A 72,089-nucleotide genomic window follows, 5' to 3' on the forward strand; every position below is an offset into this window, starting at 1 on the left:
GTGGAAAGTTGGAGTTCTATTGGGATTTGGAGGAGTGCGCTGGGGAAGAGAGGGTGGTGGGCTTTTTCTGGTATGAGGGGATCCCAATTAGGAGACGTGTGGTGGGGGCTTTGTCTCCTGATGCAAACCTCAAATGCACACGTACTGGAAACTATGACAAACCCCTAAACAGCCGCTCCCCCACGCTTAAAATCCATACCCCAAGCACATACAAAGCAAAGACGAAGCGATGCATTTTGGCGCGAAAATGTTCCTCGACTGGACCCAACGCAAGACTCGACTGACGCTCCGACAGGAGCCTGCATTGTGTTGCAAAAACAAGCACAACGGCGCAATGCACGCACACAGACCTCAAAGCCGCAACAGGTGCATAACTTCGACATGTCTGGAGGCAAGACCCCACGGCGAATTAGGACATAGGGGTCCAGAGATAACCTCAGAGATGAAATTAGGACAACACGTTTGGTGTCGTTGAGATGCAGATGACCCCTCACCCACACAACCGTTTATCGGTGCACAATGCAAAACGTAGGTGGAAAATGTGTGAAGGGCTTTGTTTTTTAGGAGAGGATCACATGAGGTTAGAGGTTAGAGAGGCTGCAAGAGGTCGGGGCCCTGGCGCGTGCTGCAGTCTCCCACAAACTCTAGACTAGTGGGCACTTTTCTTGTGGACGAGACCCTCAAACGTGGCCAGGGCTGCTGCATTTGATGCAAACGTGCTTAATGCTGCAGTACTCATTGATGCTGTACTTCGAGGAGAGTGTGGCAAGTGTTGGTGTTACGAGTGCGATAATTGCCGAAGTAACTGCTGAAAATCTGGCACTTGCTGTTGAAAATGCCGCAAATTAGCCAACTGATGTCGTGAGCACTTAAAATGTGGCCTAGCTGCCGAAACTGTGGCGAATGATGTAAACTCTGCTGCAACATCTCCAAATGTAGCCATTGCTGTAGTAACTACTGCAAATGTGGCACTTGCTGCTATAACTCCAGCAAAAGGGACCGCGGGATGCTGCTGTCAATGCAAATGTGGCAATTTGGGTAGCGGAGTGTTCACACATTGAGGGAGACCCAGACACCACGAGCAGGTGAAGGAAGATACATGTAGCAGCTAAATTGTGCAGCTGGGCGACGCATGCTGCGCTCGTGCCCCTGAATCCCGCTGAGAGTTTCAGGCTCGCGCCTCTACTCCAGTAACCCTGGAAGTAGGACTATGCTACGCTCGAGTAGTTTGCGTAGTTTGCGCAACTACGAGCTACGTGACTTGCACGTAGCACAGTGCAAAAACATGGAGCGTAGCGTAGCAGGTACTTTTTGCCTGCTTGCAGCCATCAACGTCAAGTTGGCGAACGCGAGCGAGCAAAATAACATCCCGGCGAGACTTTTTCCTTGTTCGCGATCAGCAACATCAAGTTGCAGACCGAGAGCATGGAAAATAAACCTCCCGGCGAGATTCTCAACGGCGGGAGGTCAGGTTTCTCATTGCGATTGGTTGCATATGCTCGCGACTGCTCGCAATGAGAAACTACCAGTCCTCGTTGAGAAAGCTGCAGTTCGAGTAGAAATCTACTCGAGCGGCAGAAAACGACCGCTTGTACTGTGCAAGATGCGGTTTGCAATGATTGCTCAGCGCGGACAAGCATCCGGCACTGTGCAATCAGTGCAATCGGCATTTTGCACAGTGCACTATGCAGTTCACGTAGCTTGCATAGTGCAAAGTGCACTTCGCGTAGCTACACGTAGAGCTACTACGCGATCTACGCCCAGGGTTATCCTCCAGCACCGCGTACGCGGAGCCCTGCAACAGGCTCTTCTCAGCAGTTAATTGGTAGACAAAGTGATAGAAAAGCATAATGATAGATATAAATACACCGCTGTTAGAAAAAGGGAAAGAGAAGCAAGTAGATATTCATAAAGACGGATATATATATATACAAAAAGTCATCTAAACACTGAATTGGAAACAAGTCAATGGGGAAGCAGGGCACACTTCAAAGCAGTGCATTACAACAAGAAAGGACTTGGAAATGCGGGCGCGTATGCACTCAAAGATGGAGGCCATCCTATAAGATCCTCATTTACCTGTTTCAAACTAAGATATTTTTTTAGAACTGCAGCGTTTTTCTGTGTTTCTTGGCAGTAAGAAGTGAGGCGGACTTCTGACCCTTTGGTTTCTGGTGGTTGTGTGACAGAAGCATGCATGGCTCAACCACGTGTTCCTCTACAACTTGGTCCCAACAACAAATGTGTTATAACCACGCATTCCTTTACAAGGGAAATGTGTGGTAAATTACCACTACCCTAACCCTGCCCCACCCTAAGCCCTAAAATCCTATCCCCTACCTCGTCCCCTGCCCAGAGCCCTAAAACCATCCCCATCCTGTCCTTTAAACTACCCCTCCCCCCTGCCCTGAGGCCTAAAACGCTGCCCCTTACCAAAAACTACCCTGACCCCAGCCACCAGCACTGAGCCCTAAAGCTTAATCTGTGCTGCCCTTAAAACTACCCCGACCCCTTCCCCCTCCCTAAGGCTTTAAAACACTACCTGGCTCCCACAGCCTAAAACTGCCCCACCCCTAAATACTCCCTCGCCAAACCCGACCCCAGCCTTTAAAACTACCCACCCCCCCACCCAGAGCCCTAACACCCTGCACCCTTTTAAGTAGACTGCCCAACACCCCCCTCTGAACCCTACAACCGACCCCAACCCAGACCCAGCTCTTAACACTACCCCAACCCTCCTTCCCACCCTGGGCCCTAAAACTCTGCCTCCTTCCAAAGACTGCACAACCCCCCCACCCTGAGCCCTAAAACAGACCGCTACTCCTAAAAACGACCCCCCAACCAGGCCCCAGCCCCACTCACCTGTCAGCATCCGGAGCTCCTTGTTCTAATGCGTCCTGCTCCTCTCCCCACCCATCCGTATACTAGACCACTATCTGCCTTAACACGCATATGGTGGTTAAGACCGATGCATGATTCAGACAAGCTTCGTTACACTTCCAGAGATACAGCTCGTGTGGCTCAGCCCACGTTGTAAAGGCTGTTTCCCGTTTATGGTATTTTCTTGTTGATCCTGTACCATTGAAAGGCTTCTTGCTTCTTTCACCGACTGCAGCTTTCTTCAGGAGACTGGGGGCATATTTATGACAGCCCGGTGTCACTTTTGCACCACATAAAGTGGTACATGCATGACGCAGGATTCTCACAAGGATTTAAGAAATCCGCAAAGCCACCCTGCTTGGCTTTGAGCGGCCTTATACATCATTAGTAAGGCGACGCAGTGCAAATTTGCTGTGTTGCTGTGTTGCCTTACTCTGCTCCCCGGAGGCGATCCATGGCTTTCCCGCGCAACACAAATAGAATTTGATGTTGCCCCAGATATACATAGTGATGTAAACCTGAGGAAGTGTCAAATTTGTACACCTACAGAGGAGAGGCGCTACAAGGAGAACTATTTTTCCTAGTTTTTTCCTCTTTCCATGTGTGCTGTATTTCGCAGCACACATAGAAGGAAGAAAACGCCTCTGGGATTGTTTTTGTGCAGGAAGGTGCCCTTTCCTACACAAAAATATTCCTATCTGCAATGGAGAAACCTTAGCACCATGGTGCAGGGATGACCTGCTGGCGCTAGGCTGCCAAAACAGCACCAGCACAGGGAGAAAGGACAGGACTGCACCGTATTGCTTAAATATCATGCATTCCTGCTCTTTCACTTTGGGGGAGGGCAGCGCAGCAAGGTTACGCCAAAATGCCATAAATGAGGGCCTGAGTGGTTGTGGGGCTGCAGCTGTATGAGGAGGCCAGCCCTGCTGCTTTTTTCTTCTTGTTAAAGTCACTGCAACAAAACTTCTCCACTTACTCTCAAAGGTGCTGCGTATAATTTTTATATTTGGCAAAGATCCCGCACAATTTTAAGTTTCTTTTTACAAATGCCTATTGTTTTATTATTAGTACTATGATAGCATTTTCCTACTGAATTGCCAGAAGTAATTAAACACATTATTTGTGTTATTTTACAACATTTTGAGAATAAAGCTAACCTTAATGTAGAAATGAAACCTGCACAGAATCATATTAACCCCTTCCACGCTCATGACGAGCTGGGCTCGTCATGAGGTAGCCTCCTCGCACGCTCATGACGAGCCCAGCTCGTCATGTAACATGCGCTTTACAAATTCTCAGCGTGCGAGCGGAATTCCGCCCGCACGCATGCGGTTAATGAACTAAAGCAGGCTATTTCACCACCTTCTGCTAAATTTAAAGTAGTGGAGTCACATGAAGAGTCTACGGCAAAAATACTAGAAAAAATTAATGAAATATGCAGTAATACGTACCTATGCTATGATATTAAACACATTAACAGAGATTTAGCGCAAAGCTGCAATTGAACAAATAGCCCCTCATATCAGCCATAGAATTCCAATGAAGAAGCAGCTGTTTGACTTTGAAAATAAAAAACGCCTCAAAATCCCAAGATACAAGAAAAAAAACATGGGTAGCACATCCTTCTCTGTTCAAGCAGCCAAACTATGGAACTCTTTACCCCCAACATAAGATCCACGGACAACCACCTTATCTTCAGAAAACTACTCAAGAATTGGCTCTTCCCCACATAAGCACCATAAGCAAACAGAAATTTACAGCATATTCCTCTGTATATAAGCATTTACTTTCACTATAGATATGTAACTACCTATGAGTATTGCTTTGTATAAACATGTAGAATAATTATGTTGTTGTAAATAAATAAATAAAAATCATCTTTGGTCTACGTGTACTTACTTCGATTGTGCATCTATGTACCTTCCATGTACTTGGATCTGTGTGTCTGTTACCTTTCTCCTGAAAAAGCATATCCAATGCACTACCCTATTTCTCCTCCTGTACCTCTGTCAATATCTTTAATCTATATATACTTACCTTCTCTATGCATCGATATACTTTCAATGTACTCATGGATCTATATATGTATCACTTTATTCTAATTTAGCATTTCAAATGCACTACCATATTTCTCAGCCTATACTTCTCTCAATATATCCTCTGGCCCAACCTTCTGACTCACCTCGAACTTCTTTCTACTACTCTTTCCATTATACTACCCTATTTCTCACCCTATACATATATCAATATATCCCCTACATCCACTCTCTCATTTATCCCAAACCCCATACTACTACTATAATCCCCAAAATAACCCTTTCTAGACTCTCTCCTACTCTACCCCTCCTTGCATCATCTGACACCTCTTTTTATTATATCGATCCCCCAAAACAAACCTTTATAAACTCTTCCCTCTGACTCCTCCCCTCAAAAAAACCTTTTTACTTATCCAAAAGCCTCCTCCTACTGCTATGGCCTGAAAAAAAAGAAAAAAATTTCACTCTTCTGTCCCTCCACTATGCTTTTTAATCAAAATAACAGACTAACATGTTTACTTTTCAATTTCCACATTCCACTATACTAATACACCACTACTCCTTTTTGGGTTCCAGAGTAGCGTGCTACTCACCAATGAAGCGCCTCAAAACCCCATCAAGGGATAGCAAGCGCTATATAAATACAAACCTTTTTCCCTCTTCTATCCCGCAACCTACCCTTATCTATCCAAATAACTGAATAACATATCCACCACTCAAATGACTACATTCTTCACTATACTAATTTTCAACACTAATCCTTTATGGGTTCCAGAGTAGGGTCCTACTCACCAGAAAAGCGCTACAACACCCATCAGGGGTAACAGGTGCTACATCAATGCAAACTTTTCTTCCCTTTTATCACTCCGCTACCCTTCTCACTCCAAATAACTTACTAATATCCAGCACTCAAATTACTGTCCTATTTCACCATACTAATTCAGCACTATTCCTTTCTGGGTTTCCAGAGTAGCATGCTTCAAGATTCTTCTATCTTTCGGAATCGAAATCCAAATAACCGACTAACCTATAACTGACTAACTTATCCACCACTTAAAACTTACTTGCATGTTTCACTATACTAATTCAACACTAATCCTCTATTGGTCCCGAAATAGCGTTCTACTCGCCGAAAAAGCACTTTGACGCCTCGTCAGGGGTAGTATGCGCTATATAAATGCAATTACAACATTATTTATGCATTTTCAACCTACCAGAGACTATTGAAAGACAAAAATGTAGACTGTTTCAGGAAAATCTACTACTGTCTCTACTAAAAATAAAACTTCAGATTTGAAATTACTAAAGCACCAGATATTTCCCTCTTATTGTAAAGCTAATCAATCTAAACCACGCCAAATGATATTCAAACTTCTATGTCATCACCATCTCATAATAATACAGAAAGGCATCAGATAAAATCGAGGTTTAATGGTAGAAGTAAATAAAATACATATACACCATGATTTTGCAAACAGTACCTTTACCAAACAATTTTCTGACCTATGCCCCAAACTCAGAGAAGTTGTTTATAAATATGGACATTTTGCTCCTTAATCACGTGCATATGGAAAAATGATATTTGCAAATCTTTTAATTCACCTGCAGATCTGATTGCTTACTTTGATCTAACTGCTCCGGTTGCTATGGACTCTCAAACCTCACTAATACATGACTTTCCTCACTACATAACTATTAATTATTATTTTTTTCCTTAGCAGGTACTGTGATGCTTTCCCCAATTTTGGATTGTTCCTTTGTTATCTCAACATTTTAGGTAATGTATTTTTCCCCTAAGGGTTGTAGGTGTTTTGTTCATTTTGTTTGTTATCTTTGTCATTATATATGGGCTACTTCTTTGTTCATTCTTTATCTATATATATTGTTATTTTACATTTTCATTATTGTTCTAACACAGAATAGTAATGGTCAATAGGTATAATTCAAAAGGTGCTTCTATAAATGCCAAAGGTTTTCGTCACCCAGTGTAAAGAACAGCACTGTTCAGATTATTTATACAAATGCAAAGTTGATCTATTCTTTTACAAGCAACACACATAGATGATAGTATTTGAGCATATATGACAAAAACATAGATTGGTACAATAGTTTCTTCACCAGTACAGGGCCGCAAAAATGGCATGGCTATCCTTTTTCTCTCGAAAACAGTTTTCCAATTGAATTCTCAAAATTGTTCTGAATGTCAATATGTTTATATTGACATCCAAATAAATAAGTGCTCTCTCCATTATTTAATTTGTCTGCCCGTACACAAGATGATCTCAAATTAAGGAAATCAATATCTTCAGAAGAGCTTAATATAGGTAATGTACCTATCACTGTAGGCAGATAATTAATTTAATATGACATCAGACCCAATGATGAACAGAAACTGTACGGTTAAATGTTGTCCTACCAAATCTTATGCTTTACTGTAAGCATTCATAGCCAATGCTGAGGTCATTTTTCTTTGTAGACCTACATATCCCACTGATAAAGCTTTTACCTTCTTCTCCAATGCGCATTCAACATATTCATGTATTGACTACTTATTCTTATCTAGGAATTTATGTGGCATGAATGACCCTAAGATAGAAATCATAAAAATGTCAGACCATGGTCTAATTTAATTTACTTTAACTCCAGAGGATAATGCTAAACATTCACCCAGATGGAGAATGAATACTGAAATTGTACTTACTGACTGATGAAAATCAATCTAAATTAGTATCTGCCAGTTCTGACTAATTATATAATAATAAACCAGAAGATACTTCTAAGACCTGGGGATGCTTTTAAAGCTTATATCACAGGTGTTACAATCCCTATAATGGGCCGTGAGAATGCATGACTTAATTCCAAATGGAACAACAAGTCCCACAAACTGAGAAATTCTTATCAGAAGTCCAATTTAAAATTTTATTGCAAAATCTGTGTTGTGAATTTAATTACATACTTAGTAAAAGAGCAGGCCTTTTTATTTGCAAACAAAAAATCATTTTCCATTCAATGTTAATAAAGTTGGTTTTGCATTTGATAATTATTTATGACTATAAACCTGACAAAAACCTGATCTATGGTTTAAGGAACTTGGATGGGTAACTCCTTGTGTCTGTCATTGAGATAGCTACCGAATTTCAAAGGTTCTATTAAAATCTTTATAGCTAACCTCAAGATGCTCAAGATACTATAACTGATCAATTTTTATGACGTTGCAACCTGTCATTTACATCTCAAGCTGACAGAGATATTCTTGATGCACCTTTAATTACAGAAGAGGTTTGCACTGCAATTAAATCCTAATTCTAAACAATATCTCCTAGTCCTGATGGTATATCAGCAGAATTTTACAAAACGTTTATTACCCAATTGTCCATTACACTTTTACATTTATTTCAATATTTTACTTCTGATGGTTCTTTTGAGGGATTAAAGATGCAATCATCGTTGTTCTTTAAATCAAATTGTAAGATATAATTAAATTTTTAGCAACCATACTTCGTTCTATGTTAAATCACACTATTTCTTTAGATCAGACCTGCTTTAGAAAATATTATCATACAATACTAAATTTATTGGTCAAACTCCTTCTTTAAATAAATTTAAACATTCAGTAGGTCTATTAACTTTGGGTGCTGAAAATGTATTTGATAAAGTTCATTGGGAATTTCTATCTAAAACTATACAGGAATTATGTTTTGGCACTGCCTTCATGGCAAGGGTTAAAGCATTGTATTCTGTAGTTACAGCAACAATCTACATTCTTGGTAATACATCTGTCTCTTTACAATTATTGAGAGCCACAAGGCAAGGGTGTCCCTTATTTCCTTTATTAATATTATTAGCTCTTGAACAATTGCTGTGCCCCATCCATAATTCCATAGATAATAAAGGTATTACTATCAAAATCATGGTTCATAAAGTTTCTGCTTATGTAGATGATGTCCTGTCATATACTAGGGAACCTATATATACCATAACAGTTATATTAGATACTGATAATCATTATGCATTTGTATCAGGATATACGCTGAATATTAAAATCACTGATTTTTGGCCACTTGAGGGAAGATTTTGAGTTTGACGGTGGGGCAGTCCCACCGTCACCGCCAAACCCGCATGAGAACTGCCATTAAATAATTACTTTTGTTGTCATTGGTGGGCGATTTGTTTGGCGTTCCCACAGTGGTGCCTATAAAATAAGCACCGCAATGGGGACATCAAAAAAAGTTCCATCACGGCATGGACATACTGGAACTTTTGTGCATACACACAGGGGGGCACATGTTGGGCCCCCCATGTGCATTCTCAAGGCGTGAGGCACAAGAGCGCCCTGCAGGGCTTCTTTTCTTTAATCTCCGCCACTGTTTTCATGAAGGAAAGACCACCATGAAAACAGTGGCAGAGATGAGAGTTGTAATATGCTTGGAGGGACTTTGGCAATGCCGGCAAGCCTATGGATGCCTCTTGACCACTGTGCAACTGCCAGTGAATGTTGGTTCCCTGGCAGAGTCGGTGGTCTCAGGCCGGCACGACCGCTAGCGTTGTAATGTGGCAGTCGCAAGACTGCAACCGCCATGCCACCATGAGTCTGGCAGTCCTTGGACCGCCAGATTCATAGTTTGGCCCTAAATGTATTCTGTACTAAGGATATGTTACATGGTACTGCCTTTCTTCAGAATTTGTTTGGTCTTAAATATCTAGGTATTTTTTTTAATACATTAGATATATACAGTTGACATAAATTGCAAACAATTGATATCTACAGTGAAGGAGAAATCAGACAAGTGGTCTTCATAAAACCTATCATGGTGGGGGAAACTTGAGGCCATTAAAATGATAATTTCTCCACAGGTTTTGAATGCATTATCAGTGCTCCCTGTCTCTTTTCAAATTATCTCATTTAAAAACCTAAATAAGATTGTTAGTAAATTAATTTTGAATAATAAAATCCCACAGATGAAATATACATTTTTATATTTGAAGTAAGATTTGGTATTCATGATTTTAAGAAATATTTTTGTTGTTGTAACTGCACAAGGTGTCTATTAGTTTTTAAGTCTGGTTCCTTATCTAACATCTAAATGGGTTTTAATTGTCAAAAATATTATTGCACCCTAACCCTTTCCTTTGCCAGCAATTCTCACTTTATATCTCTAAAAATTGCTTTTTTCTCTAATTTTAAACATAACCAAAATTGCCATATATTATATTGTTGCAGTATTTGGTAACAGAATTGTTTCTTCTAAGAATGTATCCTTGTGGTATAATCTCATGATTAAACTGAGTACACCTCTATCCTGTTGGACAACATTGATTACTGCTGGCAAATTTTACATCTCAGATATTTTCTAAGCAATATGGCTTGTCCATTGTTGATATGCAAATTAAATTTCATATGCCTTCCTCTAAGTAGCATCAATACGTTATCTTGGGTAATGTAATTCTTAATGCTGACAGTTGTTCCACACACTCAATGTTCTGATATTGAGCTCTTCTTCAGTGTTCAGAGAATTTCTGGTCACAATATCTCTAATATGTATTTAAAAAAAATATCTCTACCAATTCTTTCAATTAATCAAAAATATGTTTCTTTTGTAATCTGATTTTAGATTCTGATTGTGTGATGCAAAAGTGGAAAAAGATTTGGTTATTTATGTTTCCAACTGGTTACCTTAATCTATTCGTCAGTCCAACATGTTCATATTAAATAATTGTTGTTGATCTCCCAATATGTTGTATATTACAAACATACTTGAGAAATCAGATTGTTTTAAATTTTGGTCTGATTTTTAGGATAAATGCCCTAAAATGTTTCAGCTTTATACACCTCTTTCTTATGAAATGAGTATAAGCATATCCTCAACTATCTACATTACGGAAAATGATTATGAAATTATTTGATTTTCTAACCTCCTCTGCAGTCAAATATATTACTTTGGATTGGAAATCTGATAATCTACTATCCACACACACCTGTTGGGAATGAATTTTGTATATGTGAAAAGGAATGGCAATTTCTTTTAATAATAACAATAATTCACTGTGGATTAAATCTTTGGTTTGGAAAATACTTGCTGAATATATTACTAACTGCTGATCGTTCCAAGCAATCTTAAATTTGCTAGTCGATATTACAAAAACAGCCCTATATGTGTCTTATAACGAATTGCTTATGTTAGGTTTTATATCATAAACATGCAGTTTACTAATTACTCTTTTCATTTAAATGTATAGTATGATTCGTGATAAACAACATAGTTTTATTGTTATTTTTTGTTTGTTTCTTGTTTCTGTTCATTCTAAACCTCCAAAAAATATTTTTAGCATGAAAATAATGGGTAAAGGACTAGCACTGATTCAACGTAGTGAGCAGCTGCTAAAGCCAATTATCAGAATAGTTTTTTCAAATGTAGACTCTCTAGCCTTTTCACACATCCTAGTGTCCACTTCCATAACCAACCACTCCCAAATATATGCCTGAGACCATGGACAGTTCAACCCTCACTGTACAATGCTTTATTTGGAAGAGAACAGTGGTGGTGGGTGGAGGGTGCTGTTGGATATACTTTAAGTGTTCACTTTGGCAAAGGAACACACCTTGGTGATTTCATTTAAATTGAGGTAGATATTCAGTTAGGTGACGTTCATGGAGAGACTCAATTCCAGTGTGATAACTGCAAACAATGGGAATCTTACCCTGCCTGTAGAGGTGAATGACATAATTTTAATGTCTCTTGGCATTGTGTTATTCAGCCTATGCCGTTTATATTTGTATGAATATGTATTAAAATGTGCATTTCTAATTTAATGAGCATCCCCGTAGACTATGGCTATCAGTGTCTTGCTGTCCATCCAAGTAGCCAACGTTCATCTAGTTAAACTGGCACTCATCAAACTAGACAGTACTTATCGAGCAAGACCAGCACTCATCCAACTAAGCAGCATTCATCCAGCTAGATGCACTCATCCAACTAGACAGCATTTATACTGCTAGATTAGCGCTCACCCAACTAGACAGCTTTCATCCCCATACACCTGCCATAACTCAACTTGACGTGGCAGGGTATACTCAGACATGAGTCCCTTGCTCACTGCTCCATCAGGATTCAAGCAAGCCGGGCCAACAAGGGCATAAATGCCAGAAACCGGTCCCTGGTAGCTTGTATCCTTTCTGGTGAAGAATTGGCTTGGTAGTTTGATCTGCCCTGTTCCCATGATGCACTGGGCCAGGGACAGACTAATTTGCATATAGCCAGGTTCTGAGCTGGGATGGGGCAGTGAGCTAAATAACGGTGATGGATCAAGCCCTGATCTTTGGACTGGGTAAGAGTGGTCTGCTTAATTCAGACACTCTGTTCATCACCACCCCCTTTTCTGAATCGTTTTTGGCCACTATAAGCGTGGAAGGGTATACTCAGACATGAGTCCCTTGCTCACTGCTCCATCAGGATTCAAGCAAGCCGGGCCGACGAGGCTGAAATGCCAGAAACCGGTCCCTGGTAGCTTGTATCCTTACTGGTGAAGAATTGGCTTGGTAGTTTGGTCTGCCCTGTTCCCATGATGCACTGGGCCAGGGACAGACTAATTTGCATATAGCCAGGTTCTGAGCTGGGATGGGGCAGTGAGCTAAATAACGGTGATGGATCAAGCCCTGATCTTTGGACTGGGTAAGAGTGGTCTGCTTAATTCAGACACTCTGTTCATCACCACCCCCTTTTCTGAATAACTCAACTTGACAGCAGGAATCAAGCTGGACCGGCAATCACCCAACTAGACAGTGTCATCCAGTTAGACTGGCACTCACCAAATTAGACAGCGTTTATTCAGCTAGACCGGCACTCACCTAACTAGAGCTTATTCTTTCGGCTCGACTTGCACTCATCCAAGCACACTGCCACTGATTCTGTTAGGCTGCATTCCATCCAGCTATATCAGCTTTAATCCATACAGATCAACTCTCACCTAACTACAGTGAATGTCATTCAACTCAACTGTCATTCATTCAATTAGACCGATTTTCATGCATGTATCAAACTACACTGGCACTCATCTAACTGGATCAGCATTTATCCAGCTAGATCAATATTCATCCAGCTAGACTGACATTATTCTAACTAGACTTAACACATCTAGCTAGATCAACTCTAATCGAAATAAACCTACCCTCATCTACTTAAACTGATATTCATCCAACTAGATCGACACTCATCAATCTAATCTGGGATTCATTCAATTAGAGGGGCATCCATCAAAGAACACAACCACTCCTCAAAAGACACTAACACTCATCCAACTAGAACAGCTTTCATTCAGCTAGATAAACATTCATCCAACTAGACTGGCTTTCTTTCAACTAGAGTGGGCTCATCTAGCTAAATCAACTCTTATCAAGCTAGACGGACCTCATCCACCTTGTCAGGATTCAAAAGACTCAAGAATATTCTACCTGAGAAGTAATAAAGAAGTGACCTTCAAGAGGATATACACTCCAAAAAGTGTTTCAAGGAGCAGAGCTTGGCATCGTCTAAATGCCAAAATGGCCCCTCGTATTTTCAGGTACGCGGTTAAGTTGTTGTACAAGAGAACTTTAGCCCCAAGATTCGATTTAAGGCTCGCGCGTTTGGAACCCACGCACTTCACTGAAGAAATTCAGAAGATATGCACCTTGTCCCTGAAGAGCCTTTTAAGTCAGGTAGTTTCGACATTGTTTTCGTCGGGTTAGGGAATTTGTTATGGAGCCCGTCGGGTTCCCTGCCCTTATTTCTGGAGAGCAGCGTCTCAAATTACTCCCGTCTCAGAGAGCGTGCACTTCGTCTTCAAATCTGCGCATGCTTGTATGCGAGAGACATCGCCTCAGCTGTTCGGAAAGAGTGCAGCCTTCTGGAAAAGCGCGGGATTTGGGAAGCGCATTATTAGGGCCTGGCCTCCCGGATCCTCGCCTCGCCCCCATACTTTGGCCGGGTCAGCCCAATTGGCGACCGGCCTTAGGGATTGCTTTGTGTCACCTGTGACGTGTTTCCGGTGCAGGGAGGCGTGAAGACAAGGGCCTATTTAGACCTCAGGGCCACCAAGTTCTGTCTCTCTTTTTCCTGATCCGGGCCACGTGAGTGACTTTTGTGCGGCGATCCGACCAAAGGGCGGGCAGGCCTGTCGCAAAGGGGTAGTGTGGGTGCGCGGTAGGCAGAGCCGAGTCAGCTGGTGCAGGGGTCGGTTAATCAGGTTACAGAATGCCAGCAAGGGGGCGCAACCAAAAAAGGAAAGACAGTGACCCGATCTCACGCAATTGTTAAAGATAGTGATGGCATAGCTCAGCAGGTATGACGAGAAGAGCGAGGAGGAACAGGGGGGTCAGGCCCCAGAGCCAGACGAGGATCAGGCCCCAGAACTGGGATTAGGGGACCGCCCTTGCAGAACCATTGTCCCTCCCAAATCTGCATTCCTTCCCCTGGTGAAGAGGCCCAGGACGCAGCTGAGAAAAGAAGAGGGTGGGAGTGGAAAGGGTGCGAATGGGAATAAGAAGGGCCATGGGAGCAGGGTACCGGAGAGGCAGCCTCCTGCACCAGAGGCCCCCATAGTACCACCGCAGCTAGTACCAGTGCGCCCAGGACCTAGTGTACCCCTGCAGCCAGTACCAAACGTACCCTCACAGCCAGTACCTATGGTACCCCCACAACCATTACTAAGGAAGCCCCTCAGAGAGTACCTAATGCACCACCACAGCCAGAACCAGAGAATGATGTGGGGGCAATATTGCCTGAGTTTAGGGGAGCCTTGAAGGCTTCAGTGCCAACGCCCAATATCCAAAACCCGGTAGTGCCAGAGAAGGCGCCTGTTATAGTGCCTCCCACACAGAATGGGCAAGGGGAAGGTTTGCCTACACAGGCGGTTACACCAGGTGGAGCGGTTCCTTCTGCCCCTGCTCAACCCGAAGTACCAGCGGCATGGGCTCAGGGCTCCACAGCTAGTATACTGGCCTCAGTGGCAACCCTTTTAACACAGTTGGCAGCACTGGCGGTGAGGAGCAAGACCAGTGGGGCGGCATTGGCACCAGGGGCACCACCATCAGCTACAGAGAGTGAGTTCAGCGAGATTAGTAAGCAGGTGGCTCTCTTGGGCAGAGTACAGGACAAAAGTATAAACATTCCCGTTCAGGCGGTGGGTCAAGCAGCTCCCGCTGAACCAGAGACAACAGTGACCGCGACAGGTCTAAAGCAGTTGGGGGCCAAGATACAGTGTGATCTAAGCCTGGTAAATTGGCAACGCATGTTCCTCTTGACACAAAAGAAAAGAATTGGAAGGGAGAATTCAAAGGTATATTCTCCTTAATCGGGCCAAAGAGAAGGGAGATTGAATTTAAAGAGAAAGAGGGGAGGGAAGGTTCTTTCAAAGACAGGAAACCAAGGGTGGAAGAATCAATTACTAATTGGATGTTCGTTTTTCATGTTTTTACAACTGTGGTGTTAGAAAAGAAGCCTGAACTGGCAATACCTCTGATATACTATGCAAACAAGATTCTGAAGGCTCATACAGTGTATGGTGGCATGGCCTGGCTAGATTATGATAGGGACTTCAGATGGGCAAACGTTGAGGACCCAGATATGGGGTGGGATCAGACAGAGGTCAATGTGTGGTTAGAAAGCTTAAATAACAAGGCACAGAACATGAATCAGTCCTTTTGGACCTCTCAGGGTGGGTCAGAGGAGAAAAAGGGACTTGCTGGGCAACGTGTACTTGGCCTACTCTGGCATGTAAGTTCAAGCACGCCTGCGCATTCTGCGGTCACCCCTCTCACCCCGAGTTTAAGTGTATTAAAAAATCAAAAGAGAGAGGTAGGAAGCACAAGCCATCGCAACAATAAGTTACCCACACCAGTGGATTTAGGGAGGCTGATTTTTTGGCTGAATCAATACCCAGATAGGATGGCTGCCAAGACTTTGTATCAGGGCTTTTCCACGGGCTTTCACATTCAAGCACAAGGGGTACCTCCTGTAGATCATTATAATAATTTATTGTCATCGCGCATGCAGCCCAGAGTAGTGTCACAGAAGGTTGAGAAGGAATGGGCTTTGGGTCGGGTGGCTGGCCCGTTCTCTGCTCCCCGTTGCCGGGTTATGTTTGTTCACCGCTGGGAGTAGTTCCTAAAAAGGAGCCAGGCCAGTACAGGATGATTCATAACTTATCGGCGCCGAATGCCATAGACCCATCCTTGTGCTCTGTGACTTACTCCTCCTGTGATATGGCACTACAGAAGCTGCACGATCTAGAGCAGAACGCCTTCATGGCAAAAATGGACATTGAGTCCGATTTCCGGCTCCTGCCTGTTCACCCTGATGATTATCACTTGTTAGGTTTCCAGCTCAATCACCAGTTCTACTATGACATGTGTATGCCAATGGGGTGTGCAGTGTCGTGCAGATACTTTGAGATGTTTAGTTTTATGCTTCAGTGGCTGTTTACCTCCAGGGGAGGGCGTAGGGACATTGTACATCATTTGGATGATTTTATGGTCATGGGCCCTGCGACCTCGGGTGAATGTGCTCAAGCGTTGGGCAACTAGTTGCCATGTTTGAAGAATTCGGAGTGCCATCGGCGCCTGGTAAGACCGTAGGTCCTGCAACGTGCATGTCTTTCTTGGGGATTGAGATAGACACAGTGGCGGGGAATGCAGGTTGCCAATGGACAAAGTGCGGGCCTTCTCCCAAGCAATTGATTCAGCATTGGCAGGAGCTAAAGTAACCTTACACCAACTCCAGGTGTTAGTGAGTCAGTTGAACTTCGCCCTTCAGATCATCCCGATGGGGCGCCCCTTCTCAAGGTCAATAGCACGGGCAATGATGGGGTTGACTCAAAAGCACCATCATGTTCGTCTGCAGTCAGAGGTGAGGGAGGAACTGAGAGTGTGGCGCAGTTTCTTGAGCGATTTTAATGGTAAGGTGGTATGGCCTGCACCGCCAGTTTCTAGAGCTAACTTGGGCTTACTCACGCACTCAGCTGGTAGTGTAGGTTTTGGAGCAATTTTAGGGTCCCGCTGGTGCAGGGGCGATTGGCCGACCGCATGGCATGACAGCGGATTGAGGAGTTATACCCAATCGTGGTAGCAGTAACTATTTGGGCTGAGTTCTTTGAGAACAAATCTGTGGTATTCTGGTCAGACAACATGGGAGTAGTGGAGGCTATCAATAGGCAAGGGGCTATGTGTAAACATGTTCTGAGGTTATTGAAACATTTAGCGCTTGCTTGCTTGAGGCTGAACCTGCTGTTCAAAGCGGCACATATTCCAGGTTTGGAGAATCAGGCTGCTGATGCTTTGTCTCGCTCCAAGTTGCAGGATTTCCGGAGGTATCACCCACAGGCAGAGGATCAGATAACAGTGTTCCCGACATCTCTGTGGAGGATTGGAGCCCTGCTTTAGCGGGGCTGGTAGGTGCCTCACTGAGTGAACGCACTAGGAGAACTTACCAACAGCACTTCAAGTCATACAGGATGTTTGTGCAGTGCGCCGGGATAGTGGGCCTTTTTTCTGCAGGGGGAATATGCGGTTGCTTGCAAGCGTTAAAGGATCAGGGCAGGCCAGTCTCTTATGCTAGGGTGCACGTGACCGCTGTAGGATTCTAAGGCAAGTTAGCAGGTGAGCACGACCCAAGCACAACATTCGTGGTTAGGAAAGCCCTGTCAGGATGGGCCAGGTTGGAGGGGGTCAAAAGGGTCAGCAGAAGGCCCCTAGACGTGAAGACGCTCAGCGACATTCTTGTGTCTCTGCGCACGGTATGCCGCTCAGCATAGGAGAGCATCCTATTTGGGGCCGCTTTCTCCCTGGCCTTTTATGGGGCCTTTCGATTAGGGGAATTGCTGGGGACCTCCAAGTCTGATCAGTTAGGGTGGCTGCAGCTGCGCAACGCCAGACTAGTCCGGGTGGATTGGTAGTGACCCTTAGGAAGTCAAAAATAGACCCATTGGGGAAGGGGACCACGATTCAACTTAGTCCTGCACCTGGGGCAATAATCTGCCCAGTAGCTTTGATGGAGTCATACTTGGCGATCCGCCCCGTAGGTGTGGGGCAGGCTCTGTTCAAACATGAACAGGGGGATTGCCTGTCCCAATATCAATTCAAAGCAGTTTTTGAGCGGGCATTGGCAAGTTTGGGATTGAATCCATCTGGCTATTCGTCACACTCATTTAGAATTGGTGCGGCGACTTTAGCACGGGCGCCGGCCTGCCAGCAAAGGCAGTGAAGAGGGTTGGGAGCTGGCCATCAGAGTGTTTTAAGCGTTACATGCGGCCCAAATTACTGTAAGAGGATACGCAGATTTGTTGAGATGCCCATTCTGACTTTTCCATTTCTTTCCCCGTAAATTAGTTGGCCCGCGAAGGTGGTATGGTTGTTGGGGCACTCGTTCTTACGGCGCGCCACGGACCGGTTACAGCAGCAGCGAGTGTAAAAACCACTGGGTCTGAAAGGGATGTCGTTCCTGTGGCTTGGCGTTGGGGGCTTGCGAATCCGGCAGCTGCGGCAGCTGGTTGAGGAGACAAGAGCACACGAGGGACAGCAGTCACCGGATTTAGTTACTTTGCATTTGGGTGGCAACGACATGGTTGATCGGGGATGCCTGGCAGTCAGAGAAGCTATATTGATGGAGTTTGCATGGCTGGGGCACGGATAGCCGGGTCATGTATGATACCACACCGGACATGTGGCGCTGGAGTAAGATCACGAGCCTTGAATGTGTCAGTAAGGTGACTCAATGGGGAATTGGCCAAGCTGTGCTCAGGACAGGGCCGCTTGTGTCATATACCGCACCGGATGATCACAGGGGATGTGATGTTTCACCATGATGGTGTACATTTATCAAACATTGGAACGGACGTATGGATCAAAGAAATATGATCTTTCGTGCAGAACTTGTTTTGTGGTGGGTAGGGTGAAGGACCTGCGGGCCCTGGTCAACCTCGTGGCGGAAAAGAGGCCACAGAACATTGACTTGCAGGGTTAAGGGAAGTCCTCCTTACGTACTCCCTAGGCCAGCACTGAGGGGAGAGACAGTAAGCTCTCCGCAGGGAGAATGGGGTCACCGGCTGGGGAGGAAAGGGCGCAGGTCACAAACTAGGGCATGGGGCAGCGCCCCCTGGTTATTCCCTACGAGCCTCCTTGGCAGCCTGGTGGTACAGGGGTGGGTCGCAAAAATGGCAGACATGGACCAGAGGGCTGGGGATCCCTGCTCAAGGACGCAGGTGGTTGCGCCTTGCGTGGTTCTCAGATTAGGAGATGCGAGCCAGAGGGTCTCTTGGTGCTGGAGCAAATTAATATTTCATAACCGGTGCTTATGATATTTGATGAAGAATGTCGATATTAAAAGTGTAAATATTAATACCATAGATGTATAATATATAAATGATTTTTGTTGTGTTTATGATGGGGAACAACCTTTAGAACGCAACTTTTACAACGCACTACCATTACAACAAAACTTTTACAACGCAACATCCATTACAACGCATGCATTTACAACGCAATAATTACAACGCATGACACTACAACGCACACCACTACAACGGATGTCATTACAACGCAGTCTTTACAATGCATACCATTACAACGCATAGCATTACAACACATAGTACCCCTACACTATCCAACACTTACCCTACTGTTGCACCCTCTGGAGATAGAATAGTAATTTTTACCCCTACACTATCCAACACTTACCCTACTGTTGCACCCCCTGGAGTTAGAATAGTAATTATTACCCCTACACTATCCAATACTTACCTTACATGCAAAGTAATATTATGCGTTGTAATGGTATGCGTTGTAAAAGTAGTATGCGATGTAAGGGAATACGTTGTAAAGGTAGTTTTTAAAAGTTCGTTGTAAATGCATGCGTTGTAATGGAATGCGTTGTAAAGGATGTTGCGTTGTAAAAAATGCGTTGTAAAGGTAGGCGTTGTAAAAGTATGCGTTGTAACGTCATACATCCGTTTATGATTGTTGATGAAATTAAACATGGCCAATGTATACCCACTCTCTTGAAGTAGCAAGTATTGATTGTGGGATCGATCACATGAGAGCGGGGCGGGGGATCATCCTGGGGGGTCCGGGTCCTATTGAGTGTCAGAGAAGTGTTCCAGTGGCACAGGAGACTCCCTTCAGCCTTTCAGTTCCATTTATCTTGATCATTTTGGCTGTTTCGGAGTTTTTAGTTATCAAAGCTAAGTGAATTCATTTTTTCCTGTACATTGTTAATAACAATACAACTTTATGAAGAATTCTGATGATTGACAGGTAAACTCACCGATTTTCTTTCTCTCATTTATTTCTGAAAAAGAAAAAGACAAAGCATTATTGTTATAACATGTTTCTATGCTTAACATTTCAGTGTGCATAATTATCTCGAATTTTCTGAGAATTTAAATCACACAATAGATGAGAGGCAAAGGTCAAGGACAGAAGGGTAGGTAGAAAAAGTTTTAGAGTATTGAGAGAAAGAATAGTAAATAGGTGGAATATTAGAACAAATGTTGTATATTCGCTTTTTCAGTCTCCTTTAGGTCTGTCACAAACTTCCTCACCAACCAAGAATACGAGAGGTACTACGAGAGGTCAAAAGGAACCAGTGAGCCTTGGCAGTCTCTTCTCTGTATATTATTTTGTCCCAAACCCCTTTCCCCCTTGAGCCTGCTGGACACCTGATTATACTAAGTGGGTGTCTGGCGGAGTTTGGCGTGGAATTGGGATCAAGCAGCATTTGCTCCTGTGCAAGTCAAGGTGAGAGTCTTCCTGACACACCTACAGTAACATTCATCGAGCAACACTCATCTAACTAAACTGGTATTTATTCAATTAGACAACCTTTTTTTCAAGTACACCAGCACTCATCCAACTACACCAATGCTCAATCAACTAGATCAGCATTCCCCCAACAACATCAAAACGTCTGACATAAGGGGATATACTAGCACTCGCCTAAATACATTGAGATTAATCTAACACACAGACAGTTATCCAAAAACTGTCACACTCATGCACACACACCTAAGGCTTCAGGATAGAAACCTAGTCGTAGGGGTGGGCGGAACTGCGGAGTTTCATTTCATGGAATTCTGCAGGGTTACATGAAAACTCAGCAATATTCCGTGGAGTTACGAGGACAGGTGGAAATCAGCAAGTTGCTAAGATCATGCTGATTGTTAGTGCTGGGATGTTGCTCCACACTGAGAAATATGTGCAGATGGCACCACACGGTGTGCCAGAGGGTGCTGCTTCTCAAGTTGGTTTTGCTGCCGCTCAAGTAGATTTTCTACTCGAGCAGCAGCTTTCCCATTGTGAACGGTTGTAACCAGGCCCGGACTGGCCTTTGCGGGTACCGGGCAATGCCCGGGTGAGTCGTATGGGTGAGGGCCGGTTTTGGGCCCCTGGGGCCGTTTTTGTTACAGGGTTGTTTTTGCAGCAAAGCTGCAAAACCGGCCCTGTAACAAAATCGGCCGTAAACTGGCCCTGGCAAAGAGCACGGTCGCACCCCCAACCTCCCCCAGGGGAGGGAGGCCGAGCACTTTGCCAGGGCCGGTTTTGGTTCCCTGTCCGGCCCTGGTTGTGAGTGACCACCCTTGTTGAGAAAATCTCGCCGGGTGTCCCCCTAGCTCCCGAAAATCATGCTATTGGGATGCCAATTCTTGGTTGCCAACCTACCGTTGGCGAGTACTGCACAAGAAAAAAATTCACCATGTGGTGGTTAGCAGAATTTGCCCGGAACTCTGCATTACCTGCGTAATGCCTAGTGGCCAAAACCCTGTCAACTCCAATGGCAGAGCTACATTTTTTGCCTACCCCTAGCTAGTAGGCAGGTTCCACTGATCTCGCGGGAGTGTGGGACTTGAGATGACTAGTCTGCTGCAGGATGCACTGTTTGTCTCTGACTGCAACATGAGGGAGCATGGCAAAGAGGCAAGCAAGCAAAACCCGTGCCTGGGAGGAGCTTGACCCAGGATATCTGGCCAGTGTGTGAGACCCTCCAGGCTTTTCCTACAGGTTCTGTTGGCACAGAGGATGATGATTTCATGTGTGCCCCTCACAAGTCTGTGATACTGGACTCTGCCAGGATTCCATAGTTCCTTTGACACCCCAATGGTAGCTGAGGTCCAGAAATCAAGGACTGGCCCATGAGAGTTGGTGTGAAAGTTGGGACTAATGCAAGGTAGCACAGCCTATCACAGTCACCATTGGCATATGTCCATTCAGAATTTTTCTTTTTAAACATCACTAATATATTATAGACTTAGGCCTTATTATGACTTTGGTGGTGCGGGCCGCCATGCCCGGAATCCAGGTCAGGTGGTCGTGTGGCGGCTGGCCCACGGCAGTGCCTGTTTAACGGTTCATAGGAGAGCTGTAAGGGGGCACCGCAATGGGGACACCATTGCAGGTTCCTGCAGGGCATGGACTATCAAGTCCATGCCCTGCAGGAACTGGGGGTGCATGCAGACAGGGGGCATACCATGTGCCCCCCTACATGCATTCCCTGTAGGGCCCTCTTTCTTTACTCACCACCACACTTTTCATGGCAAGCTCCCCGCCATAAAAACCATGGCAAAGACGAAACTAGTAAGCATATGGCGGCCTCAAGACCGCTGCAACACCGCCAAGGGTCTTTGGTCCCTGGTGGTTGCAATGGTGCCAATGCGGTCCAACCGCTCAAGTCGTAATGGTGCAGTCAGACCTCTGGAGCTGCGGTGGCCACAATGCCACTGTGGCTATGGCGGTTCGATGGACCACCGTAGTCATAGTAAGGCCCTTAGATTACCTCATTGACTGCTCTATTTATGTGTGCATATCATATATAGGCAAGTCATGGACATGAGACACAAAGATAACAGCTCAAATTCCAAATCTGGCATAAAGAAAATGGCTCTTTATAAAAAGGAAGTGGGAAAAAGAAAGAAAGAAAGAAAGAAAGAAAGAAAGAAAGAAAGAAAGAAAGAAAGAAAGAAAGAAAGAAAGAAAGACAGAAAGAAAGTGGGAAAAAGAAAGAAAGAAACAAAGAAAGAAACAAAAAAAGAAAGAAAGACAAAGAAAAAAAGAAACAAAGAAAGCGAAAGGAATTTAACTATGATCCATAAATAATTATAGAGTGCAAACCACTGCCTAACCCCTTGATTATGACCATTAAAGCCTCACGCCCTCCTCTGTGCTATTCCAAACTCCCATCTCTCACCCTTTTTAAAAGAGAACAGTGCAGCGGCTATTGAAACGAATCCAGTGCAGCAGTTACTGAAACAAAGCCCCCATCTCTTAACCTCTTTAAAAGAGAACAGTGCTGCAGTTATTGAAACAAAGCCTCCATGTCTCTCACAAGCACATCCCCAATCATGTTATATAAAACGACACAACAATCCTCAGAAACCTTCATATTCAATGTGTGTGGTGTTGCTGGCAGGTGCTTAGCTTCGTCAGTAATATGTAAATTGTTAAGTACATTAAGAGAAGAAGGATTCGGGGGGGGGGCTTAAGAGGCAGTGAGAAAAGAGAGGAGTGCAGATTGTTAAGGGTACTTAAAACACAATAGTTTTCAAAATAACCAAGTTTTAAGATGAGACAGAGAGCGAGATGTATTCTGTTGTCAGTAGGAGCATGTAAAACTTCTGGGTGAAATCCTACAGATACCTTACCATACCTGACTGAAAGCACCTGTGCCCAACTATTTACTACAGAATACATTTTTGAGTGGGTGTAAAAACCCAACTCCCCCCCCCCCACACACACACACACCACCAGAAGCTGATCTGCCACGTACAGCAGAGTTAGATTGAACAGACACCGACAACAATTTAAATGAGCTAAAATAACACATGTGAATGTTGGAGGTCTGTAGCTATATACTGTATGTGCCCCTGATATAGAAGCTACATATCACATCTGAACAATGTGTCCAGCGCTGTAAATGAAGGGTGTGAGATGAAGAATGGTTTAGAGTAGGTCAGAGATAGCAGAGAGGAGCTAAAACTATCCGAGAAACACACTAACCGGGGAGGAACATGGGGGAATCTCACTGTGACGAGATGTGACCTATGACACCTCGAGCACGCGGTTTGTCCTCAACGCGCATAACCTACACCAGCAATCACCCCCGAGGTGCAGCGTGGACCACCCATGCCAATACCTGCGGCATCAATCACACAATTACATGCATTTACAGGCAGTTGCAGAGGTCAACCTGTTCCAATCGACCTCACGCATCCTCACGAATACGGTAAGAGCACATAGCCTGCCAAATGCACTTGTCATAAGTTTACAGAAGAAAGTCAAAATGTGCAATTCAAAACTAGACCAACAAGGAAAGAGGGGAAAACGAAGTATACATAAAGAAGGGAAGTAAGGAAGAGGAAGGGAGGGAGAACGACTGGAGTCAGGAAGATGGAGAGGAGAAAATGGTTATCAAAGGAAGAAAGGAAAAAGAAAAGAAGGAACGCAGAAGACATACACAAGTTAGGTATACAGGTGAAACATATGGTAGACATGGAGACCGTGAAACGAAAAGAAACCAGTAAGGAAATAGAATAGGAACGTAAGAGAGAAGGGATTAAGAATGCAAGAGATGAAGAAAGGAAAAAATTGAAACAAAAAAAAGGTGTGGAGATAGAAACATGTGGAAAGAAAGAAAGAAAGGAAGAAAGAAAGAAAGAAAGAAAGAAAGAAAGAAAGAAAGAAAGAAAGAAAGAAAGAAAGAAAGAAAGAAAGGAAGAAAGAAAGAAAGAGCTGTACTGTCTGTCAAGCAATGCCCCATCCATTGTACTTCCCCCTCCCCAACATAAAAAGCCCCCCTCCCCCATGGTCAATGAAACAAAGGTCTTATTTCTCTCACAAGGACAGATGGTGCACGCGACGCCGAAATATATTATAAAACACAAGACGAATCCATGAGAATACGATAATGTGGAAAGGTGGAGTGTGTGGGGGGTCTGAAGCTTGTGCTGGGGTCGGGGGTTTGGAGGGAGGGCGTTGTCTGGCATCAGGTGGTCCCAAACATGAGGCGTGTGGTGGGGGTGGGGGCTTTGACTCGTGCTGTAGACCCCAATTACACGAGTAATGGCAAATATGACTCCCTCCCCCCACCCTGTATCCCCCACCCCTCCCCCGCTCTATACCCCCAATCTATACTCCATGCACACACAGCCAAGACAAAGGGATGCATTTAGGCGCGAAAATGCTCCTCGGATAGACGCAACGCAACAGACTTTGCCAAGCGCGAGCAGAGCATCGGTGAGCGCGCACTTAGGACCCGGCCCCCCGGCCCCCGCCCCTTACCTTTCTAGATAGGGGCGGCCGGTCTGCCCCAATGGGCGACCGGCCGCTTAGCTCTTCCGGGGCAGGTGGACGCATTTCCGGTGCGACAGTGGGCGGAGCTTGGTGACCTATTTAGGTCCTAGGGGCAGGGACCCCGGCCTCTCCTTCCTCTGTTGCACCGGATCGGTGGCGGCCTCCCAGAAGCGTCTCCCTCCTACATCCCCTTTGTATAGTTGTAAACTTTCCCTCGTGCATAGTTTTAAACTTTCCCTCGTTCGGAGTTGGGAGGCCGGAGGTCCAGCACAGCAAGCGCGTGGTGGAAGACGACGAGGAGGAGAAGCGCGTCGGGTTGCAGCCGTCCATCTCGCCAGGTAAGGAGTCGGGTGTGCCGGGGGGCCTGTGTGCGGCCGCGGATTGCGTGGGTGGTGTCCGGGGCGGACGATGATAGTGAGTCTGCTCTGGCGGTCCGCGGCTGCCGACAGGGCTCCTGGGTCTGCAGGCTCCTTCTTGGTCGACGTGGGCGGGCTGAGGAGAGTGGGGAATGCTCGGTGTTCAGGGTGGAACAGGGGCTAAATAATGTTCAGGATACAGCTTTCTCGGAGAGACCCCGATACCGTCCATCTGCCTTCCGCTGTGGACTTCTTTCTGACTCAGCGTGTCATGGGGGTTATGTTATTCACATGCGAGTAATTCCCGTTAAGGGCACAAGTTAGAATGGCATCAGGTTGGCGTAAAGAGGCACTATATGAAAGGATCATGGGGTACTGCGGTGGCCGTTTCCTGGTAGTGGCCGTCTTGGTAAAAAGGCCCGAGGGTTCAACCTCCAAGCTCCCAGTAACAGCCAAGATGCGTCTGGCCCCGGGGTCACTGTTTTAATTTCTTTTCCTTGCACAAGTGGGTAGTAGAGGGGTATTAGAGGGCGAGTCATGTGTCTTAGGATTGAGAATTAGGCCGGAGGTAAATATTTGGTGTGTACATGCGTAGCAGAGATTCTGTGGGGCCTACTCAGCCTTTCATCTTCGGCCGTCCAAAAAAGGCGCCTATAGTGGGTTAATTTATTTGCGCGAGTGTTTTCGGTGGTATTGCTGGCGTGGAGGGTGTTCACCATGAGGGGTTAGGCGAACAGCTCCTGGGAGGCCGGGGGATTTGTCGCGATGAGTTGGCGCGTTGGAGAGTGCTGCTGCGGCCTTGTGTTGGGTGTACCCTCCCTCTGAGGAGGCGACATGGACGAAATTAGCAGCAGACTATATGGGGGTAGCTAGAAGGGTGGCACGACACTCCTACATTCAGCAACTATTGGTTTGGTGAGTCCACGTGGGCCGCGATCGAAGTATTTGAAGGCTCAATCGAGAGCAAGTTTGAGGTGATGCAAGTTACAGGAAGATCGTACCGGTCGCTTTGGCAATAACCCCCCCCCCCCCATGTATATACTCGGACGAGCCAGTGGGCCTGGAGTGTACATTCGCTGTTTCTTATGCTGAAAGCTGCAATTTTAGAACCTGTGTGTTTTCAATTATTGTGGTGTCTGGATTTATGAGCACAGGCAATGGGTCCGATCAATTGGGGACCATGTTTTAGGTAACGGGTGTCGATCACGTGAACTAGTGTATACGAGCCAGTGGGCCTGGAGTGTACATTCGCTGTTTCTTATGCTGAAAGTTGCAATTTTAGAACCTGCGTGTTTTCAATAATTGTGGTGTCTGGATTTATGAGCACAGGCAATGTGTCTGATCAATTGGGGACCATGTTTTAGGTAACGGGTGTGGATCACGTGAACTAAGTGTATACCGCACTCCTGCCAGGTTCCGTCAGGTAGGCACGATTAGGGAGGTAGAAGGAGAAATCATAGTTTTAAAGTATGGGTAAACAGGTGCGCATGTTGCAGATGGCGGAATTTCGGTGATTCAGGGGGCCATGCTGCTGGTACGCCATCTTTTAATTGCCCGGGAGGAGTTTAGTTCCTCGCCTGTTAAATAATTCCCCGTAACTCGAGGGGAGGGACTTGTTTCACTCGCCAATTTGGCATGGCCGCGGGATAACTCACGGTTGGTGGGGCAGACGGCCTCGGCGCGCCTGGCCAACATGGCGGGCACGGATAACAATCCAGCGTCCGAGTTAGGAGAAATGGACGATTTTAAAGAGTCCTATTGAGCAGAAAGCGGTTTAATACCAAATTTCGTGAGGACAATAACAACTCGGAGGCACGTGGTGTCATGAAGAGTTAAAGGTACAGGCACTGGAAGTGGAAGTAGAGCGCAGGATAGGCTTGGGATGCAATGATAAAAAATGCAATTATAAAAATGCCATAAGAATAGTGAAGTCTGTCTCTAGGCCCGGCCCACGAGAGCGATGTGCCTGGCTGGTGCCCAGGAGGAGGCGGGTCCACCTGTGCAGTGTGAGGCTGTCCTACTCTCCTCTTTACGAGTAAATGGAAGGAATTCACATGTCCTTCGCAAAGGTCAACTTTGATTTGTCCGGGTACCTAATAACTGAAATATGACCCTGAAGAAGTTTTAAGTGAATAAAATAAACACCTTGGGTCCGCGGAAAACCACCATCACACTTTCCTCTGCTCTGCACCTATGTTCGGGGATAGTTTCAGCCGAGAGGTCCAGGGTTGAATGGGCACACAGTCATTACTCTAACAGCGTGGTGCAGGCAATGTAGGCAATGTGTGTACGTGCGTTAAAAATTTTGTGCGCATGAGTGTGACCGTTGCTCCTCATTTTGTGTTTAAATCCCAAAAAAGTTATGGCTGCATGGTTTTATACCCCGTTGGTTGGGGATTTCATTGTCACTTCCCAGACACTGACCCTGGGTTGCCCACGTGTGAAACGCGCTTCATAGGTTTCAGGAAGCCCATCATTACACATTCTTAGCTCACGCATTTACTACAGTTTTTGTAAACAATCTGTACCTTGAAGACACTCCTGTTAACAGGCAAGGAGTGACGAATTATCTCTTTGGTAATTGTGGTTTTGACAATTTTAATGAAACTGGACTGGAGTACAGTGATCTTGGTGTCTGTATATATAAAAATTTCGGTAATCGGATCTGGACATAATTAAGGGCAATGGTCTGGTTCACATCTTGCGCCCGATGGCCGGGTTCTGTTGGTAAGTGCAGATGGTGTACAGACTCACGATAAGACCGGAGAGGAACATAATGGGAACAGATTCTCGTGAGCAGGCAAGTCCATATTGGTCGTTATTGGGTATGGATTAGGAAACAAAGGGTTCATGAGGGGCAGAACGTTCAAGAGTTGAGGTTCAGATAGCCACAAGGGACTCCGCAACGACTGTGGGCAGGGTTAATTCTTATCCTAGCGCAAAATGCCCGAGGCAGGCTTTCACTGCTACCGCTCTGTTGGACCTAGATAGGGCAGGTGTGCCCCCCCCCCCTTACCATCGAGTAAAGAGGTTTATTGCTAGGGCGTGAGAAAAAGGAGGATAGCGCCATTTGGGTACCGTACATAGTAGTCTCAGTTGCTTATAATTACTACCTGTGAAGGAGGCCAGAGTTGGGTAGATAAGAAGCGGCGGGTAGTTCACTTATACCCCATACTGGTCCGTCAGGTTGGGTTAGCATAGACTAGGTTTGGTAGACAGACGGCCTCCTGGCGCCCCCCCCCCCCCTTCAAATACATGGGGCTATCCGGGCCAGCGAGCGCACAGGGTCACTTGAATTTCCTGGTTCTTAGCATCCCCGGAGCAGGACATCCCTAGCCCCCCAAGATCATGGGAACTGGACAATACCTGTCCCCCTTTCACCCTTGCTCACTTAGTTTGTTTTAGGAATACACGGAATAAAACGGGCTGAGCGTTTCCATATGAATGCATAAGAACATTTTCCTCGGGGCGCTCAGCTGGAGTCTGGAGTGGAACAGGCAAGGGGTTGTTTAGTGGTGTGTTGGCTGTTGGTAGCAGTACCAGTGCAAGCTGTTGGGATTAGCATTAGCGGGACTGGGACTGAGCGTGTTGGGATACTCGGCCCTCCCGGACAGGATAGGTAGGGCAACGTTCACGGCAGAGGCAGGCTTACCAGACAGCACTGCGAATAGGTGGGGCGCTGGTCGTCCAGCGGTGGCACGAGGCCCATTTGGCCAGAATGGTTGTGTCGGAATGCAGATGTTTTGCCAATGACCATACTTGACTTTTCTATTTCTCTCCTGCTCAATAGTGTGCCCGCGAAGGTGGTGTGGGCACGGGGCACTCGTCCATGCGTCAAGCTGCGAAGCGACTATGGCAGTGGCGGGTGGCATGGCCGGTAGGCCTGAAGGGAACAGGGTTTCGGTGTGGGGTTGTGTCAGAAATGCCGATGATTTGCCAATGACCATACTTGACTTTTCTATTTCTCTCCTGTTCAATAGTGTGCCCGCGAAGGTGGTGTGGGCACGGGGCACTCGTCCATGCGTCAAGCTGCGAGGCGACTATGGCAGTGGCGAGTGGCATGGCCAGTAGGCCTGAAGGGAACAGGGTTTCTGTGTGTCGAGGCGGGCGGCCCCAGGAAGGAGCCGAGAGCCTGGAATGTCTCGGTGAGGCGGCTCAAAAAGGAATGGTCCAAGTCATGCTCAGTGTGGGGCCGCTTGGGTAGCACTCTACTCGAAGGGGCTACGGTAAGGTGAGGTATCACAAGTTGAGAGGTGACCAAGGTGGGCTCGGTAAAGGGCCGCTGGTTTCACTTCTTGCACCAAATGGATTCACTTGAAGGGGCTCCGGTAAGGTGAGGTATCACAAGTTTGGAGGTGACCAAGGTGTGCTCAGTAAAGGGCCGCTGGTTTCACTTCCCGCACCGAATGGATTCACTTGAAGGAGCTCCGGTAAGGGGAGGTATCACAAGGTTGGAGGTGACCAAGGTGTGCTCAGTGAAGGGCCGCTGGTTTCACTTTCGGCACCGAATGGATTTTCCGGTGAGGGCTGAGCCCCAGGATTAGGGTCTTTCTTTCAGAGAGCAGGTGGGGAAGGTGACGGACTTGTGAGCCCGGGTCACCTTTGTGGCGGTAGAAAGACCTTGGAACAGTACAATTGACCGACGGAATGGACGGGAGTCCGCCTTGCGTACTCCCTAGGCCAGCACTGAGGGGGGAGACGGTAAGCTCTCCGCTGTGAAATAGGGCCCCGGCTGGGGAGGCTAGGGCGACAGGTTACGAGCCTCCTGGGTTCCTGGTCAGCCTGGTGGTCAGAGGGTGGGCCCCTGGAGAAGGCGGACAAGGATCAGTGGTTGGGAGCCCACTCCTCATGGGGCGCAGGTGGGTTCCACCTCGCGCGGATGCACGGCATGGAAGAGGGGAGCCAGAAGCCCCCTTAGTGCTGGAGGATTAGAATCTTAATCTGGCGGAAGAAGATCAAGAAGTCAAGAATCAAATTATGTTGATAACTGTAGATAATGAATTTTGAAATGCCTTGTCATGTTTATGAAATGGAAAATATTAAACATGGCCGTTTTACACCCACACAAATCTCTGTTGATGATTCTCTTGTGGGTTATCAGGTTTAGGGGGGGGAGCGGGGAGCATGCTGGGGGATCCGGGTCCTATGCCAAGCGCGAGCAGAGCATCGGTGAGCGCGCACTTAGGACCCGGCCCCCCGGCCCCCGCCCCTTACCTTTCTAGATAGGGGCGGCCGGTCTGCCCCAATGGGCGACCGGCCGCTTAGCTCTTCCGGGGCAGGTGGACGCATTTCCGGTGCGACAGTGGGCGGAGCTTGGTGACCTATTTAGGTCCTAGGGGCAGGGACCCCGGCCTCTCCTTCCTCTGTTGCACCGGATCGGTGGCGGCCTCCCAGAAGCGTCTCCCTCCTACATCCCCTTTGTATAGTTGTAAACTCCCACCCACCCGTCCCTTTAGCTCAGGGGATTGGAAGGGCGTGTTGCGGTAGAAAGACCTTGGAACAGTACAATTGACCGACGGAATGGACGGGAGTCCGCCTTGCGTACTCCCTAGGCCAGCACTGAGGGGGGAGACGGTAAGCTCTCCGCTGTGAAATAGGGCCCCGGCTGGGGAGGCTAGGGCGACAGGTTACGAGCCTCCTGGGTTCCTGGTCAGCCTGGTGGTCAGAGGGTGGGCCCCTGGAGAAGGCGGACAAGGATCAGTGGTTGGGAGCCCACTCCTCATGGGGCGCAGGTGGGTTCCACCTCGCGCGGATGCACGGCATGGAAGAGGGGAGCCAGAAGCCCCCTTAGTGCTGGAGGATTAGAATCTTAATCTGGCGGAAGAAGATCAAGAAGTCAAGAATCAAATTATGTTGATAACTGTAGATAATGAATTTTGAAATGCCTTGTCATGTTTATGAAATGGAAAATATTAAACATGGCCGTTTTACACCCACACAAATCTCTGTTGATGATTCTCTTGTGGGTTATCAGGTTTAGGGGGGGGAGCGGGGAGCATGCTGGGGGATCCGGGTCCTATGCAGACGCCCTGGCATGAGTCTGTACTGATCTGTGCATTAGTGCACAATGCAAATCGCGGGGTAAACGTTGGTTGGAATTAGGTAAAGGGTGTTGTGTTTTGGGCAAGGATTCCATGGGGTTATAAGTAACGGAGGTACGGCAAGAGTCCGGGACACTGGCATGTGCTGCATTCTCCCACCAACTCTAGTCTAATGGGCACCTTTGTTGTGGGCGAGGCTCTATAAATGTGTCCAGCGCTGCTGCATTTGATGCACACGTGGATATTGTTGGTTCTGACAGTAAACGTGTGCCCATTTCTGTTGTACTTCGAGGGGGGTGTGGCATGTGTCGGTGTAACTGCAGCAAGTGCGATCATTTCTACGTTAAATCCTGCAAATCAGGCAATTGCTACTGTAAATGACGCAAATAAGGCCATTGATGCTGTGAGCACTTAGAATGTGGCCTAACTGCGGAACATTTCGTCATGTCTGCTGCTACAGATGCATATGTGGCCAGTGCTGTACTAACTTCTACAAATAAGGCACTTGCTGCACACCTCCAGAAAAGGTGGCCGTGGGGTGCTACTGTCACTGCAAATGAGGCCATTTGGGGAGTGCAGCGTTCGCCGTTCACCCACTGAGGGGGACTCATCTACCACGAGCCTGTGAAGGAAGACACACTTAGCAGTTGAATGGAGCAGCTGGGCGGCGCGTGCGGCGCTCGTGCCGCTGAATCCCACTGAGAGTTTCAGGCTCGCGCCGCTCCTGCAGACCAGCAACAGGCTCGCGCCACTGCCAGGCACCGCGTGCAGGCTCTTCCCAGTGGCAGAGCAAGGGTTCAACAGCCCCTACTGGAATCAAGGGCATTGAGTCCCCTGCTCTGGTTAATAATTAAAACATCCATACTTAGTTTGAAGGGGGCCCTTCCAGCCCGGTGCCACTGCACCGGCTGCACTATTATCGACTACGCCCATGCGTCTTTCCGGTCAAATTGAGTCAGCAAAGATAAGGAAGACTCGCAGACTGGTTCCTGTACTATCCTAACTGAAATGATAACTTAATGTGATGTAGTGAGATGAGATGAAAGGACAGGGAAGGAAACACGACACGTTTTAAGATCTACGAGGACTGCAGAAGCACCACAGGACGGATTTCCGTCTGGGTGGGTGGAGTGTGGTGTTGGTTTAGTTTGGCTTGGGTGCGGTGAACGATTGATACATCGAGCAATAGAAAAGCAGAAGTATAAGTATAAATACACTGCTGAAAGAGAAAGAGACGAAAAGGGCAGGAGGTAAGAATAAAGAGGGACAACTGCGCAAAGAAAAACGTCAATACACAGGATTAAGAACAAGTAAACGAGAAGACGGACACCCTTTAAAACAGGGCAGCACAACGAGAAAGAACCAGCACGAGCGAGCATTGCTCGACGCAGGAGCAGCTGCTTAAAACCGTTATTCAAAAAGCTTTTTCAAATGTAGTCTCTCCCGCCTTCCACACGCCCCGCCCCCATCACCAACCGCTCACAAACATAATAAGCCTAAATCTACGGGCATAGTTCACCCCCCCTCACCCTTCAACACTTAATTTGTTGGAGGACTGCAGTAAAATGGCGGGGGGGGTGGAGGGCGCTGTGGGATGCAGGCTGGACGCCTCCACTTTAGCAAAGAGACATGTCCTTGTGTTTTCATTTAAATCGAGGCAGATATTCAGTTAGGTGCAGCTCATGTGGCGAGGGGGCTCAAGTATAGGGCCATGAGTGCAAACAAAGGAAATCACAGCCTTCCTGTAAAGGTGTTTGCCTTATTCAACCTAGGCCATTTGATAGTTTATAAATACGTATTAATATGGGCATTTCTAACGTAATTAACATCACCGTGGCCCTATAACTATCTAAAGTCTAACCGTTCAGCCAAGTACCCAATATTCATGCTCCTCCACCGGCACTCACCCAACTAGACGAGCATTCATTCTAGTAGACCATCACTCACCCAACTAGACGAGCATTCATCCTAGTAGACCATCACTCACCCAACTAGACGAGCATTCATCCTAGCAGACCAGCACTCACCCAACTAGTCAAGCATTCATCCTAGCAGACCAGCACTCACACAACTAGACGAGCATTCATCCTAGTAGACCATCCCTCACCCAACTAGTCAAGCAATCATCCTAGCAGACCAGCACTCACCCAACTAGACGAGCATTCATCCTAGTAGACCATCCCTCACCCAACTAGATGAGCATTCATCCTAGCAGACCAGCACTCACCCAACTAGACGAGCATTCATCCTAGCAGATCAGCTCACACCTAACTAGATTGGCTTTCATCGATTTTAACTGTAATTTATTCAGTTTGACCGACATTTATGCGTATATAAAAGGGTTCACCCACCTACGCTGACACAGCGTGCACCCTGAATATCAAATTCAGAATATAGAGGGGTGCAAATATCGAGGACAACATATCGAATTGAAAATATCGAAAGATTAGTAAGTATGGATTTCCTAAGCCTAACTTCACATATATGTACCATGGTGATATATTTCTTCAAGGTACAGAGAGGTGTACTTAGGGATAGTAAATCTATACTTTTCTACATAATCTTACCTTTCGATACTTCGTCCCTCTAAATTCTTGTTTCTTGATATTCTTGTGCTCGATATTGAATAAAACAACCACTGACACTCATCCAACTAGATCAGCATTCATCCAACTAGATCAGCTGTCATCCAGCTAGACTGGCACTCTTCTAACTAGTGGCACTCATCTAGATAGATCAACTCTTATCAAACTAGAGCGACCCTCATCCACCTACATAGACATTTATCTAACTCGATCAACTTCCATCTAAATAGTTCACCTCTCACCTAACTAGATTGACTCTCATCCAACTAAATTATCATTCATTCAATTAGACTGACATTCATGCATTTAGAATAGCATTTACCCAACTAAACTGACTCATATCCAACTAAATCAGCATTTATCCTCCTATGTCAACACTCATCCAATCAGACTGCAATTCATCTAACTAAATTGCACTCATCTAGTTAGATCAACGCTTCTCGAACTAGACCGACCCCCAGCCACCTACACTGACATTCATCTGACTAGATCGACCGCCATCCACCTAGATGGATAGCCTCACAACTAGGTCAACTCTCATCCAACTAGATCAACACTCATCCAACTAAACTGGCATTCTTTTAATTATGTGACCTTTACCCACGTGCACTACCACTCCTACAACTACACCAACACTCATACATCTAGAAGGGAATCAATTCAAGTAGACCAGCATTCGCCCCACTACATGTGCACCCACCCAACTACACCGGAATCCAATTACAGTCACAATAAGTCGAAACTCCTCCAAAATTGACACCCACTCTTCCAACTAGACAAACCCTCATCTATCTAGATAAGTACACATCCGAACAGGCAAGAATTCATCTGGCTACAAACAATATTGTAGTAAGCGTGCAAGGAAGCCCCCCCCCCCTCCACCAACAACTGTTCGAATTGTAAAATATGGCAATAATCAGTGTTGTCGGGGCCCCTCAGGCATTTGGGCCCCGGTGCCAGTGCACCGGCTGCGCCAATGGAAGCTACGCCCCTGGCCACCACATTAATCACGTGGCAGGGCTGGTAAGATTGTGTCAATTAAATATTCCATCTGTACCCTTTATCAATCTTTGAGGTACATATCCCAGATATGGCATCACATTTTTTTTTTTATTCTTACTGGAAGTTCCAGAACTTACCTATAGTTGTGTCTCTGCGTACGAGGAGATTGCGCGCCGACTGCTTCCCTGCTGGAAACAAAATCATAGAGAATGTTGTAGGTTTATAGAGCGATAACATGTTTAGAATTCATCACACAGGTAGAGCTATAAGAGACTGAATACCACAACTGACCTGGTAAATACAAAGCCGAAAGGTGCGGTCTTCTTATAAGTACACGTGCATATACAATTGCAGCCAGGACTGTCACCGCTACACACGCAGGTAATGCTCCGGGACAGCAGCCCAGCATACAGTACCCACTCACCTCGCTGATCTATGGGCCTCTGCTGCAGGACGCGTTGCTTGTCTCTGACTGCAGGACGAGGGCGCGTGGCGAAGAGGACAGACGAGGCTCGTGCCTGGGAGGACGGCTGGGTCCATCTGGCCGGCGCGTGCGGCGCTCGTGCCTAATGAATCCGAAGCAGGGGTAGGGGAGAGGATAGTACAGCCCAGAAGGGCAAGGCCTGTCAGGATAGCAGGCAGAAGCATCGTGTAATGCAGATCTAAGAGGCGAGTAGCCGGGCGTAGAGAGGAACGCTCCCGTTGTAAGCAGTGCTTTAAATGGGCAGATATTTTCTGGGACTGAGCACCGCTATTCAGTGCTTCAAATCGGCAGTCACTCACGGGTACTGAGTACCTCTACTTCTTTAATTTGAAAGAGAGAATATCTACAATTCCAAGCAGGGGGTTCAATACTTTCAATACGAGAGTGCTGGCACTTCTCAGTAGCACGCCGGTAGTGAGGAATACGGTGTACCTATAAATCTGTAATTCCACTTAAACCACTGGCTGCAATGACTAATCACAATACACATATAAATGACTGTTTGGTACCAGCAGCTTCCGAAAACACAGCTTTAAATGGCGAACAGGCAGGCCTTTAATCTTTAAAGTACATGGAGAAAGCAATGCACAGTCAGAATACCTTGTAATAGAGCTCTTAACAACAGACTTCTGCCACTTCATAGCTCTGGAAGCTGAGGTTTATTACCCCATTTCATACTACTCAACTCAACATTGCCTTATGGATGAAGAGCTGTGTTGACCTTAGTTGAAACTCATGCTCTTCTGATCACTGAAAATGTCAGCGGTGAGCTTTAACTTGGTGGGCCGTCGTACTGGCTATAAGTTAAGGAGTGGTTGATATGAACAGTGCTGTGCTTGCATCAAGCTCTTTGAATTCATGGTCCAAGCATGGAAGCCTGCCTTCTCTATTAACAATCTTCAGATCTTCCATTTCTTATCATTCTCCATAGTACCCTAGTTGGAACCACAGGCCACACAAATTGTATTCAAGTCACCCCAAGGCTTTCCCTACAGATTCTGTTGGTCGTTTGGAGGATGGTGAGTCTGTATGTGTCCCTTAAAGCTACATGATTCTGTACTCTATAGTTCAGTTGACTCATCAGTGGTAGCTGAATGTGTCCCTTAAAGCTCCATGATTCTGGGCTCTATTGTTACTTTGACTCATCAGTGGTAGCTGAGATCGAGCAACCAAGGGCTGGTCCATGAGAGATGCTGTGAATGTTGGTACCAAGGACAATGTAGCACAACTTATATCACTTAACAACAAAGGGCGAGGTAGGGAGAAGGAGACACTCTCTTAGTCCCCAGTCAGTTATGCAAAAACAAGAAAAGAGAGGTCAGATCAAACACTTGGTCAATCTAAGTGAAATCTCTATAGACCACAATTCAAGGAGTCAAAACAGGAATTACCACATCCGATTAGGAGTCAAAACAGGATTACCACATCCGATTTGGGTGGTAAAGAAAGCCCTCACACACTGACCTGGTCAGTGTCATGCTTCATCATCGGGCCCCACCGAAAGAGGCCGAATGCCTCTTCGGTGTGCTACGACGCCAGAAAGACTGCGGAGCTGGTTTGTGTGTGGGGGGCGTGCTCTTGTTTACAGTGAAATATTAAAAGTGCCTAAAAAAGGGTATCAAAAACAAATTTTAATGAATGATCCCTGAGGCACAAAGCAAAGAGTATTATGTGTCTGTATTTACTTGCCAAGGTTCAGGATTGGTAAAATACAGGATATACTCAAATTCTTTTAGTCAACATGTTTCAGCCATAAGGGTGGTATATTACCGAGGCATTCTTCAGGACTAAACCCCGGCGGTATGGGCTCTCTAATCACCCACCCTAACCTGGGGACGTGAAAGTGAAAATTATAAAAGTGAAAAAAGTGCGTAAAAATGTTGGAAGAGTAAAATACTCAATTCCAAAAAATACTCCGTAAATTTGGAGTGTCACTGCACCTGTAAAGTGAAAAACAAAGACAAACAGAAGACAGACATGAACATTGTTAATATGAGCCTTCCTTCGTTGTCATAGTGCTCCATGATATGTGGCTCAAGTGGTGTTCCCAAAGTAAACATAGATTTTATGCACCATCCAGATAGCCCCTAGAGGATGATAGCAACTAGCTCTGGGAAGTGATGTGCTAGAGGTGTGCTATTTACAAGACAAACGATTAAGAATGGGGGGATTAAAAACGCAAATGCGTGTACTCCTTATGAAGGGATCAATGGACCTCAGAGGTCTGTGCCCCTCAAGTTGGTAATAGAAGGTATAACTCTCACTTTCAAAAGGGGCGCTACTAGCACCATGGGTCTCGGGAGGGGATCGGAGCGACCTGGCACATCCTAAAAAAGAAGAAATGGTACAGTTGCAAAAGCCTGTGCACGAGCAGATACTTAGCTCTATTGGCAGATGGAGCAGCGGTCTCGTTTTCAGTGGTTACTCACGCCCTCAGCGCTCTCGACCCGCTGCAAACCTGGTTGTGGCCTCAATGTCGGACCCCGAGGATAGAAAGCCGGGGTCGGTAAGCCTGTTTTTAAGGAGCTCGGTCGCGTATGCGACCTGTTTCCGGGTGGGCGTGTCTAGCCGAAAGCGAGGCTTGGGACGCACACGCCCACCCAGGCGGGCCCAGTCTTGTTCAAAACGAGGCTTGGATGTCGGCTGGTAGTGTTCCACCGGGGTAGTGAGGACAAAGTTGCTAGGACGAATAGCGTTGTAGCGCTAATGCCAGAAATACTAGTAGATCCAGAACTACTAGGTTCTCGTCATTTATTTAGAGCATTAGCACAAATAGGTCTATGTTGGAGGCAAAGGACTCTACCTTAGAGCAAACGCTCATGGCACTAAAAAGGTCTAGACTCTGGGTGTCAGGACTGGACTTTTTAGATGTAACTAGTCATTAATGAGAATCACAGGAAATGGAGTGACTGGTTGTGGCAGACAGATAGTTCACAGTAATGGTTGGAGTAGTAGATCAGAAATAGCAATACTTCTCTCAAGATAGTATTGAGCTCCAAGGAATGTCATCGTTAAGCCCATTAACGTTGGTGCCCAGACGATACACCCAACGTTGCTCCTTTTCGAAAAGTCTACTGGTTATGTTGGCTGTACCCTTCACCTCTTCGATTACCGCCCACCTCATGTCATTCGGAGTGTGGTTTCTGTCCAGAAAGTGGCGGCTCAATTTAGTGGTTCGTTTTTTGCATCTAACATTGCTCCGATGCTCGCAGATACGTTGTTTTATTCTGCGCGTTGTCATGCCGACATAGCGTAGCTGGCATGGACACGTGATCAAATACACCACGTTCATGGTGTTACAATTAGTATGTTCTCTTTGGGTCCATACTTTGCCCGCTTCAAGCGACAGAGTTTTGGTCGCCTCTGTCAGATGGCAGACACTACAGTTAGAGCACGGGAAATGCCCTACAACTTTTGGCATACCCCATGCGCTGGTGACTGTAGGCGTGGGTTCAGGGAATTTGTCCTTTGGACGGGTGTGCACCAGGGCGTCTTTTAGACTACGACCTTTTTTAAAAGAGAATAGAGGTTTCTCCCAATTCTCCCTGTAAGAGGTCAGTATGTTCCAATGTTTGTTTATGGATTTTTTCATCATGTTAGACAGGCTGCTGTATGTAGTCACACACGTGAGGGGTATTGATCCCGGGTTGGTGACTTTTTCCTCTAGCAGGGCCTCCCTTGGTTGGTTCCTCACTCTCTTGAAACCTTTACTCAGGATAGGTGCTGGATATCCTCTGTCTTTCAATTTCCCAGTAAGGTTTAAGGACTGTTCTTTGAAGTCCGAAAGGGAGGTACAGTTGCGCCTAAGTCTCAAATATTGCCCATAGGGGAGGTTTTCCTTCAAAGGGCGGGGATGAAAGCTACTGAACTCTAGGAGGTTGTTTTTTGCAGAGGGCTTATGATGTGTCTTAGTCCTAAGGCCAGCTCCTTGCACCGAAATCTCAACATCGAGGAAGACAATCTCAGATCTGCTCTTGGTGTTTGTAAACCACAAATTGCGGTCTAGGGTGTTAACACCCTAGAAGGAAAACCTCCCCTATGGGCAATATTTGAGACTTAGGCGCAACTGTACCTCCCTTTCGGACTTCAAAGAACAGTCCTTAAACCTTACTGGGAAATTGAAAGACAGAGGATATCCAGCACCTATCCTGAGTAAAGGTTTCAAGAGAGCGAGGAACCAACCAAGGGAGGCCCTGCTAGAGGAAAAAGTCACCAACCCGGGATCAATACCCCTCACGTGTGTGACTACATACAGCAGCCTATCTAACATGATGAAAAAATCCATAAACAAACATTGGAACATACTGACCTCTTACAGGGAGAATTGGGAGAAACCTCTATTCTCTTTTAAAAAAGGTCGTAGTCTAAAAGACGCCCTGGTGCACACCCGTCCAAAGGACAAATTCCCTGAACCCACGCCTACAGTCACCAGCGCATGGGGTATGCCAAAAGTTGTAGGGCATTTCCCGTGCTCTAACTGTAGTGTCTGCCATCTGACAGAGGCGACCAAAACTCTGTCGCTTGAAGCGGGCAAAGTATGGACCCAAAGAGAACATACTAATTGTAACACCATGAACGTGGTGTATTTGATCACGTGTCCATGCCAGCTACGCTATGTCGGCATGACAACGCGCAGAATAAAACAACGTATCTGCGAGCATCGGAGCAATGTTAGATGCAAAAAACTAACCACTAAATTGAGCCGCCACTTTCTGGACAGAAACCACACTCCGAATGACATGAGGTGGACGGTAATCGAAGAGGTGAAGGGTACAGCCAACATAACCAGTAGACTTTTCGAAAAGGAGCAACGTTGGGTGTATCGTCTGGGCACCAACGTTAATGGGCTTAACGATGACATTCCTTGGAGCTCAATACTATCTTGAGAGAAGTATTGCTATTTCTGATCTACTACTCCAACCATTACTGGGAACTATCTGTCTGCCAAAACCAGTCACTCCATTTCCTGTGATTCTCATTAATGACTAGTTACATCTAAAAAGTCCAGTCCTGACACCCAGAGTCTAGACCTTTTTAGTGCCATGAGCGTTTGCTCTAAGGTAGAGTCCTTTGCCTCCAACATAGACCTATTTGTGCTAATGCTCTAAATAAATGACGAGAACCTAGTAGTTCTGGATCTACTAGTATTTCTGGCATTAGCGCTACAACGCTATTCGTCCTAGCAACTTTGTCCTCACTACCCCGGTGGAACACTACCAGCCGACATCCAAGCCTCGTTTTGAACAAGACTGGGCTCGCCGGGGTGGGCGTGTGCGTCCCAAGCCTCGCTTTCGGCTAGACACGCCCACCCGGAAACAGGTCGCATACGCGACCGAGCTCCTTAAAAACAGGCTTACCGACCCCGGCTTTCTATCCTCGGGGTCCGACATTGAGGCCACAACCAGGTTTGCAGCGGGTCGAGAGCGCTGAGGGCGTGAGTAACCACTGAAAACGAGACCGCTGCTCCATCTGCCAATAGAGCTAAGTATCTGCTCGTGCACAGGCTTTTGCAACTGTACCATTTCTTCTTTTTTAGGATGTGCCAGGTCGCTCCGATCCCCTCCCGAGACCCATGGTGCTAGTAGCGCCCCTTTTGAAAGTGAGAGTTATACCTTCTATTACCAACTTGAGGGGCACAGACCTCTGAGGTCCATTGATCCCTTCATAAGGAGTACACGCATTTGCGTTTTTAATCCCCCCATTCTTAATCGTTTGTCTTGTAAATAGCACACCTCTAGCACATCACTTCCCAGAGCTAGTTGCTATCATCCTCTAGGGGCTATCTGGATGGTGCATAAAATCTATGTTTACTTTGGGAACACCACTTGAGCCACATATCATGGAGCACTATGACAACGAAGGAAGGCTCATATTAACAATGTTCATGTCTGTCTTCTGTTTGTCTTTGTTTTTCACTTTACAGGTGCAGTGACACTCCAAATTTACGGAGTATTTTTTGGAATTGAGTATTTTACTCTTCCAACATTTTTACGCACTTTTTTCACTTTTATAATTTTCACTTTCACGTCCCCAGGTTAGGGTGGGTGATTAGAGAGCCCATACCGCCGGGGTTTAGTCCTGAAGAATGCCTCGGTAATATACCACCCTTATGGCTGAAACATGTTGACTAAAAGAATTTGAGTATATCCTGTATTTTACCAATCCTGAACCTTGGCAAGTAAATACAGACACATAATACTCTTTGCTTTGTGCCTCAGGGATCATTCATTAAAATTTGTTTTTTATACCCTTTTTTTAGGCACTTTTAATATTTCACTGTAAACAAGAGCACGCCTCCCACACACAAACCAGCTCCGCAGTCTTTCTGGCGTCGTAGCACACCGAAGAGGCATTCGGCCTCTTTCGGTGGGGCCCGATGATGAAGCATGACACTGACCAGGTCAGTGTGTGAGGGCTTTCTTTACCACCCAAATCGGATGTGGTAATCCTGTTTTGACTCCTAATCGGATGTGGTAATTTCTGTTTTGACTCCTTGAATTGTGGTCTATAGAGATTTCACTTAGATTGACCAAGTGTTTGATCTGACCTCTCTTTTCTTGTTTTTGCACAACTTATATCAGTCACCACAGCTCAATGCACATTAAGAATGTGCATTGAGCTGTGGTGACTGAGATAAGCAACATCTCTTTATAGACTTTAAGACTATGCTTATAGTTCATTTTGTTCGTGATGTTGTAAACGCTTCTCCAGATTCGCTCAAGTTTTTTACAAGCCATCAGAGTACCACGAAGCCGAAGGATGAGCTCGCTTAGGAGTCCATTTAGTGATCGGAGCCAACTTATTACAAGCTGAATCTATCCAACCAGTATAGGCCTTGACAGCTTTATCAATCTCTAAAATGGGAAGAGGTAAGGTACTCGTCAAAGCCTCCTCTAGTTGTGAACCCTCTAAGTTTTTCCACGCCCTTTTTTCCTGCGTCTTCAGCTTGACCCTATTAGAAAATGGATCTAATGGCTCCCTTATCCCAAAAATTATAGCGCTGTGGTCAGACCAGGCCAAAGGGAAAACCTCAGAACAGGATATGTGAGGATTGTTAGAGAATATCCCATCCAAGGTGTGTCCTTTAAGATGTGTGGAACCCACCACAAGCTTCTTAAGCTCGCCGGTTTCCATTACTCTGTTCAGGCAGATGGTGTCCGAATCATTAAGATCCTTAAGATAGAAATTGAAGTCACCAAGTACCGTGAAAAAGTTTAAGCTCATACCATCTTCAAGCAGGGTGCCAATCGATTCCAAAAACCCCAGTCTATGGCCAGGCGGATGATAAAGAAGCACCCCTTTAAAGGTACTGAAACCCTGAGCATTCATATTAAAGAAAAGTGCTTCAAAGGAAGTATTAGATGCAGGATGGAAAACTGCATTCAAAGTATCATGATAAATGACCACTAACCCCTTAGGGGTCTATCTAAGGAGTAATAGGAAAAACCTGGAGGCGTGGCTTTCACCAGGTCAGGCCCCGAAGCTTGATCTGTCCGAGGCTTTCGTAATAAATGCAACTTTAATATTGTGTTCTTCTAGGAAAAGTGTGCATTCTAAGCTATACTTAACTAAGGACCTGGTGTTAAAGAGAACACATTAAATAGATCTAGTATCATTGAAAGAATTAGTAGTAAGCATAATGTGGGGACCACAAACTGGTAGATCGAGAAGGGTAGGCAGCTGTAAGCCACAAAAGTCACATACCCCGCCTGGTCGATTGACTCCTTGTTCCACCATAAGCCTGGGACATCTCAGTGTACTACCTAATGGCATAAGCCCCAATAACTCTTGTTTAGTGTACCTCCTTTTATCTGGGGACCTACAGACAGAGGGGCTCGCCCTGAGCCCGGTCCGAGTGCGGACGGGCGCAGACGGGCTTGCCTTAGGCACGCCTTCGGCTTACGGACTGATTTGGCTTTAAATATTATCCCTAGGCGAGACAGTGTTACTGCAGCATTCAGGGTGGGGCCAGGGTAGAGTTACAATGATTGTCCTTAGCTCTCCGCGGTACTCAATGTCACTGTTCTGGGGATGGGGGAGATGCAGCTTGTGTCAGGGTACTAGGGTGTAGTCCCGTTGCCCAGGCCCATCTCCTGAAAGGTGCAAGTGATGATCCCTCTTTTGGGTTGGCTCTGATTTCATTGGTTAAGGGCTTAGTTTATATGTAGGTCAAGTCTCCCTCAGGATGAGAGAGCAGCTGAGTTCGCCTTGTGAGAGATATCATCTGGGGGATTCAGAGGTTTACTCCGGCTGAAGTCACATTGATTTTCCCACAGCTTGTCTGTGCAGGGCCTAATTCTTCTACCAATCTATGGTTGCTATTGATTGTAATATATTTGAGCAGTAAAACTACATTCTTCCCGCTACTCATCCCATCCTGTTTCCCTCCCATTTCCAGCAGGGATGGCCAACATGAAAACTTTCGGATTTACGGATGAGGAATTCGAAACTTTAGTTGGTGCATCGATTCCCACCAATAATACTAACTCATCCGTTAGGGGACAAGATGAAGGTAAGAAACTAATAGACCTAAAGAAAAAATTAATCCGCATGGAGGCCCATGGGGAATTCATGATAGCTTATTTAAAATCAGGAGTTATTCCGAATGGCTTAAGGGTACGAAATATACCAGGTCTTTTCGTACACCACAGACCATTTTTGGAAAAGTGGAGTTTTATAGCCAACCGCTGTTCGCGTGACCTTATGATACTAATAGTGGCAACCTCAAAGGACCTGGCCTTAGAAATAAAGAAGGAGATAGATGAACTAGAAGAAAAATTGAAACAGCTCACAGGAGTAGATGATGCTATTAAGAAAATAGAAGAATATAACAAAGATTTAGAATCATTTAGCAATTACCTGAATAAACGAAAAACAGACAAACTTAACAAAGATAAAAGATTTTATTCGGAAGAAGTTGCTTATCCCTATCTCCATACTGACTTCTACCAACAGAATCATTACACCAATGAGTCAGGCAATGCCCAACAGAGAATAAATAATTTTACTGACTCATCAGACTCAGAAGGGGAAGGCCAGAATAATGCATATTACGAGTCTGATGGTGGGTTCTCATATCCCAACTCCAGGCCCCAACGACGCCCTTTTTTATCAAACAGGGGGCCTCGACGCGGCCGCCCCAGGGTGAGATTTCAAAACCAGGGACAATCGAGAGGGAATTTCCAGGCAAATCAACACACACATCAAATACAGCATCAGCAACATTTGCAACACCAACAGCATCAACAACACCAACAACATCAACAGCAAGAACCCCAATTCATCAGAGAGACTCGGAACAGACAGTATTGGGGTCATGGGACATAATTCCCATTTTCAATCTGTCTTCCAATAAACTGGATGATTCAAGTGAAGCTCTACTATCAAAAGGGCTTTCATTTGTACCCCACTCCTTTGTGAACACTTTTGAACTCCACAGAGATATAATTTCCCTTTTCAGAAAAATCAGATTAAAAAAGTTTTTTCAAGATAAAGAGAGTAATGTAGATGATTTGATAACCCAAGAGAAAAATGAAATCTCACTCACCTCTACCTTCACCCCTGGTTTAGAACAGCTGGGTCCTGAAGTAGCAGCCTTCGAACTAGTGGTTATGAAAAAATTAGAAAAATCCTTAGAATTTATTCCAAAACCTAAATACAATTTAAATCATCAACAATCACTAGCATTAAAAGACTTGATGAACAATAGGGATCTTACTATTAAAGGAGCAGATAAGGGAGGAGGTATCGTCGTCCTTGACTCCAATGACTATGAAGTGAACATGCTAAGAATGTTAGGTGATAGCTCCACCTACTTACAGATAAATCGCAATCCAACCAGCACTATAATTAAAAAGATTGGCACTCTAACAGATGATGCCCTCTCTAATGGTGACATAAATAAAAAAGAATATGAATTTTTGAACGCCAATAAAATGAAAACTGCATGTATTTACGGTCTTCCGAAAATACACAAGGACTTAAAAAACCCTCCATATAGACCGATAGTATCAACGATTGGTACCCCGACAGAACCTCTTTCCAAGTTTGTCGATCACTTTTTAAGACCCCACATTCCCAAGATTAAATCATATATCAAAGACACCTGTCATATGATTAATACTGTAGAGAATTTAAATTTCATAATAGGGAAAGATATACTTGTAACGATGGATATCGAATCCCTTTACAGCAATATACCATTAGATGAAGCAATCAGAGCGACAGATTGGTTCATAGACACTCAGAACATTGTTTGTCCCAAACAGTTTCTTATAGATTGCCTTTTCATAGTTCTCACTGAGAATGTTTTTGAATTTGGCAATAATATCTATCGCCAACTCAGAGGTGTCAGCATGGGAGCGTCAGTCGCTCCCTCTATAGCAAATATATATATGTCTCATTTTGAAGAGACCTTCATATACAACGAAATAGCCCCGTTTTTCGAGTCAATTTCCCATTGGTCCAGATACATTGATGACATCTTTTTTATCTGGACCAATGGGAAAGACACGCTCCTTGAGTTTTTAGAATGGATCAACCTCACTAATGCAAATTTGAGATTCACAGCCCATTACGACGAACACCAGGTGGAATTTTTAGATCTTCTTATTAGAGCCAAAGACCAAAAATTGGAGGTAGATCTTTTTGTAAAGGAAACTGCTCGGAATACTCTCCTGCATTTCAGCAGTTTCCATCCCAAATGCCAACGAGAGAGTATTCCTTTCTCACAGTTCCTGAGGGTCCGCAGGAACTGTACTAATCTAGTGGACTACGACAGGCAATCTGCAATCATGCGCAGGAAATTTTTAGATCGGGGTTATCCCCACAGATTAATAAGAGACTCCTACAAACGCGCAAGATATTTCGACCGTGATGCCTTACTAGTTCCCAAAGATAAACAAGCCAAGGACCGTATAGTTTGTGTGACCACTCACTCGATGATGAACGAGCGCATAAGACAGATAGTCAACGGAAATTGGCATATTCTTAACTGCAATCCATCCTCTGCATCTGTTTTGGCAAAACCTCTTTTTGCCCATAGAAGAAACCGGAATTTAAAGGACAAAATTGTCCATTCCAAATTCAACCATAAGCTGCCCAATGTCGCCCATGTTCAGAGAGCAATATTGACGAACCTGCCCGTTAGGGGCACGGTGCCTTGCTCCACTTGCAAATCTTGCAAAACCATCCTTTCAGGGGAATCATTTACACATAATGGTTCCACCTTCAAAGCGAATGATTTGTGGAATTGTAAGACCGCGAATGTGGTCTATTTCATTAAATGCCCGTGCGGAATGGGCTATGTAGGAGAAACATGCAGATCAATTCAAACACGCCTTACAGAGCACAGATCTGCCATCCACACTAAGAAACTTAATGCACCTCTTGTCAAACATTTTTTAGAGGCCCAGCACAAACCAGATGACATCCAGTGGAGAGTGCTAGAAAAAATTAAACTTGCAGAAAACAAAGGTGGATGTGCTATTCGTAAGAAACGTGAAGTTTTTTGGATATTTATTTTGAATACCTTTAAGAAGGGTTTAAATAATGAAATTCCGTGGGAGAATGCTATTTTTTAATATTTCATTCTCTTTCGAAATTCAGTTTATGTATACTTTGCCATCGGTTTTCCTGAGCACGTCACGGTAACGGTCACTTGCCCTTTAAGAACCAAATCCGGGTATTTAAAGTGAGACCGCCCACCCGGCTGGTTAACCATCCTTTTCCAACGGCTGCGGGACGCCGATCGAGACCTTTTGCGCGGCGCCCGCAGGTTGAAGACACGGACCGAACTTTATCTTTTTCGGTAAGCTACCTGCTGGGAGACGCCTTGCCGCCTTGTTATTGCTTAGCTTGTAGTGCCGGCGCCGTAATTTTGAATAACTAAATCCGGTTCTATATTCATCTTAGGAAGAAACACGTGCAAATCAACGGCTGTTACACGCCGCTATAGATCTAAAGAGACTGAGATTTCCCTGGCGCAGGTTGAAGACACGGATCGAATCTTATCTTTTTCGGTAAGCAACCGGTTGGGATATACCTCGCCGCCTTGATATTGCTTAGCTTGAAGTGCCGGCGTCATAATTTTGAATAATTGAGTCAGGCTTTATATTCATCTTAGGAAGAAAGACGTGTAAATCAACGGCTGTGATACGCAGCTATAGATCTAAAGAGACGGATACTTCCCTGGGGCTTCACAGGCTGAAGTTGCGGCTTGCATTCCTTATATCCCGGGTAAGCTAGTAAATGGGCAGTACACAATGTAGCCGTTAAACCAGTTACATGATCCACAGCAATAATTTGAAGCACAATAATTATTTACGCTTTACAACCCTCTTAGGAATTGACACATAGATACCAACGGCTGCGAGACGCTACTAAAACACCACAGATTGTGACCTATTTGGCTCTTGACAGGTTGAAGCCACGGCTCGCCTTGCCAGTGTTTTTGGTAAGCAATACGTGATGTTGCTTTGATGTTATCTACCATCAATGACTCGCTTGATAGTAATGGTATATACCTTTTATCTTTAGCACGTTGTAATCATATCGGTATTACAGCAGTACTTTGGGTCGTGATCGCGTCGACACCGACACTTTTTAATATATATGGTAAGCATGTGCCATCCCAGATAATTGGGTGTTATGCGTGACTATTCACCTAACGTAGGAGAGATCCTCGATACCTCCCTCTTCTCTGAAAACGTGAAATAAGGGTGTTCATTTTTTCTGTAAATTCCCAGAAAAAAACAGACATAATGAGAGACTGAGTAGAAGAGCTACCTGTTAAATGATCCTTTACAAAATAAGCACTGTAATTATAAAAATATGCTTGTATCTAGAAGTGCAGCAAACTGATTTCAATTTCCCCCCCCCCCAAGAACAACTTTTTGATCATAGGGGTACATATGGTTAATTAATATATCTTTTTCAGACCAAAACTTTTTAACCAGGTGACTCAGAGTACCGTTAAGAAAACAGATGTTGGATTTTATCCAGAACCAATAGAGAGCACCCATCCAGTGTTCACTAGGTAAGAAGACAGAGAAGAAGTTATGTCTAAACTATTACCATCTAACGGATGTAATAACCTTAACAATGGCATAGTGCACACACTTGATACTTACCAGTTGATAAACGACAGATAGTCTGATGTCATTTAGACCTTGAAAACACCTAAACCCCCCCCCTCTTCCCCCCAAACATAATTGTGGGGTTGAATTACTGCTCAAATATACATTAACTAGTTTGTATCAGTTGCAGCTACATGTGGTAACTGCTTCTTGTAGGGATTTCCTTGTTATGTAAGCACAATGAGATGTTTTAAAATATTGTTTATTGGTTAGGAATTTTCTGATCTAGAGTTGTTTCTAACTCGTTTTTAAAACATGTTTTACAGATTGAATGTGGCTCCTGATGAAGGCGTTCTGACAACGCCGAAACGCGCGTCGATAAATTGTATTGTTTGCCACCTACGATAAATTGTATTGTTTGCCACCTACGTCTTATGTATTTTTCTTGTATAATTGTGTCACGAATATTTCTTTCATACATAATTTTGTGTATCTTTTAATAACATTGTAGTGATTATGTTTTTTAAAATTTGAAACTGTAATTTTATTAATAAATTGAATTTGTTAAATTTTTAATTGATTTTTGTGCTTTACATATTGGTCTGTTCCCTAGTTGTATTATCAAATGCGTTTTTCTCTTTACACATTGTTCATTTCCCTGCATTACAAATCCAGTATTTGAACAGGGGGTCCTTGTTGTTCACATTGGAGATGCAGCTTGTGTCAGGGTACTAGGGTGTAGTCCCGTTGCCCAGGCCCATCTCCTGAAAGGTGCAAGTGATGATCCCTCTTTTGGGTTGGCTCTGATTTCATTGGTTAAGGGCTTAGTTTATATGTAGGTCAAGTCTCCCTCAGGATGAGAGAGCAGGTGAGTTCGCCTTGTGAGAGATATCATCTGGGGGATTCAGAGGTTTACTCCGGCTGAAGTCAATTAAAATACTGTAAGGGCCAGCGGAGTGGTCAACCATATCTCAGAAGCCTTGGTTAGATGATTCGATGTCTAGAATATTGTCAACATTGGAAGATGCAACTTTATGTAAATAACAATAAAATGTTTATTCAGTGATCTTTATGACATTTGAATAAATACGACCTGAGAATTGTTTATTTTCTAACACAACACTCAGTCTTGGCTAGTTTTGTTACTGATTTGGTTGTAATTTTTGTGTTATGATCGCCACTTACACTAAGTGTTTGGGCCTTTCCTCACCCCAAAACTGGGAGGGATATCAACATGCAACCATTCGTTATATTGGATTTTCACAAGGGTGGCATTTATTATCCGCACAAGAGAATATTATCCATCAAAATGAAAAAAATAATACACGTTCTTCTCACAATCATTATATCTAATTACGTCAGTATTTTCCATTATTTAGATCACATTTACTGCAGATGCAACACAAAAGTCTGTCCTGCTCTTCCATTCCATCCATTAACACAGACAATCCAAATGCATCTCCAGAAATGGGGGACAATTCTAACACACCCACCGACCGGAAACAAGTCTCTAACACACACCCTATCCCCATGGATTAAGGAATCATAAGCCAAACAGTGAAATCAAGAGCTAAAGTCTAGTGCCCTTCACAGATACAAAGTGTCTCCATCCACCCAGTGCTCACTTTGTAAAAGAATAAGTGATGGGCCCAACATTTTGATCAGAAGCCCACAGCCAACACTGCTGAAGGTTAGCGCACTGGCTACCAATGCAGTGTAGTCTTAATTCCACATTATGCCTCTTTCCCACCAGATACTCCATGTCTGATCATCTCACTCTTGCAGGTTCTTTTTTGACCCCTACTTTCTCTTTTTGTCATGTTTTATTTGTCTTTCTCTTCCTCCTTCTTTCTATCGTTTTTTCCATCTGTTGCTCTGTGTCAAAGTCTAATGAGGAAAAATAAGTGTCGGTCCTCAAAAATGAGTGCCAATGGGCCAGACCTACAGCCACCCATTCAAATTAGCACTAGCTTCACCTGTTGTCCCCTGCCTGTGGAGAAAGACTTTCACAAAATAATGAAGACAGAACAAGAACCTCACTGTGATCAAACCTTGCTTACATGTCCACTTTCCTTCAGTGTTTGTTCATATGGTTCCTTTCAGTCCAAAATGCGACCAAAGGTTAAGATAAATAACACAAAAATTGATAATTGAGGAGTGATGGGAGGATGGGTATATCAACAATGATTGTGTCTGTATTGGTTTCAGGTTTGGGCCTAGTCTCAAGAAAAAAAGGCTTGGCTAAGGTGACCAGGGCATATAAACTTGCCATCTTGCGTGATCTGAACCAGCCATCATGTCAGCAATTTCAGGAGATGCTTTAGTCTGTTTTAGCAGGCAACCCACCTGAGCTAGAAGTTGACCCCAGATAAAGAACAATGACCCATTCTTGGAATATGTTCGGGTGAAAAGGTCACCCAATGAAAGGACTGAAGCAAGCAAATGTCAATACCATGTAGGAGGTTTTTTCATAAAATATTCAAAGTGCTCCCTGGAATATGGTTGAGCCTACCCTGGTTTATAAGGACCAGAGCGAGACCCGATGATGAAGTATGATGCCAATATGGTGAGTAAGGGTCCATAAAAAACTATGGGGCATATTATCAAGAACGGAGTTAAGATTATTGCTGCTTTAGCGGCAGGAAACTGCCCCTAAAGCGGCCATAATGGGCATGATAATATGCCATAGAGAATTCCAATAGAAGCCCATGTTCACACAAGAACATGGGCTTCTATGGGAATTCACAAGGGCATATTATCAAGCCCATTATCGCCGCAGCGATAATCTTAACTCAGTTTCTTGATAATATGTCCCGACGATGGGTGCTCCTGGTGGAGAAGGAGAAAATCTTTGCTGAAACTTTTTCTAAAGCTTTTTCTGAATATTATTACACTTGTCTTGTGAGTTTTGAAGGCTGTCTATTCCCCCTGTCCAAAACTGCACACATCTTACAATTCCGCACAGTGGAAAGGGCTGCTGGATGTGCAAAACAAATTTTTGTTACCCAGAGGGAAAAAAATTTCACCGTGCAGAAAGCCCATTCTCTACACCCCTACCACATCATCCTTTTCCCTTCCTGATTGTGGCATTAAGTCTCTGACCATTTCCAAGGTAAAAAAGCATGGGATTTAGGTTTATGAATTCCCATAAATGCAGGGCACAAGTCCTGAAAAAAGAAGTGGGGGGACGCTGTCACCAGAAGTGATGTCACAACAGGAAGTGATGTCACGAAAGGTGCCGAGCTCCTCGTCCCAGAGAGGCCAAAGAGTTAAGTCCAGCTGTTTGCCAGGGGGGATGGCGTCCCCCCGTAAAATAAGTGGGGGGACGCCGTCCACCCGTGTGGTACCCCGACTCGAGCCCTGCATAAATGTACAAGTTTGTTAGCATCCACAAACTCACAAGGCTAACCACAACTTGATCTGCCCAGTCCCTACCTCTTGTATGAGTAATTCTCCCTACTCGTTGTATTGAAACATTTTACGGCCATCAGGAATCCTTCTCTGAATTGCAATTGGAGTAAATAAAGAGATTTTCTCTTGTAAAAGAACATTTTCGGCCTAAAATGCCTGTGAATCAGGACACTGCGCTGATTTGTTCTTGTAATTAAGGATAAGGGCATCAGAAACCTGTATGTCCACCTATGCAAGCCACAGAAGTTTTTGTTGTGGTGCCCTACAGATTCTAAGTCACTGCACATTGCAGTTACATTTCATCGCACCCCAAAAAATTCAGTTAGAATGCCTTAGATAGTTACAGCTAGACTTTAGTCAAATACTGAGTGATCTTTCTTTTCACATAGTTCCCTGTCAATCCAAACTCAAAATATCACCAAGAAGATGGAGGTGGCAGAAGAAGAAAATTTACAAGGGAGGACACGTACTATTCATTTAATTTCATTCATTAACATTTGATTCCTTTGGTTGCTGGTCCTTAATGTGGCATGTAGATCTTTATTATGAGAGACCTGTTCAATTTCAGTATGAAACCACACATAATGGTGAGTTTTGCAGCTAATGACAAAGCCAGCTCGTCATGGGCGTTACCTATGCTGCGCTCATGACGAGCTGGCTTTGTCTTGAACAAGCCTTTTTCTACTTCTCCAGCGCACAGCGGGAAAACGCGGTAGCGCTGTAGTGGTTAAACCCCACAGACTCGCAGTTTTCCCACATAAATTTAAGCAGATAACCCATGGGAAACATGCGCTGTAAATACGGCGATACACGGATTTTGGTGTAGTGAGTACCAAGATCCCCGTAATATACCCATTTTTGCAGGCAAATTTCCTGGTAGACAATAATTATCCACCACAATAATTTCGATACACCTCAGTGTTGGATTTTATTAGAGTAATTATTGCATCCAATAGTGGGCTACTCATAATGAGGGCTTTGGTGGACCACAGAGGTGGGCCACAATATTCTAAAGATATTGCCACAGCACAGGTAGGTGTTCTTAGGCCATGGTTCAAGACCATACCGGATGGAGATGTTTGCTGGGGAAGTTCCACGGTCATAGCAAAAAACAGTCTGCCCTTTAGATATGGAAAGAACCAGATGTACAAGTTGTGTAAATCATGTATTACTTAATACACTTGGTATCAGCAGAACAGCCATCCCTGTTGTGTTTTAGCAGCAAATTCACTCAACATTTAATGTGTTTGGGATTGTCTTTTAAAGTCATAAGTAACATTGGTCTTTTTATACTCAGTTACTTAGGACCTACAGAGTGTTGCATCGTTGTTTTGATTTACAGTTAACACACACATACTTCTCATCAGTGCCGGTCCATGCAGGTAAGCGTGGTGGGACGGAGGGGCAGGGCAGATGCGGGGCGTTGTTTGGGGGGGGGCGTGAAAGTGACAAATGACGGGATAGGGAATGTGAAATATAGAAATAAATAAACCCACTTACATTGCGCTCGCCGTATCAAAGAGTCAGTAGTGCGGCAAGTGCAAGGTAAGTGCTTCTATTTATTTATTTAATTATTTTACATTCCCTATCCCATTGTTTGTCACTTTCACTCACTCCCCACGCCTGCCCTCCTCACCGCGATTAACTGCACGGGCTGCCACTTCTTCTCATGGCAGGCACTTCAGGTCATGAGAAGAAGTTCATCCCAGCTCTGAACAACCAGGAGTGCAATGGGCAGCCTGAACCTCCAGTATTCAGGAAGCAGTCTTGAGTTGAACAAAGGACTTCAGCCCCGCTGTAGAGTTTTTACTTCATATATGGGGGTTAAAGAAATATCTGCTCACAAAATACAAGATAGGTTTTAAATTAGAGAGTCACCCATGGGGCAGAATGAACAGGCCAGGCCCCTATTCTCAATAAAATGCCAAGACAATGGTGGTTACTCTGTCCTTTACACAATAGAGCACGCCTTTTGGTCTCACCCTCAACCAGCAGCATCCCAGCTCACAGTCGTGGAGCGGTGGAGTTGGTCTCGTGTTGGTCTTTGGAATGAATAGACCTCAGGAGAAAATCAATAAAGGAATTTTCTGGGGAACGTTCTGGAAATATGCAGGTGTGACAGCTGCTGGGAACATGCCAGACATTTGGCTTACTGTCACACAGGTACAGATTCGGGCCTCCAACCCTACACCACTCACTTTTGCTTCAAACAATGCAATTATCTGGTTATCATTCAACCTTCTTTCAGATTGAATACTGAGATGGAGAGTGAACGTTTTAGTTAAAAAACTACTCACACTACGGGCACCAATGAATCTACACTGAGTAAAGTTTACTTTCTCCATCACCAGCTAATGTATATGCCCAACTATCGTGAATACATATACAAGCATAAGGCCTGTGGCAGGATTCCTGCAAACAATTTGCAAAAGATAGTTTGCTAAGTAAGCGGGCCAGTTTTCCTCTGTGTAAAGATCCCTGATTCCACAGCATGCATTCAAGTGGGTTTCCAGAAGATCTCCGGAACAAATGCACCTTCGTAGAAATTAACCAATGTTGTATTATCTCTTATAAACTGGACATGGGCACCTATTTTAGCTTTGTATATTTGTTATTTGACAATGGCCCAGAATGTCTTCTCCCTCCCTGGCTCCAAATAAAATTTAGATTCTGTGATTTCCTTATTGTGTAGCTCATCCTGATTGGTATTCATTCAGATATGCCTCGTGACTGGTTGAGCAATGGATAGTCACAAGGGAAAGCTATGCAAGATCATTTGGTAATCATAAACCAGTGCCTACAGTGGTCCAATCCTAAGTTTGATAGATGCTGCTGTTGTGAGGGCTCTTCTTCAGATTCTGTAAATTCTGTATCCCATTAATTGCATGTGATTGGGAAACCACATGTCCCCCACCCACCTCATCACTGGAAATACTTTGTCTCCTCTGCCTTCCTTCTAAGCATCCATGCCCATCATTGTGGTATTTGACCCCAATTTCCTCTCCAGTCAGTATTCATGGACTATTCCACTGCTCCTGTCCACCTGCCTAGCAATCCATCTATTCACCTGCCCTCTCTGCAGGGTTAACCCGCCAGAGACCCTGACACCCCTAATGACCTAGGCAATCACTGGTCTTCCACATCCCTCCTGCACCAGTAAATGTACTACACTCGCCCATCTCCACACCCATTAGTGAAGACTTTATGCTCCATTCACACCAACATTGCTTTTGAAGCCATCAGCAATCACTGGGACAGTAGCTGCAGAACAACTACAGAATTCCTGAAATCTAATTATTTCTCTTCTGATCAGGTCATGATTCTATCCTTAAAGAGGAACAGAATCATCTGCGTACATTTGATATAAAGAACCATGGGCTATTATATGAGGCTAGAGTCGGTAGTGTCGTTGAGAGACAGGTCCCTCGATTTTTAGAGATCTTTCTTATCGAATCATTCGCAGTGTGCTCATTTGGGGAAACATAGCAATACACTGTGACTTTTAAATTGTGGTTCTCTCCAGGGTACTGTCCTATTCCCTCTACTAATCAATATTGATATATTTCTTTTTACACACCTGATTACATCTATTGCTCTCTGATATCAAATGTATGAAGATGATGGTCAGGGAGACTAGTAGGTGTTTAGTTGCGAGGCTTTCTACATTGAAATCGTACTTTCAGGGAAACCTCGCCCCCCGCGGTTCATGAAGCAAAGTCTTGCTCTCATAAAAAATACTACGTGATACAATTGTGATCGTATGTATATAACCAACGCATGCTTTATTAGTTGCAGCGTTTATTTATTTATTTAAACGCCTTTATTTCCGTATTTAGGTTGATTAGGAGTGGCATACACAGGGCTGGTCCCTGTGTGGTCCTGACGAAGAGCTTGGGGTAGGCTCGAAACATGTTGATCTATACACTGAATCTCTAACCCATTATAGTTAGTTTTTCCCTGTATCCCCCATTTTAGACATACCAATCTAGGAGCAAAAATAAAGTATTTTGTCTCACTGTCAAGGTATTTTTTATCACTGTAGCCCACTCCACCACATTTTCTGCCTACACGTAGTCTTTCACATAAGTGCTCTTACGTATTTTCCGCAAGTCGCAGCATGCCCCAGTTCGTAGAGAGCTGGGATGGCCCCTATGACGAAGCATGTCACTGTGGGAAAACCATGGTGAGTGAGGGGACTCCAAAAATTAATTTTTCTTTCCTGGAGGCATTTCCTGATCTCACTGATCAGATGCCCTATCCTTATCCTATGACTAGGTCCTTTTACCTGACATCTCGGGTTTCAGTTATAGCACAATAAAGGAGGGCGGACCTAGCGCGAAAAAAACTCTAACTCCCCCATTCTTTTTTTACATACATCAGTCTAGGCAGGTGTGTAGTGTGTCTGTTGTACTTTACTGTCTGGGCACATACATCTATCTAGGGTTTCCTTTTTGTGAACAGCTACACAAATGGAGTGCTGAGATGAAGATGCCATTTTCTTCCGTTTGTCTTGAAGGTGGGCCCTAGAACTTAAGTTTCTGAACTGTTCCCCACATGTATTAACTGAAGCAGGGCTTTGGTGGTTGACAAGAAGTAGGGACCGAGCCTTTTCTTAGCTCCTATGCTCCAGGAGAGAACACTGGTGATGTCCTGCCTCTTTCCCAAGAGCAGCAGCCTAGTCAGATTTCTAGGGGTGTGGATGCATTTTCTTCCCTGCTCTCTTCGGGGCACTCGAATCTCCACTCCTTCTTCTCGCCGCATCCGGGTGACAAAGACTATGACTGAACCAGTCTCTTGCTAATAAACAAAATGATAGGAACTGCCTTAATGGAGCTCCAGAGAGGGGCGCTTGCAAATCACATCCATGTCTACAACGTTGGACTGGAAGTAACCCTCTCACCCATAATTTGAACATAGCAAAGACATGGTTGGTTATCACAAGAGAATAAATAATAACCTGTTGCTCTGCTCAGGGTACCATTGGTACCAATTTCAGTATCAGAGCAGATTTGCAACTTTGCTAATCTAGAATTTCCCTGGTAGGCTGCAGGCTATAAGGGGCCGCTTTCAGAGCAGGGTGGTCTGTCATGGCCAAACCAAGCCCCCCATATCCCCATTCTAGTTGTGGCCTCCTGCAGAGTGATGATGGTTTTGAAATTCTTGCTAGAGCTGGTTTTGGTTTTCAGACTGGCCCTAGTCAGTTTTCCTGACTGTGAGGTGACTCTGATGTGGAAAAACCTGAGTCAAGAGCCATGCAAAGAGAGGTGTGCAGTGTTTAGAGGCTGAAGAGCTGCCTGTCTGATCAAGCAGATTGCTGGTCTGCATTCCCCCAAGGAGAGTCTACATTTTGGAGACATCAGCCCAGATGCCTGGTGACTAAGGAGCTATGGAAGGGGATTGGGACCTAAATCTGGAAGTGCTGCATCTAATTTAAGAGGCAACTTACTGTGAGATGGATGTTGGATGTGTTTGTTTACAAGAGTATACGATCTAGAAGAGATGCCACAACTGCAGGAAAAATAAGGAACAAAGGTCAATACTGCATGTGGTCCAGGAGGCCGATCAACTCTACAGGATGATTTGTGGTAAGCCCCTGCGACCCTATCACCCAGTGTGCCTCTGGAAGCCTCCTAGCGGGTGAGAGAAGTTGGGGGGAAATCAGAGAATCAATAAAGAAAGATATGTACAAATGTTCTGATAAAAAGCAGTGAAAATGGAAGAAACAGGGAACAGCGGAAAGGGGAAAGAACAGACAGAGGAACAAAAGAAAATACAGAGAAAAAGAAGGAAGGGAGGAAGAAAAGAAGGAAAGGAAAGGCAAGGCATGGCGAGGCATGGAAAGGAAAGGCAAGGAAAGAAAGGGAAAGGAAAGGAAGGAAAACAAAAGGAAAGGAAAGGAAGAAAAGAAGGAAGAAAAGAAGGAAGGAAGGAAGGAAGGCAGGCAGGAAGGAAGGAAGGAAGGAAGGAAGGAAGGAAGGAAGGAAGGAAGGAAGGAAGGAAGGAAGGAAGGAAGGAAGGAATGAATGAATGAATGAATGAATGAATTTGAATGCGCGGTATCTAGTAGAATAGATTGAGCTCGCAGTTGAAGGTTGGACTGTTCCTTCTCTTCACCGACTGGTCGCTGACACGTCTATTCCCCTCCCCCAACAAAAGAGGACGAACGCAAGCCTCGTAGTTATTGAAACAAGGGGCCTTATTTCTCTTACAAGCACAGATGGAGCACGCGACGCCAATTTCTTTTTAAAAAAACACATCAAATCCCACAGAATATGTTAATGTGGTAAAGTTGAGTTGTAGGGTTTCGAAGCGTCCGCTGGGTGTGGGGGGAGGGGAGGGATGTCACGGAAGGGGCTTGACTTGAGCAGCAGTCGCCAATTAAACCAGAACCGACAACTGTTCACCCCACCCCGAACTCCCCCCACCAACCCCTTCCCACCTACCCAGAAAATCAATAAGCAGAACTCACTCCAGAGACAAAGAGGCGCGTTTAGGCGCGAAAATGCGACCCGGATAGCTCAACGCAAGACTCTACTGATGCTCTGACGGGAGCTTGGCTGGACTGGTGCAAACAAAAATACAACTGGGCAATACAGTTGCATCGCACAAAGTTGCAAAATGTGTACCGAGACATGAAGTATGGGCAAAAACCCATCAGTAAAAGTGCGGGCAGTGGGCTTTACCTCAGATTCGGCCACAGCCAAATGTGAGTCTTCTTGTATTACATACTGTCTTGGTTAGACCAAAACCCGCCCAGCTGTAACGAGCAAGCAGGCCAGACCATCAGACGCTCTCTACATACATAATATGTAATAATGACGTGGTTCCATGGGATTTAAAACACAAAAAATGTGAGCTCTTGTCGTCTTGCCTTTTTATTTGTCTGACATTGACGATCTACAATACCATAATGTTTGAAACAGGGAATTTCTCATTCAATGTAGAAGCTTTTTTCCTGAAACCCTGAATTCCATTCTTTTGTCCTCTCCCTCCACGGGAGCTCTCAGTAATAGAGGAAGAGGACCACCGATCACCTCATCCCCAGATAAAGACCTGATGCCCTTGAAATGGACAAACTAAACGCCAACGCGTATTGGTGCACAATGCAAATCACGAAGAGCAGGTTGGTGAAAATTGTGTAGAAGGAATTTGGGTTTGAGGAGCAGGGGGGAATCTGGCATTGAGCCTCCCAGGGGACATAGAAGTAGTGAAAGAGGTCGGTCTAGGCCCCCTTGCTGCTTGTCTTCAGCAAACGTGAATTGGGGTGAATTGCTGCTTTCTTTTGGGTACAGACTCCACACGCTGCACAGAAGGGGGACAGCGACCAGGCTGGTGAAGAAGACTGGACCTAGCAGAGGAGTGGAGTAGAAGGACCCTTGTGGAGCAGGTGGCCGGCGCGTGCTGCGCTCGCGCTCCTGAATCCATTGACAGTTTCAGGCTCACACTACTGCCCAGCACCGCGCTGCGCGAGAGCTGCAGACCAGCAATTCTTACCGACTTTTCATTATGTTTTGTGGCTGTGCAAAAAACGGAACCCTAGACGTCGAGGTGTGTTTCTGAAATCAAGGGGCGACAAGGAAAAACACACACATCTGAATTACGCTAAGAGGCTACATCTACAAGACGGTTGTCTGGCTGGATAGACGGGTGAAAGGTTTGGGCTTGGGTGACCGATGGATGCATAGGTGGGAAGAATAGATAGATTTGGCTTTGGGTGGAGCCGGAGGTATAGCTAATTAGATGTGGAATGTTTTAGATAGATCGTTTGACTAATGGAAAGACAGACGGGTAGAATACACTGTAGTTAGACAATCAAATGAACAGTCAAATGGACAACAACCTATGGACAGACATACAGGTCCATACCTAACTATACATTTTTATTAAAGCACTTAGATACAGAAACTGATAGACGAGTGAGGAAGCCGAGTGCACAGTATAACTACGGAGCACAGCACGAAAGCATGAGCATTGACTAACAATACATTGACGCTGAGACAGGTGTGCCGTAAACCCATCATTTCAAATATAGCCTCCCTATCTCCACAGGTTCCTGTTAGAGTCCCCTTCACCAACAACTCAAACACATGATACTGCTGAGACCACAGGTTTTTCACCCCGCCCTAGACCCCCCACTCCGTCCCCTCCTGCACCCCACCCCTCTGCACGAAGCTCTTTGTCTCAGGGGAGTGCAAGTTACACCACTTCCATTTCAGCAGGAGGAACATGCCTGGATGTTTTCATTTAAATACCATGATTGTTGACAGCTAGAGGGGTCCAGCTAAAGTGTAACAAGTGACAATAAGAACAATCAGAATTCAGAAACTGCTTTTAGAGGAATTATGACAAAATATTTCAACATACATTGGCATTGTGTACATCATTTATCTCTTTGCAAGTATGTTAAATATATGTATGTAACTAACGTCCCAGGAGTAGGGGTGGAACTCGCAGAGTTTTTACTCCTTGGAATTCTATGGACGTGCCTAAAAGCTCTGCGAGATTCCATAGAGTTCCGTGAGCGGCACTGTTCATGCTGATTTTTAGCACCAGGAGCTTGTCCCGCACTGTGAAATAAGTGCAAATGGCACCACTCAGCACGCCAGAGAGTGGTGCTTCTTTCTGCCACTCAAGTTGATTTTCTACTCAAGCTGCAGTTTTTGCAACATGAGTGGCAACTTCCTTATCGTAAGCAGTGGCGACCGCCCGCGTTGAGAAATCTCTCCCGGACGTGGTCTAGAGCTCGTTTTTTTCCGCTCACGCTCGCCAACTTAACGTTGGTGAGCCACATGAGAGAACAATTCCATCACGCAGCAGCTGGAGGAGTTTTTGCTGAACTGGCAAAACTCCATCAATTCCACTGGCATTGCGGAGTTTACCCCCCACCTCTACCCAGGAGTAAATGAATACCACACGTCTAGCTCTTTTTCCACTGAATCAGAATTTATGTAACTACTCCTACACTTATCCAACTAGACACCATTTACCAAAGACAGGCAACACTCATCAAAAAAGACCACCGTTCTTACATCTAGACTGAAACCGATTCAACTAGACCAACACCATTCCAACCAGACCAGTATTCATCCAACTAGAATTAACGTATCTAGCTAGGTTGGCACTCATTCAACTAGCTCAGAGTGCATCCATTTAGACTGGCCCTCAACCAATTTAGACAGATTTCATCCTACTAAGCTGATACTCATTCCCTAGAAAAGCACACATTTGATTAGACTAGCTCTCATTCAATTAAACAGCAAACATCAAACTATACTGACATTCATCCAACTAGACCAATATTATTCTAACTAGATTGACACTCATCCAACTAGAACAGCATCTTAACTAGGTTGACAGTCCTCCAACGAGACCAGGACTCATCCCACTAAAACAATAATCACTCTACTATGCCTGTATTAATCATACTAGACAGACAATCATTCAGATAAACTGACACTCATCCAGCTAGAGAGTATTCACCTAATTAGAATGAATCTCATCCAGCCAGACTGGCAAACCTTCAACTAGACTGGCACTAGATCAACACTTAGCACCTATATACCTAGACTAGCCCACAATGCACTACACACTATTCAACAAACTAGATCAACATTCATCCCAGAAAACCAAACCTAATCCAAATAGACCAACACACAACCAGTTAAACTGGCACAGACCAACCTAATCTTACACTCCTACAGCTAGACAGGCACTCACACAACTAGACCAGCCCTCATCCAGCTACACCAGCATCCACTAATTACATCAGCTTTCATAAAATTAGACTGATAATTATCCACTTTGACACTACTCATCAAATTAAACAGAGTTTCATCCAATACAACCGGCACCCTTCCAACTAGACTAGTACACACACATCTAGATTTGCACTCATACAATTAGGCCAGCATTCATTTAACTTGATCAGCACTCATCCCACTACACAAGCATCCAAATGACTATTTTTTCCCTTATACCAAAGATCATCCTCATAACTAACCTGTCACTACTCCAATTAAACAGACACTCCTCCAACTAGATATCCACCCATCAGACTAGACCAATTCTGATCCAGTTAGACCAGCCCTCACTCAGTCGCACCACCATTAATCCTACTCAAATGATGCTCATCCAGCTAGACTCACAGTCACGCAACTAAACTCGCTTTCTTCCAACTGGACCGGCATTCAAACAACCAGATTGGCAGTGCTCCACCTAGCCTGGCAGTCAACAAACTACAGTAGTACTCATCTACCTAAATCAAGGCTCATACAACGTGGCCACCATTTGCTGAACTGACCACTACCCCTCGAACTAGACTAATAACCATTTAACCAGACTGGCAGGTATCCTATTGGACCTCCTGCAATCAGACGGACAACCATCTAACCAGATGCGCGTTTAATCTTATTGCATCAACAATTTTTGGACAATAGTTGCCTTTTTTCGGAAATATGGGCGTCTTGACATACACAATTTGACACTGTGTAAATATGTACACATTAATTCATTGCATGGTAGGACTGGCAAAACTGCCAACTACTATTTCCCACCTGTACTTTTTATCTGTTTTCACTGTACACGTCACGTTTTACCCTTTTCACAAGCTTCTTTCTTACCTGAGATTTCACAACTTGCCAGCAGTTGTTTTCTCAGGCCAAAGAAGGATCGATACCACAGTGGATGCTCTTTCCCTGCTGGAAGCAAACTCACCAACAATGTTGGTGATTACAAAACAAAGGCAGATGATTAGATACGATCATATGTAGTTAATTATGAAAACATAATACCACAAAGCCCTTGTACACACACAGTCAAGACGTAGAACCGTTCAAACACAGATGCACACGTGCACATACAGATTCCTTTTAGATATAGGCCATGCAGCTACTGGTGCAAGCATACTACTACTACTTAACAGATGCAACCACGCAAGCAGCTCATACTCACTTCACTGTAAGGCACAGAGCACTACTGGAGCGCGAGAAGACTGCTCTGCTGCAGGATGCGCAGCTCGCCTCTCCCTGCAACAGGAGGGCGCGTGGCAAAGAGGTACACGCAAGGCTCGTGCTTGGAGGAGCCCGTCTGGGTCCATCTGGCCGGCGCGTGCGGCGCTCGTGCCTAATGAATCCGAAGCGGAGGTTGCAGAGAGAATAGCACAGCCCAGAAGGCCGCAGTCTCTTGGGAAAAGTAGTCAGGGAACGGCGTCTCAGCACTGCACGCTTCCCGAAGAAGAGAAGCCAGGCCTACACAGCAACACTTCCAAGGTAACGAGTAACTGCCTCACCAACATGAAAGGCTCCTAGATATCATGGAATCTTCACACAAGCTCAGAGGAAAAGAGCGAACAACCAGACACACTTTCAGCCTGATTCATCAAGCCGAATTGCGCTCGCAAAGGGCCAGATTCTGAGAATCTGGCCCTTTGCGAGCGCAATTTTTGCATTTGGGATTCATCATCCCAAATGCAAAAATCGGTAATTGCTAATTCGCTAAATTGCGAGGAATTACATTTAAGGAATCTCTATTTGAGATTCCTTAAATGCAATTCATGAAGCATTTTAAAATTGCGAAAATGCAATTTTGGGCCGCTATTTACCGAGAGGTCAGACCTCTCGGTAAATAGCAAAAACTTAGAAAAATGCTTTTAAAAGCATTTTTCTAAGTTGCATGTTGCACACACACATGTCCCTTGGACATGTGTGTGCGCAACACCTGTTTCAATTTGCATTTCAGGGGTGCTACAGGGTGTCCTTTGGACACCCCTGGCACCCTTTCAATCGCTATCCTATTTGCGATTAGCTAATTGCTAATCGCAAATAAGGAATACTCCCCATTCATTCCTATGGGCCTTTTGGCCCATAGGAATGAATGGGGAGTTATTCCTTATTTGCGATTAGCAATTTGCTACTCGCAAATAAGGAATGTGTAGGAATCGCTATTTATTTAGCAATTCCTACATGAATACCGTTTTGCGAGTCCTTAATAGCGATTCGCTATGAATCGCTATTAGGGGCTCGCAAAACGGCCCGTTGATGAATAAGGCTGTTTATCCCTAAACTAGAAAGACATGTGCATTTGTTTGTTTATATTGTAAATAGTGCTTCAACATACATTTCAGCCACTTCGGAGCACTGTAAAGAACAGGCGTTATCATTACTCAATTTACCAATCTCTTAAGGATGGGAAGGAGAGAAGGCTTTGGCATGATTCAAACTCAAACGCATGAGCTTCTAGCGGTGTGGGGTATCAGCACTGCTGTGTTGGCATTGAACTCTTTTATGTTACTGTCCCACAAGGAAAACATGGCTACTCTATTAATACTGCTCAGATATTCCAATTGTAATTAAGGCTCCCTGTTTTCCATTTTTACAGATAAATACGGACAGAAATCAATGTGTTTTCTGTCTGCATTTATTTTTAAAAGTGGATAAATACAGAAAATTGTGTTTCTTTTACGTGACTCTCAGTGCTATCTTTCATGAATTGTAGCCCAACAGCTGAGAAGATGTAGAGCATGGGAAATTAAAAAGCAGGATGACATTTCTTTAAATAATGGCATATGTCATCATACATTTGTGGTATAATGCTAATATTTAGTGGATGTATTGTTACGTAATATTTGGCAGCTTAAATAGCTAAATCACAACAGAGATCAAAGTATGAGTATGCGTCTAGCAGCTAAATAAATATGGAAATGTACAGTTTTACAACTTCATTTATACACAAAACAAAAAAAAAAAATATGGATAAGTACAGATAATGTGGCCCAAAAAAAAATATGGATAAATACAGACGGAAATGTTGAAAAAATAATAACCTCACATGTCAAGTGATCTCAGCACCAGAGCAGGGATTATTGGTTCAGGGGACAAGGACATCCATTGAGCCACACTCGTGTAAAGAGTGATTATTGTCATTTCCACAGTTTGAGAATGACTGGTGGTAGTGGTATAAATATCCACACTTCCTGTCTATCCCAATAAAGATTGCAGTGGTCGTGGCCTTGGTCATGTTTAAGCTGGACTATGCCAATGCCTTATACGCAGGTTTCAGCGAGGATCTCTGCCGCGCTGTTCCCGTAAAAAATAACTTCGGCGTACTGCAATACCCGATAAGGTAGGAAGTTTTCTATTCACGTCTTTAAGCTCGTCTACACCAATTCAGCGTGCATTTTACATCACGCCCGTTCTTTTACAGGACGATTATTTTTCCAGAAGCTTGAAACCAAAGTGTAGCCACGTCTTGGGCTCAACTGAATTCGGCATCCTCCTCCCCACGCCCAATACAATAAGGTACGCTAACACACATGGCGGCACACACTAATGAATGAGATAGTCCATGTAAGTGAAACTATAGCGGTTCCTTAAAAATCTTTTCCCTTCTAGGATACAAATGGGCGTCTGCGAAGACATCTTACGACCTTTGTGACCTGAGAAGTCTTTAAGAGGTAAAATACGGTTAGGGTTATAGAAGTCTGAGCAAAAAAGATGAACCCTCACAGGTTCACTTATATTGATACCACTGTTTATTATTATTGTTTACAGTGACAGCGATCCCCAGTCCGTGTCCTGAGGAGAACCCGAAAATAACAAAGGGTTCGAAACGCGTTGACTCGCCGCCTGAGATAGAACAAAGGGAGGGGCTAATCAGGGGCAAAAGATTGCACTATAACTGCATAATTGATCCTGCTTATTTCTCCTGAACTAGACCCCCTTATAAACAAAATTAAAAATCTCAGGCTGGTTTAGACAAGTAGGCTGTTACAACAAATCCAATGTCCGCTTGTCTTTATGTGTATGTAATGGACTGGTGCCTCACAACTAAGTAATTTGAGGCATTGCAGAGTTGTCTTTGTGATTTTGCAAAGTTATTGGTTGTACATGTTTTTTCTAATTCGTGTAACATTTTCAATGTATGTTATTGTTTATGAATGTGTGTTTTTTTTGATGACATATGATGAATTTCATGAAAAACAGTTTTTGATAAATACAAAAATGAATTTAATCAAACTGTTGTGCAACCTAGTAATTCATTGACTAGGGGGCAGTACTAGTAATCGAACCTTTCTGGCCACTTGTTTTCGTTTACTTCTTTATACGCAGGATTGTCGCAATAGCTTATGAGGAAACTTCAAACAGTACACAATGTTGCTGCTAGGCTCGCTCCTAGTCTGTCTAGAAGGAAGCACATTTCGCTACATTTCTGAAATTTGCACATGATGCCTGTGCACAAGCAGATTCTATGTAAGGCTTCTCTTCTGGTGCACAGAGCGCTTCATCACTTTGGGCCCGGCTATATGTCCTCCAGGATTTCTACTACAACCCCTCGAGAAAGTTACAATTCTCCAGTAAACACTTGGCCATGATTCCAGGAGTCTTCCTCGCAAAGTCGGTGGGAGGTCTTTCTCTCTCTTAGGGTCAGTGGGCTACAACAAGGGGGGTTTGGGGGGCAGCCAAGCATCGCGAGGTTTGCCCACCGGGCAGATTTGGGAGGGGGAGGGGAGCGAGCAGGGAGCAGCCATTTTGAGGCTTTGGGCTACCTTGGGAGTAGCCCAAAGGCAACCCAATTTTGAATTACAGCCCAAAGCTATATTATGGGGGTTAGCGCTGGCCCAGCCACCATTTTAGGTTCTGGTGACCTACCTGGTGCCTGGGAGCGCTGTAGTTAGGGTTTTTCTGCGGCCTTTGGCGTTTGTTGTCGGTGATCTGTTCGGCGTTGGTGTTGTTTCCATTATGGCCGGCAAAGATGTGAGAGTCCTCAAAAGCCATCCGCCTGCTTAGTGAAGCAGGACGGATGGACTTATTAGTGGGCCCTGGTGCAACTGGTGGAGGCGAGGAATGAAGGAGGCCAGGTAGCGGGTGGGAGGAAGCAGCAGCAGCTCCCCGCCACCTGTGCAAGTGGCGGACGACCGCCCCGGTCCTTCGGAGGCGGTGGACCTGAGGAGAGGGGTGTGCGCCAAAGCGGTTCGCATGGGCCTCCAAACGAGAAGCCGGGGGCCCGGGAAAGGCTGTGAGGCGCATGGCGGGGGGAGAGGGAGGGGCATCACCACGGAGCGAAAGCTTGAGGTTTCTGGCTGCCCCGGTAATATGGGGGGCGGCCGAGATGAGGCAGGTGGGGTCCCGCGAGGTGCGTGGGGAGGACAAAACACCCGGGGGAAAGGGAGGAGGGGCCAAGGTTGGGAGGGTTGGCAGGTGCAGGGGGGCGCGAGGGGCGCAGAGAGAGCCCATCTCCACCCAGGAGTGGTCTGGTACAGGATAGGTCAAGAGGGAGGCAGGGGGCTCGGGGGGGATGAGCAAAGGAGTGCAGGGAGTGGCTTCGTTTGGGCACAGGTGGATGGGAGGGGCAGAGGTGTCCGCAGGGTAGCAGGGGGGTACTGGGGGGGCGACGGGGGTGGAGATGGGGGAGGGGTCCGGAGGTGGAGGGGGACAGGCAGAGGTTGGTGGGATGTCCCCATTGTTGTTAGAGTCAGACGGCAGTGGGAAGGAATGGGAGGGGCTGGACGTGTTCGATTCCTGGGAGGAAGGGGTCCGGGAGGCACGGGGGCCAGTTGGGTGCGGGGCGTTGAGGGACAGTGAGGTGGCGGGCCTCTTTTGGCGGGAAGGGACTTCAGGGGTTGGTGGAGTGGGGGCAGGGGGGGCAGTGGGAGGGAGGGATTGGGATTTTGGGGGGGTTCTAACCGATGAAGGGGGAGCGGGGGTAGGGGGTTGGCTTTGAGCGATGAGGAGGAGGGCGGGGAGGTAGGGCGGTTGGAGGGTGGGGGTGCGTGGGAGGCAGGCGCACTGGGAGCTGACAGGAGTTACGGAGGAGGTGACGAAGCGCAGTTTGAGGGACCCAGCACACCAGACCTACCGTTTATTTTGCAGGAGGACGTGCGCCGCGGGGTTCCTGACTTGGCAGGGCTGGGGACGGCCCATTGGCGCCAAGGTGAAGGGAGGGCTGAGCCTCCCGCGGCGTGCCTGGCACCGGCGGGGGATCACGTCGCGGCCGGCAGAATTAGGCCCGTGGCGGGCTCGCCGACCCCTCCACCCACAGGGCCACTACGGCTTGGGGGGCACCGCAGGAAGAAGAGCACCGCATGGAATGCTTTTACTGATTTAGGAAGGGGGCATGATGTTTTTACTGTTTCAGGAAGGGTGCTGTCGGCGCCGCCTGCCGGATAGGGTTCTGTGAATAGCGGGGTGCAGATAATTGAGGATGATGATAGCTTGGAGGAAGGAGAGCTGCGGGATGGTGAGGATGGTGAGGGGCCGAATAACGGTGTTGGCAGTGTTCTGCAGGTGTCACGGGGCCCGCGGGAGAGGACGGCCCGGACATCGTACTGGGAGGCGAGGACGGCAGCCCGGGATCAGAGAGTTGAAGAGCGGCGTGCAGCATCCTTGGCATCAGGTAATCGAGTGGCAGCGGCACTCATGGTTTCTGTGGGGGTGGGGGGGAGGTGGGGGACGGGGGATAGTCTGAGGAAGGGGAAGTATGTGTTGGATAAAGGAGTGGGCCCCGATGAAGGGGCGGGGTCTGGTGGGAAGGCACCGGAAGATGGCCACAAGAAGGGGAGTGTGGGACCCTCGAGGTCTGGGGCGGATGGCGCTGGGGACAGCGGATCAGGCGCAGCGATTTGGGCTGGCACAGCGGGTGATGAGGCGGCTGGGGACGGTCCGGCGAAGCCTGAGAGTAAGGAACTTAAGATTAAACAGCTGCCATATATGGGGGTTATGAAGCCGTTGGGTACGCATTTTATGAAGCTACTAAGGAGCGCATCTGGAAGGGGGAGTATGTTGAGTTACTAAAACTTGTACATCGGGAAGTGAGAGCGAAGGAGAGCTCCAAGGAGTTGGAGTATGAACTCCAGAAGAGGCCGAAGGTGCCTCTCACTATTGAGAACTGGACGGCGGCATTTTTAATATTCACCAGTGTGTATTGCGAGAAGTTCCCCGAGCAGTCGGTGTCTATGTTTAAATACATGGACGTCATTAGGAAGGCTCAGATCACGGGGGGCGGGTATGCGTGGGCTCAGTTCGACAAGGAATTCAGGGTCAGGATGATGTGGGAATCCGAGGCGAAATGGGGGGAGCTTGACTCTGACTTATGGCAGCACACGATGGGGCTGGCGGGGTCAGATAAGACCATTTTCACGGCAAGTGGGCTGCCCATTATTTACCAGCCCTTTCAGGGCCGCCCCACCCGCGGTGGGGTGGGGGCAGGGGCCAAAACTCAGACTGGGTCCACGGGGTCCTGTTGGTACTATAATAAGGGGGCGTGCACTGGGGAACACTGCCGGTTTCGGCATGAATGCTCGGGCTGCGGGAAGTACGGGCACCCCTTGGTTAGATGCTGGGGTGCGTCAGCCAAAGAGGATGATGGACGGAGCGTTTGAGCAAATCAAACACTCACCCCCAGTCAACTGATCTGGGTTTAATCCATCACCATTCTTTAGCTCACTCCACCACCCCAGTTCAGACGTGGCCATATGCAAATCAGTCTGACCCTGTGCCTCATGGGAACAGTCCAGCCCGAACTGCCAAGTCATGTCTTCCCTGGGACCGGAAACAAGCATCCTGGGACCGGTTTCAGATTCATAATCCTCATCAGCCAGGCTATCTTGAATCCAGTGGTAGAGTAAGCAAGGAACCTACATCTGGGCATACCCTGCCACACTTATGGCGAACAAAGCGATACCAAAGGGGATGATGGACGGAGCGTTTGAGCAAATCAAACACTCACCCCCAGTTAACTGATCTGGGTTTAATCCATCACCATTCTTTAGCTCACTCCACCACCCCAGTTCAGACGTGGCCATATGCAAATCAGTCTGACCATGTGCCTCATGGGAACAGTCCAGCCGGAACTGCCAAGTCATGTCTTCCCTGGACCGGAAACAAGCATCCTGGAACTGGTTTCGGATGTATAATCCTCATCAGCCAGGCTATCTTGAATCCAGTGGTAGAGTGAGCAAGGAAGCTACGTCTGGGCATACCCTGCCAACTTATGGCGAACAAAGCGATACCAAAGGGGATGATGGACGGAGCGTTTGAGCAAATCAAACACTCACCCCCAGTTAACTGATCTGGGTTTAATCCATCATCATTCTTTAGCTCACTCCACCATCCCAGTTCAGACGTGGCCATATGCAAATCAGTCTGACCCTGTGCCTCATGGGAACAGTCCAGCCCGAACTGCCAAGCTATGTCTTCCCTGGACCGGAAACAAGCATCCTAGGACCGGTTTCGGATTCATAATCCTCATCAGCCAGGGCAACAACATGGGGGTCAGCAGGGACAGGCTGGGGGTGTCCGGTCGGGGAATCCCCAGCAATCTGGAGGTGGTAGGGGGGTAAGGGGTCTGGGCCAAAAGGCTCATACTCCAGTTAAGGTGGCTCGCTTGGTAGTGGCCCTGCAGGATTACCCGGACAGTGGGGCTGCGGATTGGTTATGGACCGAGTTTTTGGAAGGATTTCGTTTGGGTTATCAGGAGCCTCAAATTGGGCTGACAATTTGAGGTCTGCCAGGGAGCACCAGGAGGTGGTGCAGGGCAAATTGAATAAGGCAGTCAGTGAGGGCCGCATGGCGGGGACCTTTGAAGACTGGCCTTTGGCGGATTTGATTGTGTCCCCCATTGGGGTAGTGCCAAAGAAGGAGGCGGGGCAGTTTCGCCTCATTCAACATTTGTCGTGGCTGAAGGTGGCTCGGTGAATGATTACATTGATGAGCGGGAGACAGCGGTGTCCTATTCACTGTTGACTCTGCCATGGCCTTGGTGGTGGCCGTGGGCGCAACAGCGAAAATGGCAAAGTGCGACATCAAGTCGGCTTTCCGGCTGCTTCCGGTCCACCCAGATGATTGGGGCTTACTGGGGATCCAGTTTAACGGCCGCTGGTATATGGACTAGGCATCGCCAATTGGCTGCTCGATGTCATGCGTGCTTTTTGAGTGTTTCAGCATGTTCCTGCAATGGTTCTTCACGGAACAGACGGGTCACCAAAGAGTAATTCACTACCTGGATGACTTTTTCTTGGTTGGGGCCCCAGACTCCACGGACTGCTAGGTTGCGCTGGACAGGTTTCAGGAGCTCATGGGGGACTTGGGCGTGCCATTGGCACCAGAGAAGACAGTGGGGTCAGGCACGGCGCTGTCGTTTTTGGGCATAGAGCTGGACTCGGGGGCGATGGAGGCCCGTTTACCAGCGGAAAAGAAGCAGCAGATGTTGGGGCTGCTGGAGGTCATGTTGGCACGGCACAAGTTCACGGTTTTGGAGATACAGGTGCTGTAGGGTCACTTTAATTTTGCTTGCAGAGTAGTGCGAGTGGGTCGGACGTTTTGTAGGAGGTTTGGCAGGACCTTGGCGGGGCGGAGGCCACCGCATCATCACGTACGGCTGTCTGCGGGCATTCACAAGGACTTGCGGATGTGGCAATTTTTTCTGCAGGATTTTAACGGGGTCCCCATGCAGAGGGGGGGATGACATGGTCTGGGATGTCCAGATCTTTTCAGGCACGGCGGGAGCGATGGCTTCGGGCTCTACTGGCAGGGGAGGTGGTGTGCGGAGAAGTGGCCCCCGGAGTGGGCGGGGGAGGGAAGAGCATCGTGTTTTTGGAGCTTTTCCCTCTGGTGGTGGCGGTCTCGCTGTGGGGGGAGGTGCTGGCCCACAGACGAGTGATCTTTCATGTGGATAGCATGGCGGTGGTGCAGGTGGTGAACCGCCAGTCCGCCAGGGATAAACAGGTGCTGAAACTGCTGAGGGTGTTTGTGTTGGGTTGCCTGCGCCATGACATGGCTTTTTGCGTGGTGCACATGCCTGGGATCAATAATGACATAGCCGATGCTATGTCTCGTTCTCAGTGGGGGAGATTCCGTGGGTTAGCCAAGGACGCGGATCGAGACCCGACTTGCATGCCTCCGCACCTGTGG

The sequence above is a fragment of the Lissotriton helveticus genome, chromosome 5_1 (genome assembly GCF_964261635.1).
Source record: "Lissotriton helveticus chromosome 5_1, aLisHel1.1, whole genome shotgun sequence".
NCBI classification, from domain to species: domain Eukaryota; kingdom Metazoa; phylum Chordata; class Amphibia; order Caudata; family Salamandridae; genus Lissotriton; species Lissotriton helveticus.